Genomic DNA, 68,867 nt, shown 5'->3' with positions numbered 1-68,867 from the left:
ACCTAATTCAATTCCACCGACGTAAGGGAAACTCCGATCTCTTTGTATTGTAAGTGAATGCGCTAAATTTTTTCGGATTTTCTATGCATGAATGCAATGCACACATCTGTTTCCTCTTTTTTTGTAACCCCAAATCCTGGGATATTACAGCGGTGCACACCGTGCTACATCGGGCCGCAACCAGCGTAACAAACGTAACCATATATAGGGTTAGGGTTGAGGGCGATGCAATGAGGCGGCGAGGGTAAGTCGAATTGTACTAATCCATAGAGTGGACGACGACATGTCGTTTGTGATCGACGACGGTAGTGGAACCGGCCAAAGTCCATTAGCATCGAGGGGCCACTATTGCGGTGGTGACATAGTGTCGCGAGAGCGCGTGAGAGGGGGGAAAAGAGAGGATGACACGGTCGTCTAGTCATTTGACCCGACCGAGCCAACTGGTTCTCCAGGCCTATTCGATTGGTTTGATTAGTGGGCCCAACGACATTTCTATCTTTCAAGATTTCCTCCTAAATACTGAAAAATCAAATAAACAACAATAATATTTTTTTATATCTTTTCAAAATAAGTTATAAAAATAATATTTTGATTTTTAATCTACTTTGAATTTTTTTTTGTGAAAGTTAAAACTATTTGAATAATATAATTCCCAAAAGATTTTTTCCTTAGTATTTAAAAATCCTAGAAAAATCTTTGGTACACCCAAAATAATATTTTGGAGTAAGTCCTTAAAACTTTGTGCGTATTCTTACACGAATTAAATACGTATAAATCCACCAATAATTTAAAAAATAGAGTAAATCCATTTACAATTCCTAAATAAATAAAACTAAGGGGTTAACTACAAAACCAATCCAAATGCATATCATTACCATGCATAATAGTATGAATTGGATTTTTAAACAATGTCTTACCACAAGATTATGCTATCTTTGCAAAACCCGAGGTCTCGGGTGTGACATAAGCTTTAAACTACATTACCTCACAGTTTCAAGAAAAGTTCAACACTTTCTAATACTTGAAATATTTTTATCAAAATATTTATGAAATACTATTAATATCACCTATGTATTTTAAGTCCAAGCACTACTTACTCAATTATGAATATGAATATGTAATGGGCGTTGGAAGCATGGTATGTATTGATGGTGGAGGTTCCATTGCAGATGTGAATACACTCAGATAGGAGTAAGAACAAATGTTGTTATTGATTCTTGCACCATATATTACATGTTTACCATGAGGTCTACAGTGCCTCTAGGGAAGTGAACTAGATTTTTTTCCGCATATCAACAGATGACATGGTGACTCAGACTATGTGGGTATGTGGGTTGTGATCTAACAGTAATAGATGGGAGGCTACTTAATCTTCCCGCCCGAGTGACGAATGAGCTCCTTGGACCTATGATGTATTGTAATGACTCGTCGTGGAGAAAGACCTAAAATCGAGGAAAGACCGGGGGCAGCTGGCATTACAAAATGGTTGGTATGCGAGGTCATGGAGAAGGACAATGACTTGCTCGAGCGAATTGTGAAAGAGAAGATAGTGTCTTGGGTCATGGAAGAAACATGGAGTTATCCACATGTAGTGGGTATGATTCGCTTATACATTAACCATAATATATTCCACCTCGTTGTAGTTGAAACAAATGTTTAAGATATGTGGCAGAAGTCGAAGTCTATATATGAGAGGAAGACAACTGTGAATACGGTCTTTGTAATAAAAAATGATTGGGATTTGCTAGTTCTTAGCTAGCTGAGAACTAACTTCATGCTCAATAAAGTTCTACACCATTTAATTTACATTGTGATTCGTGCTAGTTACGAGTTGCAATATGAGTTGCAACTGAGATTTGATGACATCATCTAACTGAGAACGAAGGTGGTTCTTAGTTGACTGAGAAATAGTTACACCTAAAAAGATTGGTTACCAAGATCACAGTGTGATTGAACACTTGAATATTCCAATATCTAACTTTATCTTACTAAATATAAATTAACATTAATCAATAAAGATACACGATGAATATGAGGTGTGTGCTAATCCGAATTTGGGCTCCGGTTTGCCCAACAATATCTGCATCGAGTAGGCACGATATCTCGCCTATATCAGCTATAAGAATGGCAAATTATTGATGCTAAACCGAAAGCTCACAGATTCCCTTCAAACGTACATACGTGCAAGCGACACTCCAACAGTATGCATCGCATCAGATACAGTGTTGCCTCGCGGCTCGCGTTGAAGCTTCTCCTCCTCGCGGTTCTTGTCCATGAAAAATGGAGCAGTGCCGTGCCGTGCCGGCATTCGCTGCGCTTCCGTTGCGGCCGTGGCATGCAGGTTACAGAGACGGGCTGGTCGGGGTGTGCCTGTCCTGAGCCTGCACCAAGCTTTGACTGGACAGTGAGCAGGCAACGCCCCTGCTTCGTCGGCTTTTATCTTGCTGCCCTCGTGCGATCTAACTCTCATCTGTACTTTGATTAGCCGCAAGGCTTACTGCCGAACAGCACGACGTACGTATCAGTACCTTGCAATTGCTGACAACAGGAGTCTCCGTGTAACATTTTCAAGTGGCGTCCACAGACACACAGGACGGAAACTGTTTGTGCGATGACCAAAAGGAAGAGTGCAGCCGCGTAGGGCCGTAGCAATAGGGTGATAGGTGATGGAGGCGCATGCTGCTGCGTACGAGGTGACCCCCATGCATGTCCTCGTGTGTCCAATCTCGGAGACCACCACATGAGATCGACGTACCCACCGGCCGGCCGGCGGCCGCAGGCGAGCTCCAAACGCTAGGAAGAGGGAGCTACCCCCCCTATAAGAAGAATCACACACACTACGGGAAAATCAGGCACTGCCGTGCAGCCAAACTTTGCCGTGAGCTGCTGCACGGCAAAGATTTCTTTGCCGTGCGTAGCAGGAAGAGCGCACGGCAACGAAAAAATGCACGGCAAAGTATTAGCGCAGCGCACGGCAAAGAAACATATCACGGCAAAGAAAGATATGGCGCACGGCAAAGAAGTGTCTCACGGCAAAGAATTGGAGAAGCGCACGGCAAAGATTTTGGGACGGCAAAGTCCCTGCAAGCCGCACGGCAAAGAAACAGCGCACGGCAAAGGCCTGGGCACTGCCGTGCGGCCAAACTTTGCCGTGCAGACAGACAAGTTGCACGGCAAAGGGTCCTTTGCCGTGCGCTTCTCCCTTTGCCGTGCGCCATTATACTTTTTGTTTTGTTTTTCTAACTATTTTATTTCATCTACTACTTATATTTATTTTGTTAATTAGTTTTTCTTTTTGATGACTATTTATTACACTATGTGAAATACAAAATTAGTCTCCATGCTCATCCCCCACATATATCAGGGTTCCGGTGCTCGTGGCCGTCCCCCTCCTTCCCCCCAAAAACGGCGGGACGGCGGGTCTACCCCCTAGATTTCTCCGCGCGACGTTCCACCAATATACCTTTTCATAGGTTTAGGTTTGTTTAGTCCATGGACATATGGAAAACCATGTGTGGTACCCTTTGGCACAGTCTAGCCCCCGATATACCCGCGGCGGGACACTTCACCGTACACGTCCGGGGAATCATAAGTGTTATCGCCGAAGGTGAGGAATGTCGGACCGGGATCCATGCCATGCACCATTTGGTGAATTACACCTAGCACCACACTTTGAAACATAGAATAGGTCCACATGCAAGGTTTGGTGGGGTTCCGGTGCTCCGGCGGTCGTTCTCCCCGCCTCCCCCAAAACAATGAACGTGTGCCCCGGCGGGTCTACCCCTAGATTTCTCCGCGCGAGGGTGCACCAATGTAACTTTTCATTCTTTTAGGTTTGTTTAGTACATATACACATGGAGAACCAAAGATTGGGACCCTTTGGCACATATACCAGCAGCTAGAGCCATTATCACACGATCGACGGTGTGCCGGATCTACTGGTTAGGGTTAGGTGTAGGGTTAGGGCTAGGGTTTAGGGGCTAGGGCTAGGGTTTAGGTTAAAGGGTAAGTATTTATGGTTAGGTATAGGTTTAGGGTTTAGGGTTAGGGTTAGGGTTAATGATGCATGGTTCTGCGACTCACGGCGTCGTGGTTTAGGGTTTTAGAGGGGTTTAGTGCTCGAAGCCTCCCCAGTTTAGGGTCTAGGGTTTAGGGGAGCTACTTTTGCACCATTACACCTTGCACCACACTTTGACACATAGCATAGGCCAACATGCAAGATTTGGTGGGGTTCCGGTGCTCCGGTCGTCGTTCTCCCCCTCCTCCCCCAAAACAATGAACGTGTACCCGGCGAGTCTACCCCCTAGATTTCTCCCGCGAGGGTGCACCAATGTACTTTTTCATTCTTTTAGGTTTGTTTAGGACATATACACATGGAGAACCAAGATTGGGACCCTTTGGCACATACACACGCAGCTCGAGCCATTGTCACACGATCGACGGTGAGCCGGATCTACTGGTTAGGGTTAGGTGTAGGGTTAGGGCTAGGGTTTAGGGGGTAGGGCTAGGTTTAAAGGTAATTATTTCTGGTTAGGTATAGGTTTAGGGTTTAGGGTTAGGGTTAGGGTTATGATGCATGGTTCTGCAGCTCCGGCGTCGTGGTTTAGGGTTTTAGAGGGGTTTAGTGCTCGAAGCCTCCCCAGTTTAGGGTCTAGGGTTTAGGGGAGCTACTTTTGCACCATTACACCTTGCACCACACTTTGACACATAGCATAGGCCCACATGCAAGATTTGGTGGGGTTCCGGTGCTCCGGCGGTCGTTATCCCCCTCCTCCCCCCAAAACAGCGAAACGGGTGCCCCGCGGGTCTACCCCTAGATTTCTCCGCGCGAGGGTGCACCTATGTAACGTTTCATTCCTTTAGGTTTGTTTAGTACATATACACATGGAGAACCAAGATTGGGACCCTTTGGCACATACACCCGCAGCTCGAGCCATTATCACACGATAGACGGTGAGCGGTATCTTCTTGTTAGGTTTAGGTGTAGGGTTAGGGCTAGGGTTTAGGGGCTAGGGCTAGGGTTTAGGTTAAAGGGTAAGTATTTATGGTTAGGTATAGGTTTAGGGTTTAGGGTTAGGGTTAGGGTTTATGATGCATGGTTCTGCAGCTCCGGCGTCGTGGTTTAGGGATTTAGAGGGGTTTAGGGCTCGAAGCCTCCCCAGTTTAGGGTTTAGGGTTTAGGGGAGCTACTTTTGCACCATTACACCTTGCACCACACTTTGACACATAGAATAGGTCCACATGCAAGGTTTGGTGGGGTTTCGGTGCTCGGCGGTCGTTATCCCCCTCCTCCCCCAAAACAATGAACGTGTGCCCGGCGGGTCTACCCCCTAGATTTCTCTCCGCGCGAGGGTGCACCAATGTAACTTTTCATTCTTTTAGGTTTGTTTAGTACATATACACATGGAGAACCAAAGATTGGGACCCTTTGGCACATATACCAGCAGCTAGAGCCATTATCACACGATCGACGGTGTGCCTGATCTACTGGTTAGGGTTAGGTGTAGGGTTAGGGCTAGGGTTTAGGGGCTAGGGCTAGGGTTTAGGTTAAAGGGTAAGTATTTATGGTTAGGTATAGGTTTAGGGTTTAGGGTTAGGGTTAGGGTTTATGATGCATGGTTCTGCAGCCTCCGCGTCGTGGTTTAGGGTTTTAGAGGGGTTTAGTGCTCGAAGCCTCCCGCTTAGGGTCTAGGGTTTAGGGGAGCTACTTTTGCACCATTACACCTTGCACCACACTTTGACACATAGCATAGGCCAACATGCAAGATTTGGTGGGGTTCCGGTGCTCCGGAGGTCGTTCTCCCCCTCCTCCCCCAAAACAAATGAACGTGTACCCGGCGAGTCTACCCCCCTAGATTTCGCCGCGCGAGGGTGCACCACTGTACTTTTTCCTTCTTTTAGGTTTGTTTAGGACATATACACATGTAGAACCAAGATTGGGACCCTTTGGCACATACACACGCAGCTCGAGCCATTATCACACGATCGACGGTGGCCGGATCTCTGGTTAGGGTTAGGTGTAGGGTTAGGGCTAGGGTTTAGGGGTAGGGCTAGGTTTAAAGGTAATTATTTCTGGTTAGGTATAGGTTTAGGGTTTAGGGTTAGGGTGAGGGTTATGCTGCATGGTTCTGCAGCTCCGGCGTCGTGGTTTAGGGTTTTAGAGGGGTTTAGTGCTCGAAGCCTGCCCACTTTAGGGTCTAGGGTTTAGGGGAGCTACTTTTGCACCATTACACCTTGCACCACACTTTGACACATAGCATAGGCCCACATGCAAGATTTGGTGGGGTTCCGGTGCTCCGGCGGTCGTTCTCCCCCTCCTCCCCCCAAAACAGCGGAACGGGTGCCCCGGCGGGTCTACCGACCTAGATTTCTCCGCGCGAGGGTGCACAAATGTAACGTTTCATTCCTTTAGGTTTGTTTAGTACATATACACATGGAGAACCAAGATTGGGACCCTTTGGCACATACACCCGCAGCTAGATCCCATATCAAACGATCGACGGTGTGGGGGATCTAGTGGTTAGGGTTAGGTGTAGGGTTAGGGCTAGGGTTTAGGGGCTAGGGCTAGGGTTTAGGTTAAAGGGTAAGTATTTATGGTTAGGTATAGGTTTAGGGTTTAGGGTTAGGGTTAGGGTTTATGATGCATGGTTCTGCAGCTCCGGCGTCGTGGTTTAGGGATTTAGAGGGGTTTAGGGCTCGAAGCCTCCCCAGTTTAGGGTTTAGGGTTTAGGGGAGCTACTTTTGCACCATTACACCTTGCACCACACTTTGACACATAGAATAGGTCCACATGCAAGGTTTGGTGGGGTTTCGGTGCTCCGGCGGTCGTTATCCCCCTCCTCCCCCCAAAAGCAATGGAACGTGTGCCCGGCGGGTCTACCCCCTAGATTTCTCCCGCGCGAGGGTGCACCAATGTAACTTTTCATTCGTTTAGGTTTGTTTAGTACATATACACATGGAGAACCAAAGATTGGGACCCTTTGGCACATATACCCGCAGCCTAGAGCCATTATCACACGATCGACGGTGTGCACGATCTTGGTTAGGGTTAGGTGTAGGGTTAGGGCTAGGGTTTAGGGGCTAGGGCTAGGGTTTAGGTTAAAGGGTAAGTATTTATGGTTAGGTATAGGTTTAGGGTTTAGGGTTAGGGTTAGGGTTTATGATGCATGGTTCTGCAGCTCCGGCGTCGTGGTTTAGGGTTTTAGAGGGGTTTAGTGCTCGAAGCCTCCCCAGTTTAGGGTCTAGGGTTTAGGGGAGCTACTTTTGCACCATTACACCTTGCACCACACTTTGACACATAGCATAGGTCCACATGCAAGGTTTGGTGGGGTTCCGGTGCTCCGGCGGTCGTTATCCCCCTCCTCCCCCCAAAACAGCGGAACGCGTGCCCCGGCGGGTCTACCCCCCTAGATTTCTCCGCGCGAGGGTGCACCTATGTAACTTTTCATTCCTTTAGGTTTGTTTAGGACATATACACATGGAGAACCAAGATTGGGACCCTTTGGCACATACACACGCAGCTCGAGCCATTATCACACGATCGACGGTGAGCCGGATCTACTGGTTAGGGTTAGGTGTAGGGTTAGGGCTAGGGTTTAGGGGTAGGGCTAGGTTTAAAGGTAATTATTTCTGGTTAGGTATAGGTTTAGGGTTTAGGGTTAGGGTTAGGGTTATGATGCATGGTTCTGCAGCTCCGGCGTCGTGGTTTAGGGTTTTAGAGGGGTTTAGTGCTCGAAGCCTCCCCAGTTTAGGGTCTAGGGTTTAGGGCAGCAACTTTTGCACCATTACACCTTGCACCACACTTTGACACATAGCATAGGCCCACATGCAAGATTTGGTGGGGTTCCGGTGCTCCGGCGGTCGTTCTCCCCTCCTCCCCCCAAAACAAATAAACGGGTGCCCCGGCGGGTCTACCCCCTAGATTTCTCCGCGCGAGGGTGCACCAATGTAACGTTTCATTCCTTTAGGTTTGTTTAGTACATATACACATGGAGAACCAAGATTGGGACCCTTTGGCACATACACCCGCAGCTCGAGCCATTATCACACGATCGACGGTGAGCGGATCTCTTGGTTAGGGTTAGGTGTAGGGTTAGGGCTAGGGTTTAGGGGCAAGGGCTAGGGTTTAGGTTAAAGGGTAAGTATTTATGGTTAGGTATAGGTTTAGGGTTTAGGGTTATGGTTAGGGTTTATGATGCATGGTTCTGCAGCTCCGGCGTCGTGGTTTAGGGATTTAGAGGGGTTTAGGGCTCGAAGCCTCCCCAGTTTAGGGTTTAGGGTTTAGGGGAGCTACTTTTGCACCATTACACCTTGCATCACACTTTGACACATATCATAGGTCCACATGCAAGGTTTGGTGGGGTTCCGGTGCTCCGGCGGTCGTTATCCCCCTCCTCCCCCAAAACAAGCGGAACGTGTGCCCCGGCAGGTCTACCCCCCTAGATTTCTCCGCGCGAGGGTGCACCAATGTAACTTTTCATTCTTTTAGGTTTGTTTAGTACATATACACATGGAGAACCAAAGATTGGGACCCTTTGGCACATATACCCGCAGCTAGAGCCATTATCACACGATCGACGGTGTGCCTGATCTACTGGTTAGGGTTAGGTGTAGGGTTAGGGCTAGGGTTTAGGGGCTAGGGCTAGGGTTTAGGTTAAAGGGTAAGTATTTATGGTTAGGTATAGGTTTAGGGTTTAGGGTTAGGGTTAGGGTTTATGATGCATGCTTCTGCAGCTCCGGCGTCGTGGTTTAGGGATTTAGAGGGGTTTAGGGCTCGAAGCCTCCCGATTTAGGGTTTAGGGTTTAGGGGAGCTACTTTTGCACCATTACACCTAGCATCACACTTTGACACATATCATAGGTCCACATGCAAGGTTTGGTGGGGTTCCGGTGCTCCGGCGGTCGTTATCCCCTCCTCCCCCCAAAACAATGAACGCGTGCCCCGGCGGGTCTACCCCCCTAGATTTCTCCGCGCGAGGGTGCACCTATGTAACTTTTCATTCTTTTAGGTTAGGGTTAGGGTGAGGGCTAGGGTTTAGGGGTAGGGCTAGTGTTTAGGGTTCAGGGTTAGGGTTCCGGTGCTCCGGCGGTGTGTGTGACCCCGACGGTTAGTGTTAGGATTTATGTGCTCGAATTTGCACCCCTATAGATTTAAGAAAACATGATAAGAACATTATGAAATATTACTCATGTTGGAAAAACAAGTTTAATTTAATTTGAAATAAAACTAAATTTTCATATATGAAAATTTAAATGGTAAAAACAACGTTGCCGTGCGCTAGCGCACGGCAAAGGCCAAAGACGCACGGCAAAGAAAGTATGCCGCACGGCAAAGGACTCTGCACGGCAAAGATCCTTTGCGCACGGCAAAGGGAGTTTCGCACGGCAAAGGCCTTTGCCGCACGGCAAAGCTGTCCTCGCACGGCAAAGGCGCGCGGATAAGGTGCGGGTCGGCCCGACCAAGTACTTTTTCGCTGTCCAGATCGAGTTCCCGCCCGCTGCCGTCGCCGAGCTCCCCCACTTCTCCCCCCGCCGCCGCCTCCCGCACACGCCGCCGACACCATTGACGCCGCCGCCTCCCGCAGACGCCGCCGCCCGCAGACGCCGCCGCCTCGCAGACGCCGCCGCCGCCGCAGACGCCGCCCACCCTCCGCCGCGCCCTACCCCGACGCCGCCGCGCGCCTACCCCGCCGCCGCCTCCTCCTCTCTCGCCGCTGCGTCGCGCTCGGACGCGGTGCACCCGGCGGCTCCTCCCTCCGCCACCCGTCCCAGGTCAGGCCCCCCTCCCCCTCCTCCCCCTCCCCGGCTCGGCTCCCCATTCTCCCCCCTCCGCGCGGCGGTAATGGTTCAGGGCGGCGCGAAGCACGCGCAGCGGCGGCGCAGGTGCGGTAGGCACGAGGGAGACGCGAGGCGGGCGGCGGCCTCCTGCCAGCGGAAGCCGTCGTCGTTGAGCACGGACGCGAGGCGGTCGGCGGCCTCCTGCCAGCGGTTAGACGAGACGAGGAACTCGATGAAGTCCTCGGCGTGGGAGGGGTCGAACTGGAGGTAGCGGCGGAAGACGCGGAAGGAGGTCTCGACGGGGCAGGCGTGCGAGGACGCGAGGCGCAGTAGAGCGGCCAGATGCGGTCGTGCTGCGTGACGGGCAGCGCGCGGAGCGCGCGGTCGAAGGCGTGGCGGCCGCGCGTGAGCAGGCGCTGGTCCAGCAGCGAGGCGAGGTAGAGCGCCCAGACGCGCGGCATCTTGTGCATGGTGGCGAGCGCGCGCTCGAAGGTGTTGTTGAGGGAGGCGTAGGCCGTGTGGGAGATCGGGTGGGGGCGCGCGTGGTCGAGCCGCTCCCGGAGGTAGGCGTGCCAGAGCTTGTAGCTGCCCGGCAGCGCCTTGGGCGCGCGCTCGTAGATGACGGCGCGCTTGGGGAAGGGGGAGGTGGCGCGGGAGACACAAGCTCCACATTCAGCAAATGTCGCATACAAAGTTAAGAGGCATGGGATCGCCGTAGCAACACGGCCGTGCCGCCGCCACCATGTAGCAACGCCGGCTGCCCCGTAGCAACACCGGTCAACGAAGTACCAAAGTCCGGCCTCTCATCGAACAACGCCGGCTGCCCATCGGTGTAACCCGTCGCCTATTGTAGTAAGCCAGAAGATGGAGCATGTTAAGACAAATGCTCCGAGCCCTCGCTGTCCTCTTCTTAGATGTAACATTGCATTACCTCATTCACAAAGCAGCAAAAGTAACATTGGCTTTCTACTGCTCCATATACTCTATATACGCGCATACATGGTAATTATTAATAGCCCCTAATTGGTTTTTTTTTTGTTATGCAGGCGATGCTTCGAGGTGGACACGAGGGGCGGCGTCGCGGGGGTGTTTGACGGGCGTTTCGGATCTTCTTCGACAATTCTCTCGTAGGGTCGTTGGTCTTCTTCGCCGGCTGTCGGTCACGCTTCGAGGGTGAGAATCCGTTCGCCTCTCTTGTACCTAGGTTTTTTCTTTATGTCTAGATCACCAAGTTTGTCGCGATACCTAGGCGTCTCTTCCCGACCGTAAGGGTTACGCGGATAAATATGCATTAGTGGTCTCGCATATTATGAACCGTAACTCTTACGGCATTTATCGGGACAGCCGGCGGATGCGTAGTTGGGTACGTTCTCCGTGCTCTACCCCGATCCGAGACAGATTTCGGTAGCGCCTCCCCGTTGTTCTCCGGATGCACACCCCTCTCGGCTTTTTGCCGAGACGTGTATCGGGAGAGCAGCGGGGAGGTGCCGAAATTCTGTCTCGGATCGGGGTAGAGCTGGGAGAACGTACTCAATCTACGGATCCGGCGGCTGCTAGGAGCCCACCTAGTAGAGTTTCAGGTTGATGCACGCGTAAAATAAATAAATATATGATGCATTTATTTCCTATTTGATATATAAATGCTATGTTCGTCTGTTTTGTTGCTGATTAGAGGATGGATAATCGTGGCTGGATGTACGATGGCAGAATCAGTCAGTGCAACTATACTGATGAATGGGGAGAAAAGACCGAGCAGTTTGTGGATAGGGCGTTTGCCATCCCTAGCAGACCTATAAGTGTTTGGTGCCCTTGTAGTAAGTGCGCTAACCGAAAGGCACAGGACAAGGAAACTATGAGTATGCACCTGATCAAGTTTGGGTTCACACCGTCCTACAGGATTTGGACTTACCATGGAGAAAAGGCAAAGAAACGTGCTAGGAAGGAGGTGCGGCAGATTCAACCTAGGGGGGAATATGACACTGGTTTTGATAGGTGCTTAGAAAACTTGGCTAATGGTAATGTGCCTGAAAGCTCTCATGTAGAGGTGGAGACACCTCAGGATGCGGAGACAAGTGAGGACCCGGAGGAAAACACAAAGGAGTACTATGAGGCTCTGTTTGCTTCGCAGAAACCCCTACATGAAAATACAGAGGTTACCCAACTAGATGCCATCGCTCGCCTTATGGCCTTGAAGTGCCATAGGAACTTGTGCGAGAGATGGGTTCGATGAACTTCTGGTCATCGTAGGCAGCCTTCGCCGAAAGGGCACCTCTTGCCGCAAAACTTCTACTATTCGACCAAATTGCTCGGTGACCTTAAGATGTCATCTCAGCAGATACACGCTTGTCCAAAGGGATGCATGCTATTCGGAGAGGAGCACGCTGACACAAATTATTGCATCAAATGCAATTCCTCTAGGTACTTTGAGGTAGACCGCAATGGTGATGGTCGAAGAGGCGGACCACGGTTGCCAAGAATATCCTCCGCTATCTTCCGGTTCTACCGAGGATCCAGCGGCTCTTCATGACCGAGGATACGCCCAGAGATGAGGTGGGCCGTGGAAGGAAACAGATACACCGACAAGATGATACATCCGTCGGATGGTACCGCATGGAAGAACTTTGTGAAGAAATTTCCACCGAAAGCGTGTGACCCGAGGAGCGTAGCGATTGCGATATCAACCGATGGGTTCAATCCATATGGTATGTCGGCTGCAGATACGGTTGTTGGCCGGTGTTTGTTATTCCCATGAACCTCCCCACAGCGTACGCATGAGATCAGTAGAACATGTTTGTGTCGATGATAATCCCAGGGCCCAAATACCCGGGCAAGAACATGAATGTGTACCTGGAACCGCTGGTGGATGACTTGGTTCGTGGCTGGGAAGGTCGCGGGATCCGAACATATGACGCATCAAAGAAGGAGTACTTCGATATGTATGTGTGGTACCACACGTCCCCTGCATGACCTGCCAGCACGTGCTTTGTTCTGCGGGTGGTGTACACATGGGAAGTGGCCTTGCCCACGCAAGTGCATGTGCCGTGACTTTCTTCTCGGCTAAACAAGGGAGGCAAGTATTCATGCTTTGATGAAGCTCGACGGTTCCTTGAGCGGAGGCATGCATACAGGAGTGATGTAAAGAGTTTCAAGAAAGGCCGTGTTGTCCGTGGCCCGAAGCCAATTCCGAAGACCGGAACGGAAATCAAGGCCGAGTTAGATGCTCTTCAGCCTAGCCACGATGGGAATGGTTTCTTAGGATATGGGGAGACACACCAATGGACTCACAAGCCGTGCTTATGGAAGCTCCCTTACTTTGAGTTTCTCGAGCTCCCGCATAACATTGATGTAATGCACACCGAGAAGAATATCGGTGAAGCCATTTGGAGCACGATTGTGGACACCGAGAAGACGAAGGATAACATAAAGGCTCGAATTGATCAAGAAAGGTGGTGTGATAGGCCGGAGTTGAACATGCAGCCACCTAATGGTGCCAAAAAACTTGGACTAAGCCACACGCTCCGTTCGCCTCACAAAGGCCCAAAAAGGGAGGTCTTCCAATGGATGAAGGACTCCTTGTTTTTCCCCGATGGGTTCGCAGCCAACCGGATGAGGGGCCTGAACATTGAAACGCTGCGAGTACAAGGATCTTGAAGAGTCATGACTACCACATATGGCTTGAGCGGATAATGCCGGTGATGATTCGAGGCTATGTCCCCGAGAAGACTTGGCGAGTGCTAGCGAGGTTGAGTTTTTCTTCCGCCAGATTTGTGCTAGGGAGTTAGACACTAAAGTGATTGAGAAGCTGGATGAAGAGGCACCCGTGTTGCTTTGCGATCTGGAGAAGATCTTTCCTCCGTGGTTTTTTAATCCGATGCAACACATGATCCCGCACCTCGCGGAGGAGTGCTTAAAGGGGGGCCCGAATTGGGGCCGTTGGCGATTTGGTCCCGAGAGAGAAACACAAAAGCTTCGTCAAATGACCGGCAATAAATGCAAGATCGAAGCATCCATAGCCGAGGCAGTCCCGAACGTGGAGGTGGCAAACTTCACCACTAAGCACTATGATCCCAACATTCCCACAAAGCACAACCCGGTCCTCCGTTACAATGCCGCCAACAATGAAGAAGTACCCAAGCTTAGCATCTTCGTGGGGCTTGGTGGCAAGTCAAGTGGCTCGAAGCCGTACGGAACGGACCTACCCTGAGCGGACCTTGATCCACTCGTATGTCTTAAACACCATGGTCGAAGTGAAGCCGTACATCGAGTAAGTGCGAACCATTTAATTATTCGCAAACGTTCACTCGTATGTTCGTGGCTAACTCTTCCTCTTTTCATCGGTATAGGAAATTCAAGGCTATACATTGGAAGAATACCCACAGGGAGCCTACCCCGGAAGAATCCAAGCAAATTTTCGATAAGGGAGGCGGTTTCGGTTTCGTAGCTGGTTTTGTAATTTGGTACTATTCTATCCAAATTAGATAGCACTTCGTACATTTATCGGTCATTTGTGGTTATATACTTGTTGTGCTAAAGTTGTAGGCTAGAACCGACAAAGAGATGAAGTCAGAGCTAAGAAAAATTGCTAGGGGCTTTGACCATTCCGTAGAAGCGTTCAACTCCTATGACGTGAACGGGTATCGCTTCCAGACCCATCAATACACAACAAGCCGGCCCAACGCGAAGACAATAAATAGTGGGGTGGTATGTCAAGGTGATGATGGGCTCCATTACTATGGAAGAGTCGAGGGTATATACGAGCTGAATTACGGGTTTCACAAAGGGCTAAATCCCGTCGTCTTCAAATGCCATTGGTTTGACCCACGTCGGGTGAGACGGGATCCTGAAATTGGGTTGGTCGAAGTTGAAAGGAACTCCGTTTATAAGGGAGAGGATGTGTACATCTTGGCAACCCAGGCCTTTCAAGTATTCTATCTCCCGTACGCGTGCAGAAACCCGACAAAACGTCTACATGGATGGGATGTTGTGATGACGGTGCCTTCACGCAATAGGCCGCCCCCGCCAAACAAGGACGATTACCGCCGCGTAGACCCCTCAGCAAGGAGTGTCGAGTTTTATCAGGAAGAAGGGCTCCCCGGCCATTTCACAATCGGCTTGCCGACTATCGATGACATGGTCGTAGACGATGAACAAGAAGACGCGGGCATGGATGGAGACAATGCGAGAAGATGAAGCCGAGGATGTCTGTGCCCCGGAAGACCCTGAGTTTGCTCGAGGCGTTCAAAGCAGGGATTGACCTCGATGCAGATGGACCACCTCCGTGTTTCATTGATGATTATTGGTTCGCCGAGCCCGATGACGATGAGGAGACACGCGGTCCAATCACGGATGGCGACACGAGCTACGATCTATGTAGTAGTAATTGTGAGGCTAGCCTATTTGTAATAACTCCGTGTAATAGAGATTGTCTAGCTAGGTTATTTGTAAGAACTCCGTGCTATGTTTGAGAGAACTCTATGGTAGCTATTTGTTGCTTCCACTAATTAATTAATGTTCATCCTTTTGCATTATTTGTTGCTTTCATTAATGTTCATCTACTTATATTTCTGTTGCTTTCACTAATATTTATCTCTTTACAATATTGCGTACTAATAAACCACTCTCTTCATTTGTGTTTGCAGGTGATTGAAGCATGGCGCCAAAAAAAAGGGGTGGCGGTCTTAAAAAGAAGCTCAAGGACTTGGTAGGTGTAGGGACTTCGAGGCAGGGCCGAGCTACTACCCCCCCTCCTAGCCCCCCTCCTGTCGCTCCCACGGGCGGCCGCGTAGGCAGAATGCGACGCGGGTACTCACTCCTAGTCCTAGCCCCCTCCCGCAGCCGATGATGATGACGAGGAGGAGGACCAGGAGCACCACGGGGTGGGGAGGACCAGGAGGAGGAGGTGGGGGGGGAGGACCGGGGGGGGGGGGGGGGGGGGGAGGACCAGGAGGAGGGGGACGAGGACGACCTCTCGGAGGATGAGGGGTTGGGGAACTTAGTGTTCGATCCTGATCCAAGCCTAGAGTGGTGTGAGCCGGAGGATTACCGCATGCGTTCCAGCTTTGGAGAGGCCGAGGCCACGTGATAGGAAGCCATATCGGCGTGGGATAACACAGCTCCCTCGCTGAAGAGCGGCGCTACGGGCACGTTGTTCTTGTGCCCTATGGAAGGAGGTACATGTTATTTTTTGGCATTTCGTTATCGCAATTTTGTCATTATCAAAATTATTATCACATACATATTGATGTTGTCGTTTCATGGTGCAGCTCGTTCCAGTTTGAAGACCCGACGCAGAGACCGCCACGTGGGTACTCGAACATCCTTGGGGGCCTACTTAGATTTTATTTCCACGGGATAGTCAATCTCCCTACCGGTGGTCGCGACGTAGCTTGGAGGTGGGCGCACTACAGCCTCGCGGAAGATCCTCTTGGCCGCGGCACCGCGGCGGATTTGGTTGTTGCCAAATTCTGGGTACGTGACTTTTGACTTCTTACCATTCATACACTCTCCTTGGTTCACAATAATTGCACTAATGCCCCTTGTTTTACCTATGTTGCAGAAATTCTTCAAGAGGGCCGAGGGCAAGGAGAATGCGTGCGATGATGTCCTACACCAGCTTGCAAGGAAGAGGGTGACTGGCATGCACTACGAGGCACGTGTTCAATGCGTCCGCGACCGCACGCCGACCGCTTCGTCCACATGAGTAAGGAGGACGCTCGCGACACGCTCATGCAGCCGTGGCAAGACTTGCAGGTATTTGCATTTATGTGTTATTGATTTCTTTAACGCCATGTAGATTATTTTACCATAATGGCTTTATATTTTCCATGTAGAACCCTCCTCAGTAGTCGGCAACGACGATAGGGGCGTTCGTGCGATGGTCATGTGGTGGACATGCCCCCAGTACCTCAAGAAGCACGAGGAGGGCAAGAAGAAGCGGGCAGAGATGCGAGGTGGATCGCATATCCAAGGCAGCATCCCCATCTCTCTTCACCTGCGAAGGAGGTGAGCAAATTAATGGTTCCTTCATTCTTTGAATTCATGTTATATATTTGTTAACTCTCCAAGGGTGTGTCACTTCACTCAATTACATGTTCTCTTTTGCAGAAGTCGGGACAGAGCGAAGCCTAACGTCTTTGCCGTGCTAAAGAAGATGAAGCAAAGGAAGACGCCCGATCCTGAGACGGGGTCCGTGTGGGTTAACCCGCAATCCGAGACCCGGTGCACGTCGTATGTCTCCAAGTTCAAGCGAAGTACGGCGAGGAGGCCAATCCGTAGGCCGAGGACTTTGACCACGAGGTCGCGGTGCTTGCGGGAGAAGGCTTGAAGCATGGCCGCCTATGGTTTGGTGACGGGTGCGTCGACCCGGCGAGGGTTCCCTCTCTCCGCCGCATCCGTCGTGGTCGTAAGAGCGGCCAGCCTGAGGTAGAGCCCCGGCCACGGGCTTCGGATCTAGCTGTCGAGCGGTTACGGGTATGTTCTTCCTCGGGTCTCTACATTTCCTTTACATGCTTTCCATTGAAATGTTAATGACATCGCGGCAACACAACGTAGGAGGAGATGGCAGCGAAGGAGCAGGCGGCCCAGGAGCACGCACGGAACATGGAGCGGACGATTACGGAGTACCAAAGCGGCAGACACAGATGATGCAAGCGGATGCAACAAGTGACGAGATGATGCAGCAGAAGCGAGCACGAATGAGCTGGCCGATGAGCCATACGGCTCTGTCTACTCCACCGGGGAGTCTTCCTCCTCCACCTTACTCCATGTGGATGCCGCCACCGCCCACTCAGACCCCGGGGACACCTATCACCGTCAACAACATGAACATCATCCGGAGCATGAACCGCGGTGAGTCCTCTTGTGCCCAACCCGCTACTTGTTCAAGTGTTCAATATGCAAATGCAAATGTTCATTCCATCAACATGCTTATAGATTATATGTCACAAGGCAATGACGATGAGGCCGGCGGAAGCGGAGGAGGACAAGGTTGATGGCATGGTCTTCGTGCGCTTTGTCGGATTGTATGCTTGTAATGGATTGTAATATTGAACATTGCACTATGGACTCTATGTAACTTGTGTGGATGGACTATGGACTCTATGTAACGGATTGTATGCATGAACTATGTGTGCTCGACGTATTTGTGGTGTTGTTGATGTGTTTGGTGATCATATATTGATATATATGCTATATTTGTGAAATGCAATATTTGAACTGCAGGGATAAATGAAAAACAGCAAAAAAATGAAAAAATCAGGCCCCTTTGCCGTGTGTGTGCACACGGCAAAGGACTTTTGGTCACTTTGCCGTGTGCACACGCACGGCAAAGGGGCCACGTGGCGCAAGCCTGTGCTCCTGGGAGCTCCTGGAGGCGTGCCTGTAGGGGGCTTTGCCGTGCGTGGTAGGGTAGCCCGCACGGCAAAGGCGCGCACGGCAGAGAAGCGAGGCGCACGGCAACGACCCTCGCACGGCAAAGTATAGCGGCGCACGGCAAAGAGTGGGAGCACGGCAAAGTATTGTGCCGCACGGCAAAGAGTGGGAGCACGGCAGCGTTTGCAGCGCACGGCAGAGAAGGCAGCGCACGGCAAAGGGCTTTGCCGTGCGGTAGTTGCATGCGCACGGCAAAGATGGCTTTGCCGTCGATGACTTTGCCGTGCAAGCTTTGCCGTGAGGGCACGCACGGCAAAGCCGTTGCCGTGCGTATAGGGCTCTTTGCCGTGCAAAGTGGAGCACGGCAACGTCCCTTTTTCCCGTAGTGACAGGCGATGCTGCACTTCCACAAGTCCATCGACACACCCATCGTCTTCTTCCCCATCCAATGTGCGGTTTCTCCCACTGCCGCCATGAACACTAGCTCGCTAGTCGCGAAAGATCGACCTTCCAGCCAGCCATGAAGCCTGATTTGTCTATTTCTCGCATGTTTGCAACTCCGTGCGTGTGTGCCAGCTAGCTTAATCGGCATCTTTTAGCTCTCGCATGTGGGGAGGAGGTTAGCTAGCTAGCTAGCTCTAGCTGCAGCGCACATGTAGCCAAGGATGAATTGCCGGCGTCTGATTAGGAAGATCGATCAAGCCGGCAAGTCATTTCTGGCTACGTGTTTGCCTCCTTTTCTCATGCTGGAGCCAAGATGTGATCCACTAATGACTGATCATCCGATCGGCTTGCTTGATAAGGGACAACGCGACGACCAACAGAATGGAAAGGAGTAGCACAGACAGGTAAGCCGAAGTACTCATATGTTTAGTTGCCCTTCTCCCGACAGCAGCAACGTTTTCCTTGTCCGAGATCTGGTCTCCGTTTTCCCACAGACAGACAGACTACGCAGTCGTTGCGTTCTATGTAGCTCGGTTCGTGAACACTGTTTATGAATAAATAACTAAGTTTGAGATAAGTATGCATCAAGGCCTATTAGCTCAGCTGGTTAGAGCGTCGTGCTAATAACGCGAAGGTCACAGGTTCGAGACCTGTATGGGCCAAATTTTTATTTATTGCAAATAGAATCTTTTGTTTTGCCAATCAATTTTTTTTCTTTTTTTGCGGAAGACGGCCCTAAAATTAGATTTGTTCAGCGTCGAGACGTTTCTTCTCCCTTCTTTGGCATCTGGAGTCACGTCCAATGCATCAAGAGCAGACAGAGTAGAAACTATCTCCAGAGTCCTAAGCGCATGCTTCTCAAAGGTCATCGCATCTAGTTTCTTTTCATCATATTGTTTTTCTCTAGTTGGAATAGAACCAACCCTTGAACAATACCGTAAAGATTTGGATTTCTAGGGAGTCTTCAGCTTTTCAAATCCATATGTTGGGAGAACTGCAAACATCACGTTCCAATTCCATACACTGATTTTTTTATATCAAAGATTCCTGTGAAGGTGTATGTTTCTATAATCTTGAGGCATTTGCAACAAGGGGAATCAAATCTAGCTTCAGCTAAAACAACTATTGTGATATGTGTAGAATATATTAGATACAATATGTAAGTCTGTTGCAATCCCTGTCTTCTCAGGGCTTTGACGGTGCGGTATCGCCGTGTGGGGTCACCACCGACCACCCTCTCTCCGCACCGCAATTTCCCCTCTATCCCCTCCTTCATTCTCCGTTCCTTCCTCAGCTCCCTCGACGACAGTGGCAAGGCGCCGGTCGTGCGCGGCTCCGTCGATCCCACCCGTCTGCGTTGAGCCCGTGTTCGAGGGCGGCTGCCGGTGCACTCCGGCGATCCGGCCACCACCACGCGCCGGCGGGCGACGCAGACCATGGTGGGTTACGGCTGCCGTCGTCCTCCATGTGCAGCTCTCTCCATGGGGAGCCCTCCTTCCCGGTGTCCTCCATGGGCCGCTCCGCCGCCGCAGGCCTCCGACGACCTTGCGGGGAACAACTCCAACCCTGCGCGGCCGGTGAGGCGCCTCTCCTCTTATCTCACTCACTAGAACGGTCAGGATGGGGGGCTTGGAGGTAGAGGGTCGGGGGCCGTGGAATACTGTTAGGTCGCGGGAGCATCCGTAGCGCATCATGCGGCCAGGTCGCGAGCACCAGCAGGCGCCGCGGCAGGCGAGATCTCTGGCGGAGGTCCTGGGCGAGGCCATGACGGATGGAGGTCCTTGGCGGAGCCATTCGCAGCTGCGGTGTAGGCGGCGCTGCATGTCGAGATCGATGCCGCCTCATTCAGATGGAACATGGAAGGGACACAGGTAAAGATTTGATTCACTTCATTTTCATCCCGCTGTGTATCTAACCCGAGGGGGAGGTAGGAGAGGAGGTGGGTCCAGGCAGCATGGTTGCAGTTGCATCCGACAAAATCGATTGTTGGTCACAATAGTCCGTCAGTGCAAAAGCAAAATGGCTGGGTTCTTCTTAGTTACTAATTTTATTTGTTGTATCTCCTGTTGTCTTGCATCATATGTGGAATGTTAAGCACGTGTGATGGATGCAGATCTTCAGGCCTAGGAGCGGCCTTTCTCCACTTTCCAGTTGCAAGGTAAAAGATGGATTTATTGGCCGGTTTGCATTCAGATCATGTATAAGTATATCGAGCAGACTTTCTATTGTTAATGTGCATTGGCCATGTTCAAATCGTAATTGAACACTTAACATGTACACTGCCCATGTGCCTTTTTTACTACAAGAACTTTCCAACTATAGGATGTCACTATAACAATATGTGATTCAGTTGGAGGTTCTGCATTTGCTGCACAATATGAATGAGCCGTGGTTTATGAAATTTCAAGTTAATTATTCATTTCCAGGCACTTTGGAAACGCCACTTTTCATGTTTGGTGAAGCAAGAAACTATATGCATTGTATATTATGTGAGAAAATTTAGAGAAATATTTTGTGGAACTTGCAACCAATAGTTAATCGATCAACGCGATGGCTCACTAACGCCGCAAACTGTACCATTCTTTGTGGAGCTATTCTCTACAACATAAGATTTGCTCAGTGATATTCACTATATGCTGAAGTTTTACCTGAATTATTTACTTTTATTGATATCTGTTTCAAGGAAAAAGCTGTGGAGAATTGAACGGATACTCCAAGAAGTATTGTTTTGGTCACTGGGATACTCCAAGAAGTATTGTTTTAGTCACTGCAGCTACTATAGAAATTATATGTTATAGAAATACTAGATTAGGGTTGAGTGGATGCAAGTTTTATTGTTTCCCCCTATTTCATTTTAGCCACAGTCAGCTTCTACAAGAATGCCATGAAGTCTCTTTAATTTTTCTCACTGCATGGTCTGATCTTTGTTCACATTTTCTTTGGCTGTCGTTGGAAAATGGAATAAAATGATGGACAAAGTTATGTGGTTACATTGCATAATTGTGGCTCACAAGAAATTTTAGTAAACCTGCATTTGCTCTGCTCAATAAACCACTGTGTTGTGGAGTTTCTTATCTGCATGCATGGTTCTTTTTTTGAAACAAGTACTAACATTTACCGTCATTTACCCGAAACCAAAATATTCAAATATGAGTAACTTGGACATATCTGTTGAAAACACTAAGAAATCGTGAACTGTTAGTGAAATTGTTGTTGGTTTTATCAGGAATTAGAGAACCATAACTCCACAAAGGCAACAACCCATGACAAAAGTTGATCTGAAGGTATATGCCACATGTCACGCTTAATTTCTAATTAGATCATAAGGTGTGCATTCTGTAGATCGATTTGATAGGCTTCTGCAATTAAAGACACTGGTGTCAAACTGTTCATTGTTCAAATGTAAACTGTCATGCTATATAAAGCAGCGGAGGACAATCCCACAAAAAATACGTTCTCTGAAATTATCTAGCCCGCTGCTTTATGCAATGCTATGCATTTTCAATGTTACTCTTCCTCTTCTGTTTGCTCATTTTGTTGCTGATGTACAAAGAGCACAATTTATCACGTCCTACTGTGCTTCATTCCCTGTAAGTCAACTAGCAAGATTACCTTTTTCTTTCATCATGGTACTAGGTTGACACATGTTAAACTGAATCCAAGATCACAGTAAGAAAGATTGTTCATGTTAGTTCTGGGTATTCAAAATGTCAACGCAAGAGTATATGAGACTTTATACATGATCGCTCAATGCATGGTCTACTAGGTTTAGCCTGGAATCCTAGATCTTCATGGAGACAATATCAGTAAGTTCATTTCATACTGCATACTGTAAGTTTTCTGAAACTCAGTTCCTTATAGTGTCCATTTGTGTGTTTAGCTTTCACCATTATAAAAGAGCATGTACCTAACTAGAGGTGTTCTGTTACCAAACGGTGGACGGTATGGCCCATGAACTAGATGTTTCCAGAGGAACCGAACATATCCTAACCGGGAGAGGCGTGCAAAATCAGAAGGAAGGAGGTCTTGGAACCAGTTACCAGTTGTCCATTTACATATATAAAAAACCAAACGAAAATTATCTATGGACTGAACAAGTAAGAAACGGAAGAGGAGGGTATGTGTTGCTAGCTGTTTGGACGAACGTGAGAGAAAATAGGCTATCTACAACAACCAAATCAAGGAGGGATTGGCTAAAGTGTTTAGCTTTTATATAGGCTATTATGAGCTTGTTCTTATGCATGGTAAGAGAAAAAGAGATAGAAAGCATACTGAATTATATAGGGAAGAGCTCGCTCTATGCTGCTGATGTTACAGGCTTGTGCTTGTGCTTGTGGTATAGTATCATGCTTGTGTCCGTTAAATTTGTGTTCACTGCATATTTGGAAAAGTAGGAGGCAAAGCAAAACTACATTACTAACATGAGTCTGTCCGAAGGTCACGAGTTGAACATTGTAGATACCAAGATTGATCTGGGGATAGAGTTTGAGAAAAAGGTCGACAACTCAAATGCTAACAAAATTTAAAAATTAGAATGCCCAGTTAGGAGTATGCTACAGTATCACGATCTACAACTTGGAAGGAATTAGTAGTCTGGACATTGGATGTATTTGTGAAACCTTGAATCTTGTGTACTTATATAGAAGTCAAGTGCACAAAAGTAAGACATGGATCCTCCCATTGAGTGCCTTATAACTGTGTCGCTGGTGTGCAGATATGTAGTTCTTGATGTGAGAACATTACCTGTGATGGCTAGATATAAAGTTCTATCATTGTAGGAGTCAGCTTAATTTGGGGTCTTCACAAAATTAAGGTGTCCTAAAATATGTCTTGATTTAGCACAGTAACTTTTATGGCAGCTTCAGCGCAAAGAATTTCAAAACCAGCTTTGCCTAAAAAAATATGCTTAACAATGCCAGGCATGAAAAGTGAGGTTCAGAAGTAATTAGTTATACAAGAGGTTCAGAAATTTCAGTAAAAAGATATGCTTCTTAGTTAGGTTCATTGCTCAAGTGGATGTACTGTTTTAGCGTGCTGGCTTAATTAAGAAAGATGGCTACAATTGGCCTCACGAGTATTTTATAACTCTTACGTGGCTCTCAATCTTCACCGTGAGTCAAACATAGTAGCATGATAGCCTCAATTTTTTTATTACATCCAAAGAATTCTATGGATCATTAAAAACCTATATATGGATAGAAGACAGCTTACCATTATCGAAAATAAATGAGGTTAATACCAGCTATTAGTCATTTAGCTACACTCTTCTGTATCTTCTAATTCTACTTACTGGGGTCATCTTTTGGTTGGCATAAAAGTTGTAGACATTATAAAGAGGAACTAATCTTGGATTCGTTAGTGCAGTGGTTAGGAGATTTGAGTGTCTCTGGTACATTTAAAGCGAATTTGATACATTTCTTTCATGTACACAAAACATGAAAGATTCAGGGTTCTTTCGTCCCCATGGTCTCTTCGTATTGTGGCTCACAATTAATTTATAGACTGCTATTTACGTTACAATGTCCGTGTGTCCCCGATGATCATTTTATAAGGATTAAAAAGTGGTTTAATTTATGAATAACAAAACTAAACATGTTATGACCCACATGAACGTGGCTCTCCGAAAACTTGTTTTTACAGGCGCCGGTACCTACCGGAGTGACGTCAGCAATGACGTTAGCCATGTGCTGACCAATTTTTTCACAAAATTATGAAACAAATTTGAAACATAATTGAAATATAACTGAAACACTAATATTTTTTTGAAACAAACCGTAGTGACGTCATCAATGATGTCATCAGTTTCACTTTTTGTCAGACTGTTTCACAATATTTTCCATGTATCATTTTAGTTTCAAAAAAGTTTCACTTGTATTTCAATTATTAGTTTTATATTAGACAAATGTTAAAAACCTCACCAATCTCAAAGCACAAAATAGACGGTAGATATGACACCTACACCTACCGGCTCCTTCAAAATCGCCGCTCTCCGTGGCTCTCACGGAAATGCCAATGCAAATGACCACCACGTTTACCACAGAAAGGTCTAGCGCACTGTAGGCGGCGCGGCGAAGCGCGCATGTCCATCTAGTGTATATGTGCTTAGCTACAATTGGAATTATCATTAGTGGTAGATTACATATTGGAGTCAAACTCTTAGGGTGTGTTCGGTTTGGGGATGGGGTGGAACGGAATGGAACCGTTCCGCACCCAGAGCCCGTTCCTGCGTTCGGTTACAAACTGGAATGGAATGAAGTGGTTCCTCCAAATGGAATATTCCCTCTAGATCCGGAATGAAGTGGTTCCCCCGATTCGGCCGGACGAGGTGGAACGGGTGACTGTCACACGCTGATTAATTAAGTTTAGCAATAATTGGGAATCAAATCTAGCTTCAGCTAAAACAACTATTGTGATATGTGTAGAATATGTATATGTGCTTAGCTACAATTGGACTTATCATTAGTGGTAGATTACATATTGGAGTGAAACTCTTAACCTGGTCTAATTTATGACGGCACCGTGGGATAGTAAAAATAGACTAGATGCAAGTTTTAGGTTAGCCAAAAGATTTTTGTAAGGATAGTCCAACACCCGTGGCAGGGGCTACCTGTCCGGCATGGTGTTAGAGATATGATGTGTCCATTGTCCTCAACGAACTTGTCGTTGGTGGTACTATGTCGATTAATACAGGGGAAGGAGCACCCATTAAGCAGGCCCGCGGATGTAAGCGTTACTCACTGAACCGTTGAAAGGATACGGATGTCGCCTAGAGGGGGGGGGGGGGGGGGTGAATAGGCGATTTAAAACTTTTACGAGATGGGCTTAACAAATGCGGAATAAAACTAGCGTTTACTTTGTCAAGCCCAAAGCCTATATACTATGGTTCACCTATGTGCACCAACAACTTATTCTAAGCAATGGTTCACCTATGTGCACCAACAACTTATGCTAAGCAAGACAAGCAACTTATGTGATAGCAAGATATATATAACTTCAAGCACGATGGCTATCACAAGGTAAAGTGCATAAGTAAAGAGCTCGGGTATAGAGATAACCGAGGCACGCGGGAGACGATGATTTATCCCGGAGTTCACACTCTTGCGAGTGCTAATCTCCGGTGGAGAGGTGCGGTGGCTTAGTGCTCCCGAACGCCACAAGAGGCTCACCTTGAGGTGTGGTAGCTCGATGCACACCAACGCCACAAAGGCCTCACCCCAAGATGCGGTACTCACACCACACACCGAACGCCACGAAGGCGCCTCACCTAAATCTCCGGTGACCCTCGCCACAAAGGCCTAGGTCACGGTTCCACTAAGGGATTTCCTTCGAGGCGGAAACCGGGCCTTACACAAAGCTTGGGGCACGCATCCACAACTTAATTGGAGGCTCCCAAGAAATCGCCACAAAGGCCTCAAATCCGTCTAGGGTTCCAAGAACCCAAGAGTAACAACTTTCTTGCTTTCACTTCCACGAATCACCGTGGAGAACTCAAACCGATGCACCAAATGCAATGGCAAGAACACCACAAAGATGCTCAAGTCCTTCTCTCTCAAATTCCAACAAAGCTACAAAAGCTATTGGGGGAATAAGAGAGGAAGAACAAATAGGAGGAGGAACACCAAATTTCTCCAAGATCTAGATCTAGTGGATTCCCCTCACAAAGAGAGGGATTTGATTGGTGAAGATGTAGATCTAGATCTCCTCTATCTATCTCTCAAATAGATGCAAGATTCATGGGAGGGAGAGGGAGATAGCAAGCTCAAAGAAGGTCAACAATGGGGGCAAAAACGAGCTCAAACGGTTGGGGAACATTGGGGAAGAAGACCCCCTTAAATAGGGCAAGAGAAATCTGCCCGTTATGCACAAAACTCGTCAAAACCGGAACTTCCGGTCATTTGGGGCGGAACTTCCGCCCCCCGGAAGTACCGGCCAAGTTCCGGATGAAGTGGGGCGACCCTGGAAAGCTTACAGTATACTTTTGCGTGCAGAATCGTCATTTCCGGAAGTTCGCCGGAACTAGGGCGGAAGTTCCGGTCCGGCCAACTTCCGGCCAAAAAACTGCTTCACGGAAACTTGAATAACTTTTGCATCCGGACTCCGATTTTGATGATCTTGGGCTCGTTTCGAAGCTAGTAAAAAGCTCTACAAGATCATGCATGGAACCATCATAGTCCAGTAAGGTAGGATAGAAACAAATGGATAAAGGTTTTACCTATCTATAAACAGCAAACCGGTAAAACCTCCAATATGGAAAATGCAACAACTTGAGTTAGGAAACTCGGATTTAGGTGAAACCAATTTTGTTGTAAAGAAGATGACAAGAGCTACCCCACAAAGAGTGAAAGGCTTAAGAACAAGTGGGGTAGGTTTTTCTATGTATTTTAGAGTGAAACCTCTCAATACGAGAAACCGAGAAAAACTCCAATATCGAAAACGCAACAAGTGATTCATGCGGAATCCGTTTTCGATGAACTAGAGCTTGATATGGAAATAACCACAAGCTCTAAATCACCACATGGATAAGATCCAAATAACAACCAAGAAATATGATGCAAGGATGCAAAGGTTTGAGCTCTCTCCGAACGATACGATCGAGTTACTCACTCGAGAGCCCTCTTGATAGTACGGCAACTAAACTATAAAACGGTCTCCAACTACACCATGAGACATGTAAGAAAGAAACCGTATAAAGAGCAAACCTTAACCTTGCGCGTTCCTCTTGAGCTCGATGAAGACGATCTTGATCACAACAAGATGGAACACCTTTCTTGATTGTGCTTGCTTGATGAAGTCTTGTGGATTGCTCCCCCATAATCCACCATGGGAGAGCATTTTCTTCGGCACATCTTCACATATCCATGATCACCATATGGATGGCAAGCTTCAAGCAAATGATCTCTTAGAGATGGCTCATCTTGAACTTGCACTTCATTTCTTCATTCTTCATCATGTTGATGTCTTGAAGTTAACTTTGAGGGATCACTTCATCTTCATCTTCAAGGCATACTTGATACTTGATATCCTTCATTAATTTATTCTTAATGCAACCTTGAAGCCAACATATGGTTCAAGCATTGCCTATGGACAACACCTACAAATATAACTCAATGCAAACATTAGTCCATAGGGATTGTCATTAATTACCAAAACCACACATGGGGGTCCATGCACTTTCAATCTCCACCATTTTGGTAATTGATGACAATCTCTTTGAGAGGGTTTATATAAGGAATTTAAGTAACAAACAAGTTGAATATATAGAGCAAACTCCCCCATAATGTATGCATGTGTGAATGATCTAGACTTTCATTGCATATATTGGCATTCAAAGCCTAGTGGAGTTTTCTCTAAATATTCAACTATGCAAAGCAACAAGATGCAATGCAATAAAGGCACATGCTTAAGCACAAAGCAAAGACATAACCAAATTCCCTTAAACCCTCCAAACTTCTCCCCCATTGGCACCAATTGCCGAAATGGGTGAAAAATTTAGAAGGCCAAAATAGTGAGAGTTCCTTCATAGCGTGTGCATTTCTCATAATTTGAGTGGAATCAAATGCACGTATCCAATGACGAATATTCGGAAGGAATCACACTATAGATAGGATCAAAGATTGCAAAAAGATAACAAATTCAAGAAGCTTCAACAAATAAAGCAAGCAACCAAATGAACCACAAAGAATATACCAAAAGAAAGATAGATATTATGATAAGATCAAGAAGATTGCTCTAAATAATATGAGGAAGCTCCCCAAGGTTTGTGCACAAAACCAGACAAATTGCATTGGAGTATAAAGTGCACAAACATGGAATCATCACTCCCATAATATCATTCGAAACAAAAGATACCAAGTGAATCAAACTCTAATGATCACGACAAAATAGTGCCTTAAATAAAATGAGGAAGCTCCCCAAGGTACATGCATAAATTAAAATGTTGCATTTGAATACAATATGCATAACATGGAATCCTTACTCCCTCATTACCATTTAAAACACAAACATTTGCAATAGATCATAGATAGAAAATTAATCTTAACACTTGCAACAAACAAATGGTTGAGCAACAAGTAAGAGGCACCATAATAAAAGGCTCAACCAATAGGATATGTGAAAGGCATGATAAAGCATATTATAAGACTATTACAAGGATGAGCAAAAAGCATCATCATAGTCTTCAATGAATTATATTGCTTAGCATGATCAATCAACACGCAACAAATAAATAAGATATCAAATGGAGATGTCTCATCTCTTATGTGTATAAGTTTCTCTAAGTGAGCAATATCACAAAGATATTTATCCACAAAGAAACATGCACACACAAAATAGATACACAAGAATATAGCATGATATCCCAAAATGAAGTCATGCAATATACCAATAAGAATTCTTGCTTAATAGCATGTCCAAAGGCTCAATTTTATCTTATTGTACATTCATGAACTTCAGCCACAAACATCTAAAATATATCACAAATATCAACAAGGGATAGAAGATAGTTGGGATGCATTGAGATAGGCAACAAGTATCACAAACGAGGATACCAAAAGAAATAACTAAATTTGCACTTTCATCGATATTGCACATGTGAGAGGTTTGAGGAATTGATATGCAATAAAATTGCTAGATAGGCATAGTTGGGATGGATGAAACATGAGCATGATTTAATATACTTCCCAACAAATGCATTCATCTCAACTTACTCACATTCACAATAAAGAGGTTTCATTAAGACTTTTGCAAGAAGCACAACATTTGCAAATCAAGAGATTCATGCCAAGATGCAACCACATGGTTGGATGCTAGAAAAATATGCATGAGAAGATACTTGTTACCGAGATAGCATTGGTGTGGATGTAGTAGATATGTGTTCATTGACCATCCTAGCTTGCCTCAAGTTACCATTGAGTCACCACTTCTTCCCAAGAGTGAGACAAACATCCAATGCATATCCATTGCACCTAACACAAAGGTAAGTACAAAATGGTCCCCAAACTAATTGGGTCCGAAGTAGTTAGACACACTACAACATATAGGACAAACTCCACAATTCTATGTGCATATAGATATGAAATTGAATTTCATGCACATCTTAGCCAAATTAGGATTTGATGGAGTTTACCCTATATATTGGATCAAAGAAAGTAACACATGCCATAAGATATACATATATTAAATATGCATGCACAATACTTTCAAGAACCAAAGGAAGATACAATTTGGACAAAACACCAAATAAACCAAGAGACAATGGTTGTCCAAATTGTATCAAAGAATCAAATCAACACAAGATTGACTACAAAGACTTATCTCATTATGAGAAGCTCATTAAACCTAAACACAAAGGAATGAGATAACCAACTCCCAAGAGAGCAAGGTTCCAACAAATAAACCAAACCCTCGACACTTCTTATGATGGCACAAAGTACCAAAGAGAAAGTTTATGTCTCCCAAAACCAAATTTTTGATAATGATCAAGAGATGTTAAGCATTTTAATAAATATAGAAGAGCTCCCCCAAGATTGGTGCATTATCTAGGATTTTTCATATGAATACAAAATGCACAAAACTAGGATCATCACGCTACCTATATCTTCTTAAAATTCTAGAAAGTTTGAATAGACAACTTAGATCCATAAGTTGCAAGGAAGACACATGGGAGTCAAAGCACAACAAATTCATGGCAATAAATAAGGCAATTTAAACACAAGAGCCAATGTAGATATGATCAATAAATATCTACCTCATAATTGATTACCAATTGTCCTAGGACAAGAGGTATTAGGAAATATTTCCCGGTGGTAGTTTGTAAGTATACATAAGATCATATTTACAACGAACAAAGCATATGGTAAAAGATACGAGTTAACCATCATGCAAAGAAAGTTTCTTGATAGCTTCATTTAGTCATACCAACATGCAAGGCAATTAATAGTATTCATACCAATATGCAAAGCAATTAATAGTATTCATACCAACATGCAAAGCAATTAATAGTATGACTTGAAGCACATGGTTTTCTAAAAATGTATTGAGGGACACGTTGTGAAAAACCATGCCAAGAAAAACTTTCACAAATAAGATCCACAAAGATATTAGCAATGAATCTATTTAAGCAAATTGGAGCTTGTTTGAGCAAACATGCCACATAGGAGAGAGATAATTTTTACGATATCAATTCTATGTGACACAACCTCAAATGTTCACATTTTCTAGGCTTGTAATATGCACAAAGCTTATTACCCCCCATAATGTGATAAGGAATTTATTTTCACAAGAGGCAAATAAGATCCAACTAGAGATATTAATGGACATTAGAATTTGAATTTCTCATGAAGATGACATACCACATAGAGACTAGATAATCTTGCAATATCAATTCTAAGTGATATTCCTCATGTACACACATTGTTAGGATTGTGAAATTCCTAAAGGCATATCACTCCCCCAAAATGTTATAGTCCATTAATCTCTCATAAGAGCCATATAAGATACAACAAGATGCAAAGAGGCTCCAACACAAACACAAATACATGGTGTGCAACCCAACATGCATAGACTTGATTTCTCAAGCAAAACTATTAGGAAGCACAACATATACAAACACATGTTAGGAACAAAACTAACACATGCAAAGGGGCGAGTAACTTTTAATATAAATGAGTTGAGCACATGTTACCGCAAGGAGGAACATTGAATATATGATAGAAGCAAGATAACCAAGACTTGGCTTGAGATAATATAAATGATGAAGATCCCTTAATTCTTCATGATGTAGCCAAGTCTCCAATGCCCTCCAACAAGCACCTATTGATCAAGTTTTGGATTGTTGGTCCCCAACTAAGTTGGGTCCTAAGAGGTTAGTCACAATAGGCTTGGCAACCCAAATGGTTCTTTTCTTGACACCACTTTGAGCACCAACATATTTGGCAAACACATTGCCACCCTCATCCTTATGAATAGAATAAACATCATCAATGGTGATCGAGTTGGATGAGGTACCAATAGTGCAAAAGGAGGAGATGTGGCCCTTCTCGCGACATATGTAGCAAGTTCTTTTCTTCTCCTTCTTCTCACTAGATTTCTCCACAATGAGAGCATTGGATTGGTTCTTCTTGGGAAGTGGCATTTCTTCAACTTGAGGTTGAATATGAGTTTGAACTTGAGGCCACTTCACTTTTTGCTTCTTCTTCAAAGGGCAAGATCTAACATGGTGCCCTTCAATTTTGCACTTGAAGCAAACAATCTTGGCCGGGTCTTTGACTTGTACTTGGCCCTTCTTCTTCTTGTTGTTATTGTTCTTGTTGTTGGATTTGAATCCAAGTCCACTCTTGTCATTGGGGGATTGTTGCACACTTAACATCGTGTCAAGTTTGCATTTCCCTTCATGACTCTTTACCAAGTCGGTCTTCAAAGAAGTGACTTGGGCCTTGAGCTCTTTGATTTCCTCTACATGGTTAGTAACAACACAAGTACTAGAGGAAGTAGAATCTTCATTATTAGAGCAACAAGGCAAGGAAGATAATTCATCACAAGATTTAGCAATATTATGAGTGGATGAATTACTAGGACTAGCACATGGCAATATAGCATTTTGAGTAGTAGTGCTAGTATCCACATGAGGCTTACAAGGTGTTGCCTTTGATATGATAGCCTCATGAGCTAACTTTAGCCTATCATGAGAGGCTAGAAGATCCTCATGGGAGCTAGAAAGCTTTCCATGATTTTCTTCCAATTTCCCATAATTGCTAGTTAGCAAATCAAGTTGAGCCCTTAGCTCAACATTCTCCTTCAAGATAGATGCTTCACAAGAAGTAGAGTTAGTAGCACAAGCATCATCACAAGACACATCAAGAAGAGAGGGTAACATAGCATGCTCTTTTAAATATGAAGCTTGTAGTTGCTCATATGACTTGGTGAGGATAGAGTGTTCGCTCTCCAAGGCCTTGGGGGCCTTGTCTAGATCATCTAGATCCTTAACAAGTTTATCATGACCAACACCAACTTTGGACTTTTCATTTTTAAGCAATTTTAATTTAGCTTTAGCATGGTCTCTTTCTTTAGTAAGTTTAGCAAATATTTCATTTTGAGACACCTCAAGGGTTTCAAGTTGCTCCTCTAGAGAGGCTACGGTATCTTGTTCTTCTTCAAGATCATTCTTTAAGGATGCTACATCATTGGCATACTCTCGTTCAAGAGCACTCTTTTTATCAATGGTGTTCTCATGCATCCAAATAAGTTTTTGGCTCTCAATAGCGGTAGTCAAGATTTCAAAGAAGTGAGTGCTAGCAATTTTATCTTTGCAAATAACCTTGAATACGCTCTCACCCTTATCGCGTAGAGAGACAACCCAATCCTCTTCTTCATATTCATCCTCATCCTTATCACCACGAGACATATTAGGATCCATGGCAGGAGGTACCGTGGAACCCTTGGCCATAAGGCATATATGAGGACCGTGAGATAAAGATGAGGAGTTACTTGAGGCTCCTTTCAAGATCTTGTCTTGACCAATAGAATCTTTGGTTTCCTCTACATTGTTAGACACAAAACAACTAGAGGAAATAGAATCATTTTTATCATGGCCATAAGACAAATCAAGCATATCATTATGAGATTTATTTAAGCAACTTACACATGATATGCAAGGACTATCAACACAAGCATGTAAATCATTTCTAGTGCTAGATGTGTTTAAGTCCAAAGATGAAGCATTGCAATGAGATAGAGATGAAGAATCATCAATAGTAAGCTCAATATAAACATTGCAATTTTCATCACCACTCACCATATCATTACCTTGTGTCTTACCACATTTTGGTGAAGTGGATGAAGATGAGAACTCATCACGGCCGGAAGTGGAAGCAATACAATCATCCTCAATAATGTTGGACACATCATATTTGTCTTTAAGCTTTGTCCATAATTCATGAGCGCTCCCAAAAGGCATGATTGAAGAAGTAACTACATTGCTCACAACAATGGAAAACACATGAGAAGCAAGAGCATCGAGGCAAGAGTTTTTCTCCTCCTCAAGAGATAAATTTTGAGGATACTTAGGAGAAGAAAAACCCATGCCAATAAATCGCTCCATGTCCGGGGACATACCCCGTAAGATTTTAAGCACATAAATTTTCCATAGATCATAATTTGTGCCATCAAATATAAACAAGTTATTGTGCGCTAATCCCCTAACCGACATCTTTACTCTCAAGGCGGTGAAGCCTAAGAATGAGAGACCTTGCTCGATACCAATTGAAAGGACACGGATGTCGCCTAGAGGGGGGGTGAATAGGCGATTTAAAACTTTTACGAGATGGGCTTAACAAATGCGGAATAAAACTAGCGTTTACTTTGTCAAGCCCAAAGCCTATATACTATGGTTCACCTATGTGCACCAACAACTTATTCTAAGCAATGGTTCACCTATGTGCACCAACAACTTATGCTAAGCAAGACAAGCAACTTATGTGATAGCAAGATATATATAACTTCAAGCACGATGGCTATCACAAGGTAAAGTGCATAAGTAAAGAGCTCGGGTATAGAGATAACCGAGGCACGCGGGAGACGATGATTTATCCCGGAGTTCACACTCTTGCGAGTGCTAATCTCCGGTGGAGAGGTGCGGTGGCTTAGTGCTCCCGAACGCCACAAGAGGCTCACCTTGAGGTGTGGTAGCTCGATGCACACCAACGCCACAAAGGCCTCACCCCAAGATGCGGTACTCACACCACACACCGAACGCCACGAAGGCGCCTCACCTAAATCTCCGGTGACCCTCGCCACAAAGGCCTAGGTCACGGTTCCACTAAGGGATTTCCTTCGAGGCGGAAACCGGGCCTTACACAAAGCTTGGGGCACGCATCCACAACTTAATTGGAGGCTCCCAAGAAATCGCCACAAAGGCCTCAAATCCGTCTAGGGTTCCAAGAACCCAAGAGTAACAACTTTCTTGCTTTCACTTCCACGAATCACCGTGGAGAACTCAAACCGATGCACCAAATGCAATGGCAAGAACACCACAAAGATGCTCAAGTCCTTCTCTCTCAAATTCCAACAAAGCTACAAAAACTATTGGGGGAATAAGAGAGGAAGAACAAATAGGAGGAGGAACACCAAATTTCTCCAAGATCTAGATCTAGTGGATTCCCCTCACAAAGAGAGGGATTTGATTGGTGAAGATGTAGATCTAGATCTCCTCTATCTATCTCTCAAATAGATGCAAGATTCATGGGAGGGAGAGGGAGATAGCAAGCTCAAAGAAGGTCAACAATGGGGGCAAAAACGAGCTCAAACGGTTGGGGAACATTGGGGAAGAAGACCCCCTTAAATAGGGCAAGAGAAATCTGCCCGTTATGCACAAAACTCGTTAAAACCGGAACTTTCGGTCATTTGGGGCGGAACTTCCGCCCCCCGGAAGTACCGGCCAAGTTCCGGATGAAGTGGGGCGACCCTGGAAAGCTTACAGTATACTTTTGCGTGCAGAATCATCATTTCCGGAAGTTCGCCGGAACTAGGGCGGAAGTTCCGGCCACCGGAACTTCCGGCCAACTTCCGGCCAAAAAACTGCTTCACGGAAACTTGAATAACTTTTGCATCCGGACTCCGATTTTGATGATCTTGGGCTCGTTTCGAAGCTAGTAAAAAGCTCTACAAGATCATGCATGGAACCATCATAGTCCAGTAAGGTAGGATAGAAACAAATGGATAAAGGTTTTACCTATCTATAAACAGCAAACCGGTAAAACCTCCAATATGAAAAATGCAACAACTTGAGTTAGGAAACTCGGATTTAGGTGAAACCAATTTTGTTGTAAAGAAGATGACAAGAGCTACCCCACAAAGAGTGAAAGGCTTAAGAACAAGTGGGGTAGGTTTTTCTATGTATTTTAGAGTGAAACCTCTCAATACGAGAAACCGAGAAAAACTCCAATATCGAAAACGCAACAAGTGATTCATGCGGAATCCGTTTTCGATGAACTAGAGCTTGATATGGAAATAACCACAAGCTCTAAATCACCACATGGATAAGATCCAAATAACAACCAAGAAATATGATGCAAGGATGCAAAGGTTTGAGCTCTCTCCGAACGATACGATCGAGTTACTCACTCGAGAGCCCTCTTGATAGTACGGCAACTAAACTATAAAACGGTCTCCAACTACACCATGAGACATGTAAGAAAGAAACCCTATAAAGAGCAAACCTTAACCTTGCGTGTTCCTCTTGAGCTCGATGAAGACGATCTTGATCACAACAAGATGGAACACCTTTCTTGATTGTGCTTGCTTGATGAAGTCTTGTGGATTGCTCCCCCATAATCCACCATGGGAGAGCATTTTCTTCGGCACATCTTCACATATCCATGATCACCATATGGATGGCAAGCTTCAAGCAAATGATCTCTTAGAGATGGCTCATCTTGAACTTGCACTTCATTTCTTCATTCTTCATCATGTTGATGTCTTGAAGTTAACTTTGAGGGATCACTTCATCTTCATCTTCAAGGCATACTTGATACTTGATATCCTTCATTAATTTATTCTTAATGCAACCTTGAAGCCAACATATGGTTCAAGCATTGCCTATGGACAACACCTACAAATATAACTCAATGCAAACATTAGTCCATAGGGATTGTCATTAATTACCAAAACCACACATGGGGGTCCATGCACTTTCAACCGTGCTACCAAATTCCAATGTTGTGTTGTGATTGTTTGTCCTCACATGATTTATATGTGCCTTCGGTAACAACCATATATTGATTTCGCAAGTATTTGGCTCTAACATTTTGTTGCGAAGGAGGCAAGGACCAGATTGGGTTTCTATTTTCCATCACCAATTACACAAAATACTATTTTTTTTCTCTCAAGGATTTAACACCTAGTCCTTGTTTAAAGCCGGATCTGCAAACTCTAGACCACCTGATGGTATGACATATTTTCTTAGTCTTGTGGCATACCAACAAAAGTTCCATCCCATATTTATCCATTTTTTTTCTATAAAAGTTAAGTTAAGGAGAAACATAGAAATGCAATAAGAAGGGATACTCGTGATACAAACACTCAAGAGGATGTATCTCCTAAGATTGTATCATCTTGGCATATAGAAATCACAATAGGACGTTTTTTAAGTAGTGAAAATGTGAAAGTAATAGGTACACGAAGATACACCTCATAGGAAATATTCCAAGTTAGCAACCAGACATGTTAGCACGCAAATCAGTGATATTGCTATCACGTCAAATATATAGAAAAAACTTCACATTTCATAAAATTAACCATTAAGCCATCAACTAAAAATGCAACGAATAACTTTGGATCTAGAGCTTTGGCAGGATCATGATTGGTACAAAGTACAATTTCATCAGCAGACTATAAATAGCAACATCTTTGTAAACCTATGAGATATGTCTATTGGCATACATCTAGAAACATCACCTGCTGTTTAATAGGAGCCGAGCCTCCATAACGAAAACCGGGTGATGTATCTAGTATACAAAAATATCCTAATACATTATGTTGCACAAAGTCAGTCATGCCATGTAGTGCTCTTCGTTTTACCCATGCCCATGGTAATGGTGATCCCTTGTTAAGTTCTCCTAAATTTCTTTAAAGAATAAAGCATGTGTCTCCATTTTTGCTGAAAATCATTCAACTAATTTTTTTCTACAGGTAACTTTTCATGGAAAAAAACTTTCATAAAGCCCTATGCCGTGACAAGTTAGACCAATGTGTGGTGACCGATTTGGATGAACTTTGAACGTCTTTACCAATTGCAGTGACATGCTTTTGAGATTTATCACTTAGTAAACCGAAGTTTGTGTACCATCATTGGCTCTCTATGCTATTTATAAGTTCTATGTATAACATATTTATCTACTTTCTAAATCGAAGAAAAAATCCTTCAGGTAACCCCCCCCCCCCCAAAAAAAAATTCCATCCGCCATGGAGCTCTCGTTCTTGTCGACTAATTTCTTTGCCTCCCCCACCTCCGGTGATTGATTTAATTGTCGTAAGGCCAAGAGCGACCATGGATCTTCGTGCTTGTGGAGAATATTGCTCTCATTTATGTATTTGTGTACTTATGTAATTTGTCCAGAAAGTGCAAGTGGCGATGGAGTTTTTTTTTTTTAACAGGGGATGCGGTCTCGAAGGACCGCGAGCTTTCATTCATTAAGCGGTGGCAGCATAAATTACAAAGAGGGCCCTGCAGAATCTAGAAATTACATTCAAACCCTTACATTTTGCACAAAGGACCTCGGAAAGAAAATTGGAAAAGCGATCAGGTCCAACTCCTCCACCATGGCGATGGAGTTGAATAAGTACCTCCAACCATATCACCGTCGTGTTGGAGCTGGTTCTCGCATTAGTGTGTTTTTGCCCACATCTGATTTTTGGGGTCGCAGGGAGAGTTGTCAACCACGATGCTTCCGTCTCTGGTTCATGATGGTGTTGGTGTTCTCATCAATGACTACCTATCACGATACTTTCAACATCAACATGCGGTTTAGGCCCCCTCGCCCATTATTCGTTTTTTCTTCTAGGTTTATGTTTTGTTCAATATCCAGTAACTTCCAGCTGGAATTAGAAGTTTAGAACGACTCCCTAGCTCGGACATTGCGAGTGCAAGTGTAACATCGAGCTAGCATCGGGTCACGCCATCGGTGATTCGTTGCGTGCATGCCAAAGACGATCATGATTCCCCTTGAACATTAGTTTTTGTTGGTATAACTTTTGAAATTGGTCAATATACAATAGCTTTGTTAGGGAACAAAGCAAAGTTTCCAGTTGTCTACCAAAAAAAAACTAGGATATTATTACAGAAAGTTGAGCTCAGTGGGCCGGACGAAAAAGGCTATTTTGCAGATCTTATTGCAGAATGCAGAGCCTAGTGGGCCGGCCGCACAAGGGCATTTTTGCTCGTCCCGTCCAAATATCCTTGTCGCCGGCCTGATTCGATTCGTTGTCTTCGCCTTGACTCTCGACTGTCATCTCAATCTCGAGCTAGTAATCGCAGTACTGCTAGGGTTTTTTTTGTTGCTCGGAACCAAGAACCCCGACGAACGCGGATGGGGAAGGACGGGAAGGCGAAGGATGCCAAGGGCAAGGGCAAGCAGGCGGCCAGCTCCTCCGACGACGCCGGAGGCGGCAAGGGAGGCAAGGGCAAGGGGAAGGGCGGCAAGGGAGGCGACGACCTCGGCACCTGCACCTACGTCAAAGGTACTATCACGGATCCTTACTCGCAGCTTGTTTGCGGTGAGATCGGAATAAAACTCAGAGAGATTAGGATGGGATCTTAGGGCTATTGCGCCCGTGTTCGGAAATTAGCAGGATTGTGAAGTTGAGATTAGATGCTTGTACTGAAGGGTTGCTTGATTTTGATTCTCTTGTTTGTGGTAAAATTGTGCCCTTTTCGATAGTAGTAAGTAGTAACGGGTGGATTGTTTGTCCTGTGGCTGCAGCTAGGCACGTCCTGTGCGAGAAGCAGGGGAAGATCAATGAGGCGTACAAGAAGCTGCAGGAAGGCTGGTTGGACAACGGGGATAAGGTCCCTCCTGCTGAGTTCGCCAAGGTAATTGGCAGATTGATAAACCCTCCTGTAAATTGTGTCAATGTCAATTTTGAAACTAGTGTAGTATGCTGGAAGGGGAAGTGCTTGAGATTAGTCAGGAGTTAAGTGAACCTTACACTGAAATTCACCATCTGCAATTTGCGTTCTGCGCGCCTTTTCACCTGTTTCTGCTAACGATATATTGGTTAGGGCTTACCTGTTTCTTTTATCCTTATGCGAGTTTTGCAATTGATTGAACCTTCTGTACTCATCTGATAACACAATCCACAAACTATGTTACTTTCTTTTCTGTTTTTTCATGTATGGTTCTAAATCCTTCAATCATTGTGCCTGAAAGTTGGATGCATGCTCAGCTTGGCACGGATAGTGTTTCTGTGAAGTCAGGCAAAGATGTAATCACTTTTGATGCCATTGCTTCATATTGTAAACAGAAGTTGGGCTATTTTTGATTATTATATTTGATGGGGTGAAAGGTGCTGGTAGTAAAAATGATAAGGCATGGTCCAAAAAATGGTATATGACTTACTCTGCTTATTGGTGGTGCCAATTCTGGACTCTAGAGTAGTACTCTCTCCATCCCAAAATATAAGGCGCCCTTAATTTTCGCTGGTCAACAAACTTTGACTATGATTTTTATTTATAATATGCCCACAAATTTACTATAAAGATATATGAAATGAAAGAAGTTTATAAGACGAATGGAATGATACAGTTTATACATTGCAAATTCATATGATTTAGTATATATTAGTGGTCAAAATAATGCATCAAGGAATGCAGAAAAAGCTTGTTGTACATTTTGGGACAGAGGGAGTAATAGATTGACCGTCAGAGTAGCTCACCATCAGAATATGCCAGAGGCTGTTGGGAGCTTTTACTTGGACATGATCAAGCTGTTCTCAATGGAAAATTTATAATCATCGAGTTTGTTTTTTGATCTCAACTAATTGTCTTGACATGCAAGAATAATGTACAAGCTGGAATAAAATCCCTCCAGTAGTTCGGTGCAGTCTGTAAGCGAACTGCTTTCTGAAAGCTGGCTGGCTAAGATATCTTTCATGTACTTTCACTTGTATTGCCTGTGACTGCTGGAAAATGTTATGAGTGGTGAACACTAATGGATTACAACACCTGGGAGTCAGGTGTTGCACCTGCTACTCGGGACAGGCCTGTGACTGCTATCTAGTGCAGTTTATACATAAGACATCGAAGTTGGAAAATATCTTCCTAGCAATTTTACCTTTAGTTTATAATTAATGTTCTTTATGTACAGTTCTTAAACATATTGTCTTTAGAGTGTAAACTGTATTTCGTACGCTATTAAATGTCATGAAAAATATTTCATTTGACTTACGCAGCAGTTGTTTTGATACTGCAGGTAGCTTCAGAATTCTCTGAGTGCCCATCAGGAAAGAAAGGTGGAGATCTTGGATGGTTCCCACGTGGCAAAATGGCCGGTCCTTTCCAGGAAGTTGCATTTAACACACCTGTGGGAGCTACTAGTGCGCCATTTAAGTCTACGTATGTGAACTATCGCTGGTTCTCTTCCATAGTTTACTTATCGATCATGCAAGTAGTGCAGACACAAGTCATGATCCGTGCAGTATTGTGATGCTCTTTTTGGCTATTCTACCAAGTACTTGCTTAGGATGAAAGGGAATATTGCTCTCCTGGATTATTAACTTAAGCTGTTTGCTTCTTTAGATTCTTGAACGTCCGCCTCATCTTTTGCTATGTGCTGACACAAAATATGTTGATTTTTATGTAGGCACGGGTACCACTTCATCCTGTGCGAAGGGAGGAAGAACTGATCGGAAAGTATGCTTCAGGTTCTGGATGCAAGCACCTCAGGGTAATATGGGATGCAAAGGCCCCCATGTCTTCTCTGTTGACTCAATAAGCGCGTCTGAACATGTGTATTCTAGCTAGTTAAGAATTGCCCAAACAATGTGCTTGCTGTTGTAACCTCTGAGGTTGTGATTCCCGTTATATCATATTTGTGTGGAATATGCTGAGATTTTGCATGTGTCTCCACTTGATGGACATCACTTTGTGGGTGCTCGTGTCTGTTTTGCATTTGTTGATAGGTTTTTCACATGGAGTTCCTTTTCGGCCGCGTTCGCAGTTCCAAATCCGGAACAGGGAGTGATAGGTCAAGATTCGTTACACTCTACAGAGATGTGTTGCTTTATCCATAAGAGATCTTAACCTTGGTGTCAACCGGACAGCTTTCCTGTTCACACTTTCGTGATGTGAGTTTCGGTATAAGGTCCTAGCCAAGTATTGCATTTCTCCGCGATCCTGCACATCCATCCTTTGTTGCAGTTCCGACCTTGGGTCCTCGCCGATCAGCATATCCATTGGATATCATCCAACCTCGACTAATATCCCCGCCGGTCAGCATATCCCATATCCCATTGGGTATCATCCGACCTCGATACCTTTGCGGCCTTCTGCAACCCATCATAGACCGCATTACCGTGGGGACTTAAAGGTTCCTCACCCATCCGGTTGTTCTCGCAAGATACAACTGCTACGGTAAGCGCATCCGTTGATGTACGAGAGGAAGAAATACAACTGACTACTCCATCCTACTCCAGATCTTATGGTTAACACGGGTCTTATGGCACAAGAATCACTGGACGGCATTTGTTGTTAATCCTAGATAGATATAGACCCATTGCAATGGAACCCTCCATCATACTCATACCATGGTTCCAATGCCCACCACGTAGTCATATTCATAGTTATGAAAATACTATTTTAGCTTTTCATGCAAGAGTGATAAGTATAGTACTTTGCAAGTAATTTGGTAAAAATACTCAAAGTGACATGAACAAGCGATGAAATTGCGTGATGACTGCAAGGTAGTGCAGTTGGATTGTTTGGACTGACCCTGGTCCTCTGGTTTTGAAATATAGCATCATTGTCCGATAAGGGCAATTGTTAAAGATTCAAATATGCATGTTTTAGATTCTTAGGGTTGTTCCCCTCCCCGATGTTTAGTTATTTAATGTTAGAGGTGGCGAATAAACATGATTTATATATACTCCTTAAGAGTTATTAAAATAATATTTGTTATTTTTATTAAGGAGTTTATTGAAAGAAAATATTTATTTTCTTTGATTCCAATTTTTAAAATAATTTAGGGCTTATTATTCTTCTTTTAATTATTAAAAAGCTTAGAATTTCTTTATCGAATTTTATTGGCAATAATTCATCATACTCATTTTTTGTTTTGGGTCAATTCATGATGAAAGTATTTGTTTTGAATAGATAACAAAATTTTATGTGGTCTACATATTTTATTTATTTTTTAGATTTTTTCTAGGGTTTTTGGATTTATTTTCAAATTTGGAAATATTTCTATGGTCAAATGACCATTTTGCCCCTCGGGCCCACTTGGCAGACCGACTAGTTAGTTTGGTTGGACCAGCCCGTTGGGCTCGGCCCAACCGGCTCATTCTCTCTCTCACTCTCTCTCGCGGACGAACCTTAACCCTAATTCCCTTTCCCTCTCTCGCGACACCAAGTCGCCTCCGCCGTCGCCGGCCACCTCCGGCGGTTCCAGCCAACGTGGTTGGTCGCAATCGACGCGTATGGTGACGCTGCTCCTTCCTGTCCGCGTCGATCTGGAAGGATTGGTCTTCTCTGTTCGCCATCGACCCCGTACTTCAACTAGGGTTGCGGTGCTCGCGGCATTCACGTCAAGCTGGCGTTCCTGGGCGCCATGGTGGTGCTCAACGAATCGCCGGAGTCGTGCTGGTGGCTGCTGTGCTCGACGTGGCTACGGCTTGGTCGCGGCTTGGCGCCGCCGTGGCCAGGCTTGTGCCGCCGTGCCGTTGTGGCGCGTCTGCAGCGCTACTGCCTCCAGGTACATGCCGCCTACCTCCTCTCTCTTCTCCTCTTCATCTCCTACCTCCGGAGTTACTGGCCAGGCTTCCCTCTTTGGGATTCTGGCCATGCCAGGCTGCTTCTGGTTGCTGTTGCTATGCTACTGGTTGATTGGTGCTTGCTTGGCCTGCTCTAGCAGCTAATGTTGCTTAATTCATCTGTTCCTTTCTCTATTGTTGCTTCCTTGGCTTACTGCTGCTAGAAGTTCTTGCATTTAGCAAGTGCCAGCTGTGTGATGATTATTGAGCTCTAGCTCATGGTAGGGCTCTGCTTGGCTTGACTGCTGCTCATATGTATCAATTCCTTGATGATATGCTTCTGGATACAATTATAAAATTGTTTATATAATCTCTGTGATATAATGGTTAACTTATATGCTCTAGCTTGTTCTTGCAAGCTCTGGTGATCGTGTGATCACCATTTGCTTGATAATTGCTTACTGTGGTATCTCTCTGTGATAACTGATGGATAATTGTGCTATTATATAGCCTCTCACCATGTGCTGGTGGATGTTTATGCTTGGTAAAGCATGTGTATGTGCTTGCGTGCTTCATTTGATGCTTAGCAAGTGTCCCTGTTACTTGTCAGTTAATTAATTTATTTACCTATGCAGTTTATCATGTTCCAGTGGATAAATGAGATGAACTGTTTTGCAGTGATGACTCTTGTGTTATAAAGCTGCTTGAGCTAGAGGGATGACAACTACTGTTGGGGACCCTAGCTCCATTTTGAACCCATTTTGGTGATGGTAAGTGTGTATGACTTGATGGTTGGGATGGTTTTGCGGTTGAGGTGGCCTTAGCAGTGATAATCTGCCGGTTTGGTAGCTCCCACTTCTGTTGGCTTGCTGTGAATGGATGTATGCATACTGGGTGATCATATTTGATTGCCAGTAGCTTTTGATGTTGAAAATACTTGCAGATATTCATAATCTGCTTTTATCTGATGGTTTTAAAAGGGCTAGTGTAGTCTAGGTAGCTTTGGTAATTCATTTGGGTTGGTTTCGTTCCTAGTTCCATTTGGAAGATGCTACTGTTTAATTGGTTGGCATAACCATGGTGACTTAGGTTGATCATATCCCTGGTCTTTGCCATTTTTACCAGGCTCACTTGGTCTATGACCAAATGATGATCAAACAGGGTTAATCCACCCTTTGTGTGCTTGTGTGTAGCATGGTTGTGCAAATGGTGAACAAAACCATCCGATTTGTTCATGCTTCAATGGTATACCTCACTCCAGCTCCTAGATTTATGTTGATGTAGTGGTTAGCTTCAGTGTGGTTGCTGGTGCTTGCACTGCTCCTCCTTGCTGGCTTGTGCTGGTGCTACTCCACCATTGTTTGCTTCAATAGTGGCTTGTTCTTTTTGGAAGAAGAACTAGAACAACTACTATTCTTGTTGTTCTTGCTGTTCTTGGCTACTAGTGGCTTGTGTGTCAGTGGTTTCTAGGGTTTGCTGCACTGTGTGGTTTTATATCACTTGGCAATGGCTCCCTTGGTCGATAGCAAGGTTGCTGTAGTGTGGTGACTGGTGACTAACCAGTAGGGTTGTGTGTTGTGCAACATGCACACTGCCTTGTGAGCTACTTGTGTGTTCCATGTTGGAACTTGTGGCTGTTGGATCAGCTCGCCTGTTCTGGTCTTATCCTTCCTATTTTACTTCTTTTTACATTCCAAGTGGCATTGCCACTTGGCAAACCATGTATGTTTTCTTTATTTTGGTTTATGCAGGGTTCAAGATGATTAAGAAGTTCGCTTTCTACTGAATGATCAAGAAGATCAAGGCAGTAGCTTAGGTGTAGTTTAGTTTAGTTCATTATTTCATTGTAATTTTCCTTTTTCTTTTTCCTTTATCAATTTCTGAAATGATTATATAATATTTATATTTGGATATTGTAATGACATTGTATCATGTGTGATAATCAATAAAGCTCAAGGTGTCTCTAATGAGCTTATTATAATTTATATCTATTTTTATTGTTTGAATTATCTAAATATAATATTAATTGTTGGATTATTACTTGTCTTTTATTTTATGTAATGTTTAAGTTTGAAATTCAATTGAAACCTATCTCAAATGCATTCACTCAATGATATGTGTTGAATTTAATTGTTTCCTCTCTTTCAAAAGCTTAATTTAAAAGAGATCATGTTCAAGTTTATCGCACTCTCGAAACCCTAATCCTGGCGATGTCGAGAAAAAACTAGTTTCCAAGTTTGTATGCAATTAAGCGCGAAATTTTTCCTAGTTTTACGATGCAATGCACATCTCATTTTTAATTCTACCCCGCAAACATCTTAAATCTTGAAATATTACATGATTCCAGGTGAGAAAAATGAAATTAATCAGAGGATGGAGAACACAGTTTGGATCGCGGCATTGACAGTCGGGTTGGTGGGAGCGGCCTTTGTACGGCACATCTCAGCTAGGTACAATATTGCTTCATTTCTTTGGCATGATGTACATTCCTCATCGGCCGAGAATATGTAGCCGTTTGTTTGGCTGCAGCGTTCACTTAACTCCAAAGTCTCCAATTAATCCCGATCCGGGGATCCCATAATCACGCATACCTTTCGGCGCTAGCCGTCACTTTCTGTACAGACAGCTCACGTTTGTTTCGGGTGAAACGCAGGCGCGCGCGCGTGACAGACACACATGTCAGTCTCTCTCAGACAAGAGAACAAAGAGGGTATCTTTTTGCCAATATGCCCCTGGGTGAACAAAGAGGGTACCCGCGCACAGCTTGGACACTTTGCGTCGCCCCACTGGAGTTGGTGTTAAACGCATTTTCGGTCACGGTGGACGAAAACAGTTGCGTCGCGCCGCTGGAGATGCCCTTAGTTTGTGTGTCTCCTTGAGAGGTTTCCGAACCCATTAGACAGCAGATAATAAAGAGCCATTTTTATTGGTTGCTCAAAAGGACCATTTTTACAGAGATGATTAGAGTCGAGTTATCTAAACTACGACTCTATCTACTCATTGTCGCGGGACCTACTATGGTCAGGATTACTCGTAGTCACCCAACCTACTGGCTACCGGTGTGCCATGATGGCCCGGCGCTGTGGGAGCTCATCCGCGAGCGTGAGCCTTGCACACCCAGTGACCGTCGAGGCGGGCGGCGAAGGCCTCATGACGGCGCATGGTCCTCTCCGCGGGGAAGCGGGGATCCCCTAGTGCCGACAACATCCTGTAGGGGCGACGTGCCTACCCCTCGGCCATTGCACCGTCCCAATAGGCTCTCTCCACCGCTGCCTCCACCGCTCTAGTCATCGCCGCGACCGCTACCTCTTGATCGGCCTCGCGCGGAAACCGATAATCACCATTGGCAGGGTTGATGGGACGTTTATCACCATTAACAAGCTTGATGACCTAAAAAATTGCTCTACGTGTTCGATCGATTTGCTTGCAACGGTTCGACCCAAACAGACGCAGCCCATCACCTACATGAGCGGAATGTGCTGCGCCGCTAGAGATGCTCTAACGTCTCTGTGCCAGCGAGATTGCAGCCAAAGTAATTCAGGTCGGCGTCAACATGGCTGCCATTGCAGCGAGGTCGGCATGGAGGAAAAAGATTTGGAGGATTAGTTTCACCATAGGGCCAGATTTGGAGGAAAAAGATATAAGCAAAAATGATAGCATGCATAGCACACCACGCCATGGACTGCAATTGGCTCTTGCTGCTGCTGCTGTAGTCTGTAGACCACTGTAGGCGCATCGCATCGACCCTTTTCGCCGTACAGAAAACACGCCGTATTTTATCGTCATATCCGATGCGATCGAGGCAGCAGCGTGGTTTGCCACTCCTAGCTGCCTAGTGCACGGTCACTGTAAGCAGGGGTAGTCCATCGAGCCGGCGCCGCCACTGCCCCACTGTCCTTCCTTGCGCCGGCAACAATGCTGCTGCTCCTCGCCCTCCTCCTCGCCGTCGCGGCGCCGACTGCGCTTGCCGGCGGCGAGAGGACCCCGACGCTGGTGTTCATCCTGGCGGGGCAGTCCAACATGGGCGGCCGGGGCGGCGCCACGGTGGGCGGCCGCTGGGACGGGCGCGTGCCGCCCGAGTGCGCCTCGTCCCCGCGCACGCTCCGCCTCTCCCCTGGCCTCCAGTGGGAGGAGGCCCGCGAGCCGCTCCACGCCGGCATCGACGTCGGCAACGTGCTCGGCGTCGGCCCCGGCATGTCCTTCGCGCACGCCGTCCTCCGCTCCCACAGGGTACCGAGAGGCACCGTCGTGGGGCTGGTGCCGTGCGCGCAGGGCGGCACGCCCATCGCCAGCTGGTCCCGCGGCACGGACCTCTACGACCGCATGGTCGCCCGCGCCAGGGCCGCCGTCGCCCACGGGAAGCCTAAGCTCGCCGCCATCCTGTGGTTCCAGGGCGAGACGGACACCATCCGGCGCGAGGACGCGCTGGCGTACGCCGGGCGCATGGAGGCCATGGTCCGCGACGTCCGGCAGGACCTCGCCATGCCCAACCTACTCTTCATCCAGGTTCCCGTCGATCGATGCTCCTCCACCTCCATTGATCTCTGCTGCTCAATGCATATGCTCCATTGGTTCTCACCATCAATTCCTAGCTAGATTCCTGAGCTCTGTACCAACATGCATGATCTTTCTTGTGGATTGCTTAGGTTGGGCTCGCGACGGGGCAGGGGAGGTTCGTGGATCTGGTGCGCAAGGCGCAGACGGCGGTGAGGGCGCCCAACCTGAGGTACGTCGACGCCAAGGGGCTCACCGTCGCCAACGACAACACCCATCTCACCACCCAAGCGGAGGTCCGCCTCGGCGCCATGCTCGCCGACGCCTACCTCGCCACGCTCCACTAATTCACTTCCGGCGTGATTGGTTCATTGATGATTGGTAGCTCGCTCGTGTGGATTTTTGCGTGTTTTTAGATTTGGCTCGGCAGATGCTGCATGAGTGAAACCCGAAACTTGGACAAGTTTTTTGCATTTCCTTTGGTTGCTAAAAATATTCTGATGCAGCTTCGGCCCATGCTTTTGTTGCTCGCATTAGTCGATGAACTTGGCTGTAGAGGGAACTTTCGGATGTTTGGCCACACACATACCTAGCACACATAAGTATTGCACTTAGACTCATAATCGCATATTTAGTAAGCACTGTCTAACACCCAATAGTATAGCCGGCTATAACAAGATGCTATGTCATTTGTAGTTAATATATAGCTAACATGTACAATAGTTGGCTATAAGAATGAAGCACTTTACTAATATATGACCCACCTTTCACTCTCACAAAGTGCATAGGAGCACATGCAAGAGCTAACTATTGTATAGAAGCCCACCTCCCTTCCCCGATGCCGCCGACGTGGCCGCCACCCTCGTGTCGTGCGGTCTTGAACAAACTCTCACACTTTAGGGTCGCAGAGAGGTTGGTCTCGGTGGTCGCGAGCTTGTCCAGTTGCCGCGCCGCCCAAGCTTCCTGGGTCGACATCTGGCGGAGGAAAAGGTCGTGATGCGACGGAGGTGGAGGAGGAGCGTCTGCCATGTGGGGTGAGACAGCGGGGTTGACGGTCATGGGAGTGGAGTGAGGAGTTAAGGGAGATGTCTCGTCTTCTGCGTTTGCCGACGTGTGCAAACCAGCGGGCACGTTGCGCTCGCTAGGGCTTGTCCATAAAAAAAACTGTCAAATCAAAGATTCCTCTAGAACCAATTTTTAGGCTGTTCTAAAACTCATGTGGTGCAAAAATTTCATGCAAGCAAGAGAACGAAACTACCGAATTTCGTCCCAGAAAAGCGGGAAAAAGGATTGCTTCCATGAAAAACTACAGGTGCGTGCCTGATTATTGCACTAGACACTGCTGCCGTATATACCTGCATTGTTACTTGTTAGTGTGTTACATCATATTGGTCCGCGGAAAAGTTTGGTGATTGATTGCCACCAAGTTTAGTGGCAAATGAATGAATGAATCTTATGGGGTCGCCGGATCAGGATCAATTGGAGTTAAGGAATGTATGCCAGGCCACTGGCAGCCAAACAAACGACAACCTATTCTTTGGTCGATGAGGAATGTATGTCACGCTGGAGAAATGTAGCAGTATCGTAGGTGAGATGTGCCGTACAAACGCCACGCCCACCACCCGGACTGTCAATGCCACGATGCAAACTAGTGCTATGTGCTCTCTCTGCCCTCTCGCTAATTGCTACGCTTGTAAAATATACTTATTACCTCCCATAAAAGATGTTCTAGATTTACTATAATCTAGTACTCGTATTTAAATGTATCTAAACATATTTAGATAAATCTAAGACATTCATTATGAAACGGAGAGAGTAATAAATATAGGTACCAACAATGTTTAAAGGACCATTGATGGTTTGCTCAAAGACTGTCAGGACATTTTTTACTGCAGTACACTCGCGGGGATTTCAGCAAGGAGCAGGTAAAATAAGTAGACGGTTGGAGGAATCGCGACGGTGTCAGGACAACCTTAGCACGTGTTCCAAAGGAGAGTGCTTATGGGAGTGGTTGTTGACATGCCATCATCACATCGCATTGTTGGAGAGATCAAGAAGCAAAAAAGGAAAGAGGCGAGACCATGTTTCCGGCTGTTTCCGTTCCGTTTTCAATCCTTGTTGTCACCACATACATATATCAACACAACTGCACCACCAAGGATGTGGCAGGCAACACAAAGCTTACAAGGCTGATCTTCTGTCACATCTTCCTGTGAAGCCTGCATTTCTGAAATTTTTAGGTCATCTTTCTGATCTTCAGTTTCGTATCCAACTAGATTCCCACTTTTGCTAAGTTCTGAAGTTTCAATCTTGTGAGTTTCCTCAATTATTGCTGGCATATCTTCGGTTCCAAGCACATTAACATAATATTTCCATTATCTAACATAAATTGAAAAAAGGGTGTGCCTATGTCTCAGTCGACCGAAATTTTCTTAAGTCTCAGTCACCTCAGAAAAGTGCAACTGCAGTTCAAAAAATGTGCAACTCGGATCAGTTGCAATTTTCTTAAGCCTGGTAACTAAATGTCATCTTTCCAAGACAAGTGTCATATTATACTTTGACAGTGTCATATTATACTTTGACATGGTCTCGATGTAGAATCTTGGCAGTTAATGCTGAGAGATATGGCTAATGACAGATCAGCTAATTCTTCTTTCATGCGGCTCATGACAGTGAGTCCGAGTATATTGGTGGTCAACATTCAATAAGTTTCATTGAGCGCATTCCAAGACAGACTCCAATTTAAGGATGAAAGGCGTAGTATTCTAGAGTTCATGTATAGTAAATATTGGGCTGTAGTCTATCAATGTGTGTGTTGGTGCTATGAAGCAGTAAGGTTAATTTTGATTTTGTGTTGTTTCTGAAGGATGCAGAGTTATACAGGCTTGGGCATGCAAGTACTTTCCATTACTTTTTTTTTTTTTGAGGAGAAGGAAAGTGATATTAATACTCTGTTCTTACAGAAAGACCCAGAAAGAACGAAAAAATACAACGAAGCCCTTCTTCTAGGTCCCGACGGCGCCGACGCACAGAAGCCGACGGTGACGCGCCGCTGCCGCTGCTCCTCAACACGCCTTGGATAGGAACCAGCCCCTTGGCCAGCGGGAAGTCGCCGAATGCCGGATCCGAAGATCCTACCGCTGAAGACGTCGCCGACGACGCAGAGTATCCAGAAATCACCTTCATCTTCTTCTTCACACACCGGGACCGCCGCCTAGTCGATCCCGGACGGGGCACAGCAAGCACGCCAGATCCATAGACCTGCGGGCTCGAGGAAGTCGGCCACTTGACGAAGAGGCTCCGTGGAGCGCCATCGCCGGAAGGGGAACGAGCCGACACCAAACTCCAAACCGACAGCCTCCCCGCCTCCGAGACGCCGCCGGCCGGTACCATACCTACCCCTACGCTATGTACAAGCCTAGATCCGTGGAATCCCCAGCCTCCCGCCACCGGAGCGGCCGGCGGAGGCGGAGGATTCCACGGACCGGCGGCGAGCAAGGTTACTTGAATCAAAGGAAGACATGAATTGGAAGGGACAAATAATGAAGATGAGTACTAGAAGACGAAAAGGGCAACGGATATTGTTGGAATCAGCAGACACAATCAGGTTTCTAGCATGATGTGTACATGCACAGATGTTATCTGGAAATAAGATACTAACAAAAAGCTCACTGTACAGTACTATAGTGCGTAGCTTTCGCCTTTTTTTTCGAGAAAACGCAAAGACTTTGTGTTTCTTTTCATCGAAAAGAAGAAGGGTACAAACCTCCTAGGAGGTGATTACATCATTCGTTACAGAGATTTAGTGGACGTCCCAGGTTGTTGGGATTATTACTCTTAGACCAGCAGCTCCGGTTTTCGCCCAGAGTGCCGCCTCTAGCCTAATCCTTTCTAGGAGCCTGGTAACAGACGGTTGCTCGTTTTTGAAGATGCAGGCATTACAATGTTGGCAGTCAGCAGGGTTGCAGAGGCAAGACCTTTGCACATGACCTTCGGCGTGGCCTGATTGGCAGTTAACCACCAGTCATTGAGCGATGAGTCGTCCTCAGGTGGCCTGTGCTTCAGTCGTAGCCAGGACAGTATCTCGTGCCAAACTTGCCTCCAGAAGGGGAAGGTGATGAGCAGATGATGCATTGTCTCCGGCTCCTGGTCACACAGGACGCAGCGAGGGTTGTGTTGCAGGCCTCGGCGTTGCAATGAAGGAGGCGAGGTAGCAGGAGCGTGCGGATTAAACACCGCTAGGACTCCACTTCCAGATCAACTGATCAGCTGACTATTTGTCTGTTGAAGACACGCAGGATGAGTCATAAGCATGCAGCACTCGAAAGGCAGTAATCTAGAGCATTGGCTGTTCAAAGATAAGACTTGGGAGAATTAGATGGCTGAGGTCCGTCTCTCATTTTCCCATCTGCTTTGTTATGTGGTATTTTGATCTTTGGCTGTTGTGCCAAGTCTGGTAAGTTCAAGGAATTGTACGTCTACTATCGTTTTGCAACAGATTCAACTAATTAAAAGCTATGTATGACTGCAAATTTACAGATCACCATTACACGTTTGTGAGGTTGAACAGAATTTGCTGGAGCAGCAGGTGCAGTCTCTTTGTCAAGCATGCATTAGGTTATGCCCCATATCTGACTCTCCCACTTATTAAGTCTGACCAATTGTTTGCAAGATTGCATCAATCTTTTTTCCATATTCGTGTATCTCACCGTTGCTGAACTAGAATTTCAAATGGACTGGCATTTGAAATCCCCTCTTGTCGTCAATTCAGGATATCAGGTTTATCATCAGGATGACTAATCGAACAACTATGCAACCAGCAATTTGTACACGCTAGCAGACTAAATGGAAATGAAACAGCGCGAGCCACGAGGGAAGTAGAGGCGTCATCACCTTCTCCGCAGGGGGACTTCCTGGTGGTGATGTTGAGCACCTTGGTGGGCATCCTGACGGGGCCCTTGACCCTGAGGCTCTTGTCCTTGGCTCCCTTGACAAGATCGGAGCAAACTGTCGCGACACAGAACGAACATGATATCAGAGTCACACGGAGAAGCACCGAAGCGAGAACATGACGGGGAGCGGGCGAAGATGGCTACCCTTCTCGAGGTTCTTGACGCTCTTGGAGGAGAGGGTGATGCGGATCCTGTGCTGCGCCTCCTGCGTCCCCTGGAACCCCTCCTTGCCGGCCTTCATCGGCGGGGCGTACGCCAGCTCGGTCGCCATGGCTGGATGCTGTTGGCGGGCAGAGAGGGTGGCGGCGGCGGCGCGGGGAGGGAGATAGGTTTTGCCGAGTGTATCCGGTTCGACCGGACCAAGTTCAGGGCACTGATCATATCCACTCCCGCCAATTATACAGCAAAAAAACCAACGGTCGTCGTCTCCCAATCCAAACAATCTTCTCCTCGTCGTCCCACGTCGCGGCGGCCGTCTCCTCCCCGCGCGCCACCGCGCCATGGCAGCTCTCCACCTACTCCTCCCGCCTCACATCCTCTCCGGTCACGGCCCCCCTCCCCTCCTCCGCCTCCACAAGAAACCGAGCCCCCTCCTCCACCTGCTCCCGCGCGCGGCCGTCGCAGCCACAGGGGCATCAGCCGCGGGGTCGGCACTTTCCGCGCCCTCCGACGCCGCGCTGCAGAACTTCCGCCGCTGGCTCTCCACCCACGGCGCGGACACGGGCGCGGCGGCCCCGGCGGCCGTGCCCGAGGGCCTGGGCCTCGTGGCGGCGCGGGGCCTGCCCCGCGGCGAGGTCGTCGCCGAGGTGCCCAAGAAGCTCTGGATGGACGCCGACGCCGTCGCCGCCTCCGACATCGGCCGCGTCTGCGGCGGCGCGGGCGACCTCCGTCCCTGGGTCTCCGTGTCCCTGCTCATCCTCCGGGAGGCCGCGCGCGGAGGGGACTCGCTCTGGGCGCCCTACCTCGCCATCCTCCCGCGCCACACCGACTCCACCATCTTCTGGTGAGGTGGCGCTGACCTCTCTGACTATCTCTCTCCATGTATTCGATGAAATGCTCTTTTGCTGCTGCTTCTGCACGGCCTCGTGTATATTGCGTGTTCTGATGCTTTCGAGTGGTCGGCTTCGTGCCTCCAGTGCAGGTCAGAAGAAGAGCTCTTGGAGATACAAGGTGAGCGTGCAATGCAAAATTATTCCATGAATTATCTGTAGATATTCGAACCTCTCTGAATTATTATGTCCCCTGTTTGCAGGAACACAACTATTGAGCACAACAATGGGCGTGAAAGAGTATGTGCAGAGCGAGTTCGATAATGTTGAAGCTCAGATCATAGCCCCGAATAAGGATCTTTTCCCTGGTACCATAACATGTGATGACTTCCTTTGGGCATTTGGAGTACTGAGATCAAGAGTTTTTCCAGAGCTCCGTGGAGACAAGCTTGCTCTCATACCGTTTGCTGATCTGGTAAGACGATCTTCCATCACAAAACACACCAACATGGTCTGATGTTGCTAATACTTTTTTTTTTTTTTGCGAATGCTGATGTTGCTAATCCAAAAAACCTCCAGGCCAACTCCCATTATTCCAATAGTCATTCGTGTAATTTTGGAGATTAAGTTGCCATGCTAACAGTTTCTACTTAATATTTCCCGATAGAGACTGCTTTCATGTGTCTTTAATCTTTCAATGCGTAATACACCTGAAATTTGGAATGCATCCAGTTCTAATCATGTTGGTGCTTTATCAAATCAGATAAATCACAGTGGCGATATTACCTCAAAAGAGCCCTGTTGGGAGATCAAAGGAAAGGGTTTCCTGGGCAGGGATGTCGTGTTCTCTTTGCGGACGCCACTGGAAGTTAAATCTGGGGAACAGGTGCGCATGAACTTCCCATATTTAGTTATCTAAATGCCCTCAAAATGTATGTTTCATAACCAACATTTTAATGATCTCAACTGAGTAAGCTAAGATATGTGCTACTTATACAAAGAAATATACCTTGACAGGTATACGTTCAGTATGACCTGGACAAGAGTAATGCTGAATTGGCACTTGACTATGGGTTCACTGAATGGAACTCGTCAAGGGACTCGTATACTCTGACGCTGGAGATCTCTGAATCTGATCCATTCTATGGAGACAAGCTTGACATTGCAGAGTTAAACGGAATGGGGGAGACTGCATACTTCGATATTGTTCTTGGCGAATCTCTTCCTCCTCAAATGATTCCATACCTGCGATTACTTTGTCTTGGGGGAACAGATGCATTTCTCCTGGAAGCTCTCTTCAGAAATAAAGTTTGGGAGCACCTTGAACTTCCTGTGAGTCGTGATAACGAGGAATCAATATGCCAAGTCATCCAAAAGGCCTGCAAATCTGCCCTTGCTGCCTATCACACCACAATAGAAGAGGTGAGTCTAGTCAGCCTACTAAAAGAATGTTATTCGCTTCATCTTATTTGTTGGTTATTTCCTAATTAGTCTAATAAAACATGCATGCATATTCAGGATGAAGAACTACTCGAAAGAGAAGATTTGCAATCAAGACATCTAATCGCCATTGAGGTGAGGATTGGTGAAAAGAAAGTACTACAACAAATCAATGATATTTTTAAGGAGAGGGAGCAAGAATTAGATGACCTTGAGTACTACCAGGAAAGGAGGCTCAAGGATCTTGGTTTTCTTGGTGACAATGGTGAAATTATCTTCTGGGAGTCCTAGAGACAGTTTTTGTAACATGCCATTTTGAAATACTAGACTAATGAAAAAGAGATGGATTCACTCATAATCCATCCGTTCCAAATTAAGTGTCGCAACTTTATCTAGATACAGATGTATCTACAACTAAAATGCTTCTAGATACATCCATATCTAGACAAATCTACGACACTTATTTTAAAACAGAAGTAGTAGTTAACAAGCACTAGCTCAGTGCCAAGACTTGCGAGTGCGCAGCCAGCCCACCCGGGTTCGAGTCCCAAGGGGACCGAATTAAACGGGATGTTATCTAGCGCATATAAATCCGCTGCTGGAGAGGTCTCATCATCTATCTAACAACGTATAGCCAAGGGAGGGAATCTTCCCCGTTGGTCAACGTTTTTGTAGTTAACAAGCACGGTTAAAAACCAACCTTTGTGCCATAATCAATAAATTATGTAGAAACAGAAATAAAATCACCATTATCATAATTCTATCAGGTGCATAACCTGGTTAATAATTGCATAAATACAAACAAAGCATCTTCACATCTTGCATTCTCGCTTGTGGCAACAAATTACTATCAGCAGCAAAGTTGTACAGTTATCTACTAATGTGATATGGATCATAAATGTTAATCATAAACCTAGTTTAACATGTGCTGCATACTTCCTTGAACATCTCTACTCCAAGCTCACCTACCTCAGAGCACAAGCAGAATGATATAGCAACCAGAACAAAAGCGGTTTAGCATGCTTAGGTCATAATCTTGACATTTGCAACAGTTAGGCTTCAAATTACATGTTTGTTCATCACAATCATCTTCTTTTAGATAAAGCGTCCATAATCTTCAGCAGCTCTTGTTAATCAGCATGTCACCGACACATTCCATAGGGGACAGGACTTGCCTTATCTTCAAGGAGACAAAATTCCTGCTGCTCACTGTGAAAATCACGTTTAGGTCTACTCGGATATCCCGAGCGTCTTTCTTGTTTGATATATATAGAAGGTTTTGTCCAAGGGCTTACAGGGAATACGTGAGAGAAACATATACAAAGTCCATCTACAATACGGCTAAACCATATGTCTAACACCCTCCCCTAATCACAACTTACTCTTCAAAGCTTCCAGCAGGAAGGGGCTTTGTAAAACTATCTGCCATTTGATCCTTGGAAGGAATAAATCGAATCTCTAATTGCTTCTTCATTACTCGTTCTCTCACAAAGTGAAAATCTATCTCAATATGCTTTGCTCTTGCATGAAACACTGGATTTGCTGATAAATACGTCGCTCCCATATTATCACACCACAAACATGGTGTTTGAGATATTTTCACTCCAAGTTCCTGAAGAAAAGATTGTATCCAAATAATCTCAGCTGTAGCATTAGCCACTGATTTGTACTCTGCATCATTACTGGACCTAGAAACTGTAGCCTGCTTCTTTGCACTCCAGGAGATTAAATTTGGTCCAAAGTACACTGCAAAACCTCCGGTGGACCGACGATCATCTACACAACCTGCCCAGTCTGCATCTGAGAAAGCACTAACCAAAGTAGATATGGACTTCATGAATGTGATTCCAAGTCCAACTGTGTGCTTAACATACCTCAAGATGCGCTTGGCAGCAGTCCAATGCAGAGTAGTGGGAGCATGCAAATACTGACACACTTTATTGACATCATAAGAGAGATCAGGTCCGGTGAGGGCATGGGCGGCGGCAGGTGTATGCAGGTGTATGCAATTGAATACCCATGATTTGGGCAGAAAAAAAATTAAGTACAGGGATTGAGGGATATGTGGCCCGTTAGCCCAACCCAACCTCAGCCCAACCCAACCTCACGCTGTGTTCTCAGTCACGATTCGTTCGCACGAAGGCACGAACAGAGCACACACACACACACACTCACGCAGTCACGAGAGAAGAGACGGGCGGGCGGCGGCAACCCTAGCTCGATTCCGGTCGAGCCAAGCGGAGGCGGCGGCGGGCCGGCGGCGTGGCACGGCGCGGCTACCAACAGCGGGCGGCGGCCGGCGAACCAGCAACCGCGGCGCGGAGGATGGCCACCGGCGATTCGGCGACACGATGTCCAGCAAGAGCCACGGCAAGGGGAAGGTAATATTTAGACTTCATTTTCTCTCTATTTCTTCAGATTTCGGTTTAGATTTAGCCTTTAGGCCTTGTTTTAGAATATTGCTGCTAGATGCACATTTAGTTGCTAGTTTTAGGATATTGCTGCTAGATGCAAGTTCCTAATTTGAGTAATTTCCTCAAATTTCATTTGTTTCATTTGTAATGTAGATGAAAAAGAAAAGTGCTGCTGATAGTACCATATTTACAATGTGGGGAAAAGCTTCAAAAGCAAAAAAGATTGATGAAAGATCAACACCTAGTCAGCCCGAGAGTAGTTTGCAATTGGTTCTATTTCAAGCACCGGATGCAGGACTTGAACCGGAGAGCAGCGGCGCAAACCCAGTCCCAATTATGGTAGATAATGAAGAAATTGATGAAGATGATGATGAACCAACACAAGCTGATTTGGGGGCACTTGAACATGATCCTGGGAAGCGAATTCCCATCTCAAGGTATGATGTGAATGATCAAGATAGAGTGAGGAGGAGATACATTGAACTGGGGCCATGTCAACCAAAGAACCATAAGTTCAAGGTTACAAATAAAAGTGGATGGATCGTCGCTTTTGCCATTCTTGGTTTAAAGAATTTCCATGGATTGAGTATAGTGTAGAAAAAGAAGCGGCTTTCTGCTTTGTTTGCTACTTGTTCAAGGATAGAACAAAAAGTCCGGGTGGAGATTCATTTGTAAAGAATGGGTTTAGGAACTGGAACATGAAAAAGAGATTGCTGAAACATGAAGGTCAGGTTAGTAGTGCTCATTGTGAAGCTCAAGAGAAATACGATATGTTCACTACACCGTTCGCATCAATCCGGGAGTCTCTTGCTGCGAACACCTCCCAATACAAGGCTTTGTATCTTAAGCGTTTGACATGGACACTCAAGTGTTTGAGATTTCTATTGCGTCAAGGCTTGGCATTTAGAGGACATGATGAAAGTGAGGACTCAGTCAATAAAGGGAATTTCCTTGAGCTTTTAAATTGGCTAGCAGGAAATTTCGAAGAGGTTGACAAGGTGGTTCTGAACAATGCTCCACATAACTGCAAGATGATTCACCATGATGTACAACAAGAGCGGATAAAATATTGTGCACAAGAGACTACAAAACGAGTCATTGAAGAGCTTGATGGTGGTCAGTTTGCCATACTTGCAGATGAGTCTAGTGATGTGTATCAGAATGAACAGCTGGCTGTTTGTTTGCGTTTTGTTGATAAGAAAGGAAGGGCAGTTGTCAGATTTCTTGGTGTTGTTCATGTTGAAGATACTACCTCTTTGACACTTAAGTCTGCAATTCAGCAAATGCTAATGAAGTACAATCTGACCTTTGCAATGGTGCGTGGGCAAGGATACGATGGAGCTAGCAACATGAAAGGTAATGCTAATGGCCTGAAAAAACTGATCATGGATGAGTCTCCTTCAGCCTACTATGTTCATTGTTTTGCCCATCAACTACAACTAACTCTGGTTGCTGTTGCTAAGGAGAGTGGTGATTGTACTTGGTTCTTTCAACAACTTGCAAACTTGTTAAATGTTCTTGGCATGTCTTGCAAGAAGATGAGGATGCTTCGGATTGCTCAAGCCGAAGAACTGATAGCTGCATTGGATTTGGAAGAAGTGGAAACAGGGACTCCGTAATCAGGAAATGGGTTTGGGAAGGCCATGTGACACACGCTGGGGCTCTCACTTCGAAGCGTGAACCGTGTCCTATCAAATTATGCTGCAATAAAACGAGTCCTTAGGAAGATTGGAGACGAATACCATGGCGCAGAGGCTCAAGCGGCTCTAACTGTGGAGACATCCTTTGTGTCATTTGAGTTTGTTTTCATGGCACACTTGATGCAGGAAATCTTTGGATACACAGATGATTTGAGCAGAGCTTTGCAAATGAAAGAGCAAGATATAGTTCATGCTATTGAGCTAGTTGATTGCACAAAGTTTTACTTGCAGGCATTGAGGTCTGATCCTGGATGGGATGATTTTCTTGTGACGGTAACATCTTTCTGTACAAAGCATAGGGTCAAAGTTGTTGATATGAATGCTCGTTACTATCCAGTTGGGCGACCTAGAAGAGTTGGTATCCATAACGGTGCAGATAATTACCATCGCTTCCATGTTGATATGTGACATAGGCATCCCAAATGGACCTGCCGAAGATAGTACCCGGGGTTTACTAAAGGCCCACTACCCGAAGAATAAGAAGATTCGGAAGCCCAAGATATTATTAAGGAAAGCTAGAGTTGTAATAGGAAGCGTTATTTGTAATCTTGCGGGATGAGTTAGAAACCGTCCCGGACTCTGTAACTTGTATAACATGAATCCCTCGGCTCCGCCTCCTATATAAAGGGGGAGTCGAGGGACGAGGAAAGCATCGAATCATTGTTTACAAACCCTAGTTTTCATAATCGTCGAGTACTTTCCGGCTGAAACCTTCGAGATCTACTTGCCCTCTACTTCTAACTAAACCCTAGCCTACAATCCATAGGCATTGATAAGTTAATACCTTGTCAATATGTATGTGAGTGTCATTGATAGATAGATTTCTGAGCTGAATGGCAGATTTGATGAGGTAAACACTGAGCTACTTACTTGCATGGCAGCATTCTGTCCACTTCGTGCATTTGCTGCCTATGATAAAAAGAAGTTGGTTAATCTTGCTTCAAAGTTTTATGCTACTGATTTCTCAAGTGATGAACTAGCAAGACTTCCCTGGCAATTAGACATGTATATTTGTCATGTGCGCAGAGATGGAAGGTTTACAAACTTGAAGAGTATAATTGAACTTTCAGCTATGCTTGTGGAGACAAACAAACATCAACAATACTTTCTTGTTTACAAGCTTCTTAAGTTGGTACTGATTTTGCCGGTAGCTACTGCTAGTGTTGAAAGGGTATTCTCCTCAATGAACTATGTGAAGAATAAGCTAAGGAACAAAATGAGTGATGAATATTTGAACAATGCTTTGGTTACATTTGTTGAGAGAGATTTCTTCAGTCAAGTGAAGGATGAAGATGTCATCAAAATCTTCCAACAAGGCGATCGCAGAGTTACATGGTAATAGGATCAATTATTCTATCAAGAAAAGGTACTGCTTGTATGCCTCAATGCAAATGTTTAGTTGTATTTATTGATAATTACTATGGATTTATGGTTTTATGAACTTATCTAGTGCTGTTATTTGACTGAAATATTGCTGGTACTAGTGAATCTATGGCCATATGTCATATATATATGCTATATAGCTTTTATTTTGTTCACATTGAGCTTTGAGCTTTTTTTGGGGAGGGAAATGAATACCCTTCACCCAATTCCTGGAGCCGCCGTTGGGTGAGGGTAAGATACTGCAAGGCACCTACCATCCTTCTATACTTTGTACTGTCATCACGACCCAGTAGCTCTCCTTCATGAGCTGTGATTTTTTCTGAGGATGAGAGGGGTGTATGTGATCCTTTACAATCTACCATACCAACACGTGCAAGAACATCTTGCACATACTTTGTTTTACTTAGTACCAACCGATCATCAGTCTTATGAACCTCCATACTGAGAAAGTAGTGCAAGTCACCTAGATATTTCAATGCAAACTCCTTTCATAAATCCTTCAGTAGTGCATCTGTTGCAGCTTGAGAAGAACTGGCAACGATGATATCACCAACATAAATAAGTATGAAGATAGTAACAGATGACTTGCGATAGATGAACAAGGACGTGTCAGATTTTGAAGCAACAAACCCGAGAGATATCAGCTGCGAACTCAGTCGAGAATACCATGCTCGAGGTGCTTGTTTCAGTCCATATAACGCTTTGTCAAGTTTACAGACATAATCTGGCTTGTGTTTATCTTCATAGCCTGGTGGTTGTTTCATGCAGACCTCCTCTTCCAGAACACCATGCAGAAACGCGTTGTTGACATCTAACTGTCGCAAACTCCATCCCCTTGAAATAACAACAGATAAAACAAGTCGAATAGTAGCAATTTTAACAACTGGACTGAAGGTATCCTCGTAATCAATACAATAACACGTTGCTTGAACCCTTTGGCTACCAACCTAGCCTTGTATCTATCAATGGAGCCATCCGACTTTCTCTTGACCTTGTAAATCCAACGGCAGTCAATAATATTAGTCCCATGTCGTGGTGGAACGAGCTTCCAAGTTTTATTCACCATAAGAGCACCATATTCCGCATCCATAGCTTCTTTCCAATTTGTACTAGCAAGTGCATCATCGAGAGTGGCAGGTTCTTCGACAGATGCGAACAAAATCCAGCGAACAATTCCTCTTGACACGTGTGTACTCGGACGAGGCAAAGGCACCACATGCTCCACATGAGAGTTTGCATGCAGGCGAGCCGTAGAGGATCCAGGGGCCCTGACGCTGGCAGCGGCAGAATCTTCTTCAGAATCTGCATGTGAGGAACTCGGCGCAGAGGATCTGGTGGTCTGCGGTGCGGCCGATTGAGAGGCAGATGTACGAGCTGCAGAGTGAGCCGGCGTAGAAGATACACCCGTGGTCCCGGCGGTGGCAGAAGGCGCGGGGCTCACGCGTGGCTTGGTCCATCCCGACAAGGCTGGCAGACCGTGCATGGGACAGGGGAGGCTGATCCGAGGCGAATCTTGCGCTCGATCCCGAGGAAGATGGCGTCAGTGAATCTGCTCCATGTCTCGTGGTGATGTCTTCTTCTTCAAATATGTTTTCAGCATTCTGTCCACTGTTTTCAGCAGAATTCTCACCAAATTGCACCATCATGCTGGCAGAGCAACACAAGAAGGACTAGAGGCAGGCTTAGTAGGAACATTAGTCATGTATGTATCATCAATAAATTCATCCCCTTGTTCAGGATTACGGAGGGACGGTGGAAGTAGAAGGATCTCTTGGCGAAGTACGGCCCTGACATTTGGGTGAAGTGATTGGAAGGGAAACACAGTCTCATCAAACACGACGTCACGAGAAATATAAACACGTCTAGAAGACACCTCAAGGCATTTGACCCCCTTGTGAAGCGAACTATATCCAAGGAAAACACACTGTGTAGAGCGGAATGCTAACTTGCGTTTATTTTATGGGCGAAGGTTAGGCCAACATGCTCATCCAAAGACATGGAAAGAGGAGTTGGTGTGTAGGAGACGATGCACAGAGGTTTCATTGTTGATGGTGCGACTGAGGAGCATATTAATGAGGTAAGTGGTTGTCAGAAACTCCCCGTCCCAGAATTTGAGAGGCATATGTGCATTACCAAGAAGGGATAAACCTACTTCAACTATATGACGATGCTTTCGCTCAGCGGAGCCATTTTGTTGATGTGCATGGGGGCAGGAGACATGATGAGCAATACCTTGTGTTTGGAAAAAGTTGTTAAGTTTGACATATTCACCTCCCCAATCTGACTAAATGATAAGGATTTTCTTGTCAAATTTGCGCTCAACTACCTTTTAGAAATTGATAAAGACATTGAACACGTCAGACTTATTTTTGAGAAGGTAGATCCATGTAAATTTACTATAATCATCAATAATAAAGCTTACATAGTAGTCGTGTCTACCAACAGAAGTAGTGGCAGGACCCCATACATCAGAGAAAACTAATTGTAGGGGGTTGTAGATACACCTGTGGAAACTGGATATGGAAGCTGATGACTCTTAGCTCACTGACATGAATCACAAACTAGCTCTATGGTGGAATCCCTAATACAAGGTAATTTATTCTTGCTAATAATTTGGCTAACTATAGTAGATGAAGGATGACCAAGACGACTATGCCACTTTGTGTGTGATGGCTTGGCGGTGACAAAAGCATGCTTCTGAAACTGGGAAGATGACAGCAAGGATGATATAAGAGGATAAATCCCGCAAACACATCTCCCTTTATGAATTATTTTCCGTGTGACCTGATCCTTAATCAAAAAATAGAAAGGATTGAACTCTGTGAAAACTATGTTATCATATGTAAAGTTGTTATCATATGTAAAGCGATGAACGGAGAAAAGATTTTTGGAAGCATGAGGTACATGGAGGATATTGCGAAGATGAAAATTCTGAACAGGGTGACGAATTATTGATGACCAACATGACTAATATCCATACCTTGCCCGTTGGCGGTGTTAACCTTGTCATAACATCTGTAGTTGTCGCAAACGGTCAAGTTGTTGAGTTCACTTGTAATGTGGTGGGTAACACCGGTGTCTCCATACCAGTTGGTATCCACACCATAGGAGGCCGCGTTGACCTCCTTGTCTTCATAGGATTCACAGTCTTCATCAAAACGCCGCCAATAATCTGTGGGGGGTGACCCTCTTTGTTGCATATCTGACACGTGACATCCACCCAAGGTGTGGTGCGACATCAGCCACGTCCACGACCATGCCCTCCTCCTAGTGGTGCGTGTCCTCCTCCTCTGCCTTGGCCGTAGGGCCGATCTTCTAGACGCTCATCACGGCGGTCAGGACGTCGATCATCACGATGGTCACCATGAGTGCCACGACATCCACTGCTGAACGTGCGAGAGCGCTGCTGTCTGTTGGCGAGATTTGCTGATGTCTCAAACTCTCAAGCTGGCAGTCCCTGTAGCATGAGTTGACGTTCATCATAGGCATGGATGTGGACGTATAGATCACTGAGAGATATGGGCACGGTGGCCACGCCAAGGGCAGCGACCAAGGAGTTGTAATCTGCGCCCAAGCTGGCAAGGATGAAGGAAACATGTTCATCTTCAGGGACAGGTTTCCCGACGACGGCGAGTTCGTCAGCAATGTGTTGCATCTGAGTGAGGAACTCTGAGGTAGTTTTGTCGAGTTTCTTCGTATTCGCAAGGGCAACCCGGAGATTGGTAATCTTGGATTGACTCACAGAGATGAACATCACTGGTAGAAAAACAGGCTTTCGGTGAGCCCCATAAGTCGCGAAGCTGTAGGAACCGCGACTAATGGGACCTTTAGTCGCGGTTCGGGAGGCGAACCGCGACCAAAGGCCTGGGCCCAGGGCGCTCGGTGGCCAGCCGGTGCACGTGGGGGGCTTTAGTCGCGGTTGGCCAGGCCAACCGCGACTAAAGGTGCCCGAAGGCCTTTAGTCGCGGTTGGCCAGGCCAACCGGGACTAAAGCCCCTCCCCTATATATACCCATCCAGCAGCCAACACTTAGCCATTTGGAGCCATTCTCTTCACAAACTTCACAAGTGGGTGTTAGGTTTGCTTTTGGTTCCTCTTATGCACATAAGGTGTTTGATGAAATGCCCCAAGAGCATGAAACAAACATGATATGAAGTGTTGGAGCCACACTTGAGCTTTCTCATTTATTTTTTCCTCCTCGATCGCGGTTAGCAACTTGAACCTTTGATGTGTCGTCGTTGATAAAATATGCATGTGTGTGTAGTTCATTGTTTAATTTATATTGTTTGTAGCTAGTTAGTTTAACAAATGCATGATGGTTAATTATATATTTTATATTATAATAATGCAGATGAATCGACAATGGATGTACGGTAACCGACTCTCCGGCGAGTTCAGTACGGGTTTGAAAGATTTCCTCGTAGTGGCTAATGCGAACAAGCGGGGGTTTTGTTATCTGTCCATGTGTTAATCGTAAGAATCGAAGGGTTACTCTTCCTCAAGAGATGTTCACATGCACCTGCTTCGGCACGGTTTCATGCCAAGCTATAATTGTTGGACCAAGCATGGAGAAAGAGGGGTTATAATGGAAGAAGATGAAGAAGGGGATGATTTCATCGATGAAAGCTATCTTGCTCATTTCGGTGATACTTTCATGGAGGATGCTGAAGGTGAAGGGGAAGGTGAAGGGGAAGGTGAAGAAGAGGCACGTGATGATCCCGTTGATGATCTTGGTCGGACCATTGCTGATGCACGGAGACGCTGCGAAACTGAAAAAGAGAGGGAGAACTTGGATCGCATGTTAGAGGATCACAGGAAGGCGCTGTACCCCGGATGCGATGATGGTCTGAAAAAGCTGGGCTGCACACTGGATTTGCTGAAATGGAAGGCACAGGCAGGTGTAGCTGACTCGGCATTTGAAAACTTGCTGAAAATGTTGAAGAATATGTTTCCAAAGAATAACGAGTTGCCCGCCAGTACGTACGAAGCAAAGAAGGTTGTCTGCCCTCTAGGTTTAGAGGTTCGAAGATACATGCATGCATCAACGATCGCATCCTCTACCGCGGTGAATACGAGAATTTGAATGAATGCCCGGTATGCACCGCATTGCGTTATAAGATCAGAGGCGATGACCCCTGGTGACGATGTTGAGGGCCGGAAACCCGGGAAGAGGGTTCCCGCCAAGGTGATGTGGTATGCTCCTATAATACCACGGTTGAAACGTCTGTTCGGGAACAAAGAGCATGCCAAGTTATTGCGATGGCAGTTAGAGTACCGTAAGTCGTACGGGTAGTTGAGACACACCGCAGATGGAACGCAATGGAGAAAGATCGACGAGAGAGTTCAAAGATTTTGCAGCTGACGCAAGGATCATAAGATTTGGTCTAAGTACGGATGGCATGAATCCTTTTGGCGAGCAGAGCTCCAGCCATAGTACCTGGCCCGTGACTCTATGCATCTACAACCTTCCTCCTTGGTTGTGCATGAAGCGGAAGTTCATTATGATGCCGTGCTCATCCAAGGTCCGAAGCAACCCGGCAACGACATCGATGTGTACCTAAGGCCATTAGTTGATGAACTTTTACAGCTGTGGGGCAGACCTGGTGTCCGTGTGTGGGATGAGCACAAAGAAGAGGAATTTGACCTACGAGCGTTGCTTTTCGTAACCATCAACGATTGGCCTGCTCTTAGTAACCTTTCGGACCGTCAAATAAGGGATACAATGCATGCACGCACCGCTTACATGAGACCGAAAGTGTACATTTGCCAAATTGTAAGAAGAACGTGTACCTTGGGCATCGTCGATTTCTTCGTAAAGGTCATCCAGAAGAAAGAAAGGCAAGCATTACAACGGCAAGGCAGATCACCGGCCGAAGCACTGCGGAACACACTGGTGCTGAGGTATTTGATATGGTCAAGGATTTGAAAGTCATCTTTGAAAAGGGTCCTGGCGGACAATCGGTTCGAAGGGAGGAGCCGACGGGCACGCAGCCATGTGGAAGAAGAAATCTATATTCTGGGAGCTAGAATATTGGAAAGTCCTAGAAGTCCGCTCTGCAATCGACGTGATGCACGTTACGAAGAATATTTGCGTGAACATCCTAAGCTTCTTGGGCGTGTATGGGAAGTCAAATGATACAAAGGAAGCACGGCAGACCAAGCAAAGTTTGAAAGACCACGATGACCGCATCCGGAACGGTTTCAAGGTCGTGCCGGCCTACGCTCGACCAAAGAAGAGAAGGTCATCTTTTTTGAATGCCTGAGCGATATGAAGGTCCCGTCGGGATTCTCGTCCAATATAAAGGGAATAATAAACATGGCGGAGAAAAAGTTCCAAAACCTGAAGTCTCACGACCGCCACGTGATTATGATGCAATTGCTTCCGATTGCTTTGAGGGGCTCTGCCGGAAAATGTTCGAGTAGCCATTGTGAAGCTATGTGCATTCCTCAATGCAATCTCTCGAGAAGGTAATCAATCCAAGTTCTACCACGGTTACGTAACGATGTGATCCAATGTCTTGTCGATTTCGAGTTGGTGTTCCCGCCATCCTTCTTCAATATTATGACGCACCTCCTGGTTCACCTAGTCGATGAGATTTCCATTCTCGGTCCGTATTTCTACACAATATGTTCCCCTTCGAGAGGTTCATGGGAATATTAAAGAAATATGTTCGTAACCGTGCTAGGCCGTAAGGAAGCATCGCCAAGGGCTATGGAAATGAGGAGGTAATTGAGTTTTGTGTTGACTTTGTTCCTGACCTTAAGCCGATTGGTCTTCCTCAATCGCGGCACGAGGGGAGACTAAGTGGAAAAGGCACGATCGGAAGGAAATCAACGATATGTATGGACGGCCATTCTCTCGATCAAGCACACCACACGCTTCGACCAATTCCAGCTTGGTGGCTCCGTACTTTGAGAAACACAAGAATATTTTACGCTCGGACAACCCTGGGAAGCCTGAATCCTGGATTAGGAAGGCCCACATGGAGACTTTCGGCAGTTGGTTGAGAAAACATTTAATGAGTGACGATCATGTTGTAGATCAGCTGTACATGTTGGCCAAGACACCATCTTCGACTATAACGACTTTCCAAGGGTACGAGATAAATGGGAATATATTTTACACGATCGCCCAAGATAAAAAGAGCACCAACCAAAACAGTGGTGTCCGCTTTGATGCAGCAACCGAGAATGGGCAAAAGGTCACATATTATGGTTACATAGAGGAGATATGGGAACTTGACTATGGACCCTCCTTTAGGGTCCCTTTATTCCGGTGCAAATGGTTCAAGCTAACAGGAGGTGGGGTAAAGGTGGACCAGCAATACGGAATGACAATGGTGGATTTCAACAATCTTGGTTACCTTGACGAACCATTCGTCCTAGCGAAAGATGTCGCTCAGGTTTTCTATGTGAAGGACATGAGTAGCAAACCGAGGAAACGGAAAGATAAGAAAACGATCAGTACATCATGCGATGATCCAAAGCGCCACATTGTTCTTTCAGGGAAAAGAAACATCGTGGGAGTGGAGGACAAGACAGACATGTCAGAAGATTATAATATGTTTGCTGAAATTCCGCCCTTCAAAGTGAACACCGACCCAAGCATTAAGTTAAATGATGAGGATGCTCCATGGATACGGCACAATCGTAAGCAAGCAGGGACACAAGGGAAGAAATGATGTGTAATAATTTATTGTACCAAACTTTGTTGAATGGATCATGTGAATTATATTACCCGTGATGTGTTTGGTGTCCATTTTCAAATGATTCAATTGACTCGAGATAGCACTGATGATACTCCTGCATACAGGAAATTTGGAGTGACTAAGTCATACTCCTGCATACATGAAATTTGGAGTGATTTAGTCATACTCCTGCCTAGGCGTGTAATATGCATACTCGTAGTCTTCATAGCCGCCGCCGTTGTACTGGTAGTCGTCGCCTTCTAAGTTGCCGCCGTCGTCGTCGCTGCTGTCGTCGCTGTCGTCGGGCGGCGCTCGTGGCTCGAACTGAGGGTAGCGCAGGCGGGGATATCGCCGGCCGTGATGTAGTCCATGACGCTCTGCAGAGTCCGGCCGTACCACCATAGCCGACGGCCGGCCTCGTGGAAGTTTCCAGGAGGCAGACCGTCCTCCTCATACCTGGCGAGCGCCCTCTCACGCCGATTGATGAAGAAGGCGTCCCAAGTATGCTGGTTATCGGGATGCCAGCGGGGATTCATCCGCTGCTCCGGCGTGAGGTCGAGGTAGTAGTGGTTCGTGATGGCCACCCGGCGCGCAGTACCCTGAGGGACGGGAGGGACCGGCACACCGCCGGCGCTTAGGCTCCAGCCGGCGGGGACGCGGTAGCCCGGTGGGCAAGGGTAGTTCGAGGCGCAAAGCTCCTCCACCTGCTGGTAGGTTAGAGTGGGTGCGGTGGAAGCCATGAGAGAGTGATGAGAGATTG

General features: G+C 45.9%; 5 protein-coding genes, 1 long non-coding RNA gene, 1 other non-coding gene and 1 pseudogene across 7 annotated transcripts; 7 read left to right on the top strand and 1 right to left on the bottom strand.

Moving 5' to 3' along the window:
- Positions 1-19,179: 19,179 nt before the first annotated feature.
- Positions 19,180-19,253, top strand: TRNAI-AAU (transfer RNA isoleucine (anticodon AAU)). The gene has a single exon. It is a non-coding gene; the product is annotated as a tRNA-Ile (tRNA).
- A 496-nt stretch (positions 19,254-19,749) lies between these two features.
- On the top strand, positions 19,750-21,581 carry LOC127301342 (uncharacterized). Its single transcript, XR_011745363.1, has 2 exons — positions 19,750-20,462; positions 20,705-21,581. It is a non-coding gene; the product is annotated as an uncharacterized lncRNA (long non-coding RNA).
- Positions 21,582-38,574: 16,993 nt separating this feature from the next.
- Positions 38,575-41,195, top strand: LOC127301341 (uncharacterized). The gene is made up of 4 exons (XM_051331562.1): positions 38,575-38,823; positions 39,066-39,175; positions 40,554-40,696; positions 40,944-41,195. Exons 1-4 carry the CDS (start codon positions 38,673-38,675, stop codon positions 40,984-40,986), a joined length of 447 nt encoding a protein of 148 aa, XP_051187522.1. The 5' UTR covers positions 38,575-38,672; the 3' UTR covers positions 40,987-41,195.
- A 5,632-nt stretch (positions 41,196-46,827) lies between these two features.
- LOC127301340 (probable carbohydrate esterase At4g34215) lies at positions 46,828-48,057 on the top strand. Its single transcript, XM_051331561.2, has 2 exons — positions 46,828-47,553; positions 47,694-48,057. Exons 1-2 carry the CDS (start codon positions 46,963-46,965, stop codon positions 47,886-47,888), a joined length of 786 nt encoding a protein of 261 aa, XP_051187521.1. The 5' UTR covers positions 46,828-46,962; the 3' UTR covers positions 47,889-48,057.
- A 3,211-nt stretch (positions 48,058-51,268) lies between these two features.
- LOC127301338 (small ribosomal subunit protein uS10-like) lies at positions 51,269-52,875 on the bottom strand. The gene is made up of 3 exons (XM_051331559.2): positions 52,638-52,875; positions 52,435-52,548; positions 51,269-51,822 (listed from the first exon to the last, which is right to left on the bottom strand). The coding sequence occupies exons 1-3, from the start codon at positions 52,762-52,764 to the stop codon at positions 51,815-51,817; spliced, it is 249 nt and encodes an 82-aa protein (XP_051187519.1). The 5' UTR covers positions 52,765-52,875; the 3' UTR covers positions 51,269-51,814.
- A 27-nt stretch (positions 52,876-52,902) lies between these two features.
- On the top strand, positions 52,903-55,295 carry LOC127301336 (fructose-bisphosphate aldolase-lysine N-methyltransferase, chloroplastic). Its single transcript, XM_051331556.2, has 6 exons — positions 52,903-53,496; positions 53,635-53,663; positions 53,746-53,957; positions 54,246-54,368; positions 54,500-54,904; positions 55,001-55,295. Exons 1-6 carry the CDS (start codon positions 52,994-52,996, stop codon positions 55,211-55,213), a joined length of 1,485 nt encoding a protein of 494 aa, XP_051187516.1. The 5' UTR covers positions 52,903-52,993; the 3' UTR covers positions 55,214-55,295.
- Positions 55,296-57,273: 1,978 nt separating this feature from the next.
- On the top strand, positions 57,274-59,444 carry LOC127303951 (uncharacterized; annotated as a pseudogene).
- A 14-nt stretch (positions 59,445-59,458) lies between these two features.
- On the top strand, positions 59,459-60,422 carry LOC139831705 (uncharacterized). The gene is made up of 2 exons (XM_071821027.1): positions 59,459-59,476; positions 59,857-60,422. The coding sequence occupies exons 1-2, from the start codon at positions 59,459-59,461 to the stop codon at positions 60,373-60,375; spliced, it is 537 nt and encodes a 178-aa protein (XP_071677128.1). The 3' UTR covers positions 60,376-60,422.
- The last annotated feature ends 8,445 nt before the right edge of the window (positions 60,423-68,867 follow it).

The sequence above is a fragment of the Lolium perenne genome, chromosome 5, assembly GCF_019359855.2.
Source record: "Lolium perenne isolate Kyuss_39 chromosome 5, Kyuss_2.0, whole genome shotgun sequence".
NCBI lineage: Eukaryota > Viridiplantae > Streptophyta > Magnoliopsida > Poales > Poaceae > Lolium > Lolium perenne.
This window is presented reverse-complemented; position numbering and strand designations above follow the sequence as displayed.

Excerpts from the sequence above, each read along its gene's own strand:
- LOC127301338 (XM_051331559.2), bottom strand. The coding sequence starts at position 52,764 with ATGGCGACCGAGCTGGCGTACGCCCCGCCGATGAAGGCCGGCAAGGAG. Across the intron at positions 52,549-52,637 it reads CGTCAAGAACCTCGAGAAGG|TTTGCTCCGATCTTGTCAAG; the intron begins GTAGCCATCTTC and ends GTGTCGCGACAG.
- LOC127301340 (XM_051331561.2), top strand. The coding sequence starts at position 46,963 with ATGCTGCTGCTCCTCGCCCTCCTCCTCGCCGTCGCGGCGCCGACTGCG. Across the intron at positions 47,554-47,693 it reads CCAACCTACTCTTCATCCAG|GTTGGGCTCGCGACGGGGCA; the intron begins GTTCCCGTCGAT and ends TGGATTGCTTAG.
- LOC127301336 (XM_051331556.2), top strand. The coding sequence starts at position 52,994 with ATGGCAGCTCTCCACCTACTCCTCCCGCCTCACATCCTCTCCGGTCAC. Across the intron at positions 53,664-53,745 it reads AGAGCTCTTGGAGATACAAG|GAACACAACTATTGAGCACA; the intron begins GTGAGCGTGCAA and ends CCCTGTTTGCAG. Across the intron at positions 53,958-54,245 it reads TCATACCGTTTGCTGATCTG|ATAAATCACAGTGGCGATAT; the intron begins GTAAGACGATCT and ends TTATCAAATCAG.
- LOC127301341 (XM_051331562.1), top strand. The coding sequence starts at position 38,673 with ATGGGGAAGGACGGGAAGGCGAAGGATGCCAAGGGCAAGGGCAAGCAG. Across the intron at positions 38,824-39,065 it reads CACCTGCACCTACGTCAAAG|CTAGGCACGTCCTGTGCGAG; the intron begins GTACTATCACGG and ends CTGTGGCTGCAG. Across the intron at positions 39,176-40,553 it reads CTCCTGCTGAGTTCGCCAAG|GTAGCTTCAGAATTCTCTGA; the intron begins GTAATTGGCAGA and ends TTGATACTGCAG.